A 71669-nucleotide genomic window follows, 5' to 3' on the forward strand; every position below is an offset into this window, starting at 1 on the left:
ACGCTGTGTGGAACAGCGTGGACTGAAATGGGAGCCAAATGCTGTTTCCGGCAGCCGCTGCCGTCCAAGGGCATTTCCAGGCAAAGGCAGGAGGGCGGGCAGCTCCCAGCAGAGGCTCAGGGCTGTACCTTGGCTCACTAGGCACTCTGTGCTTCTGTATGATTTACATTTTAAACTAACTACACACATGTTAGCTGCTAACCTGAATTTTTGTAAAGTGAAGAAAGAAAATAAAAATGAATACTGAAACATAACATGGCAAGTTCCCTCTTTCAGCAGAAAAGTATGGAATCAGAATCTCTAAGAAAGAAATCAGCTGATTATAGAAAACCCATTAAGCAATCACTCCAACCTAAAAATACCGTTGTTTAATCAGATACTGTGGTGGGGGAGGGGTGGGGGCTAGTAATTGCCCTTCTCTGTGTTGATAAAAAATGGTGAATACAGAATATTCAGGATCTAGGGAGCCTAAGAGCATTACTGAGTGGCCAGCTAACCAGGAGAGGGGCCTCAGGTTGATTTTGCTAAGGATTTTCATCAAAAGTTAAGGACACCAAACAAAAGATAAAGACTCTGTTATGAAGCTGGTTTGCCCGTTTCTGAAATCTGACACCCTAACTTGGGTTTGTACGGCCCTCAAATTTACTGCAGAAAGCCACAGACATGGCTACCATTCATAAACTGTACCTGCCGCTACCGTCACTTCAATGTAACTCAACTCAGAGAAAATGTGTTTTTCTTCTTTCCTCTCTGGAATGATGTCTGCTCTTTGTCTGACCCAGAACACCTGTGTAAGTCTGGGGCTGCGACAACAGCTCATTCTGAGGTGTTCTCTTGCTTGTGGCTCTACCTTCTAGCCCTCACTTCCCATTCTCTTTCTGTAGAAGGTTAAAAGTGTCATAAGATACCATCCCAGCTTTCAGGGAACTTAAATGTAAATATTTAATAAGCACCATGCTCAAACACACAGTAGTGGTAGGAGGCAATATAGTATATGTAAGACAACACTCCACAGAAAGGAAGAGCATGCTGATACGGGTTTTATCACCGCTAACCATCTGATAAACTGAAGAGAAAGAAGCATGGTCTCCTATGCTTGGCTTTCTGTTACTCAGATGGGGCTTTCCTCTGGGCATTGCTATATGTTGCCTGGCACATTCTGGGGCTTCATGGATACGAGTGCAAACAATCCCCCTACAATCTCTGTGGACCTTGCACTGTGAAGATTAATAGATCCATGGTCAGAATGAGACCAAACACACCTAAGGACAGAAGCCATTTCCATTTTAATCCATAATTACTATTAGCCCTTTGGTATTTTGGTGATGCTAGTCTCAATTTAGAAGACAAAATTGCTCAGAGGAAAACTGAGAATTTCAAATGCAACCTAAAACTACTATGTATTCCGAGAGCTTCCACGTTCAAGAGTCTCTAGAAAAGGAAAGTGCCTTTTGTTTCTCAGTATGAGAAATTGTTAAAGCTCCTCCCTGTGGTCTCCCAACACTTCTCACCGAAAAACAAGAGGCTGAAAGGGTGACAACAATTACAAAATAATAAAAAAAGGAAATTTAAATAGTATGAAATTAGTTTTTATTTGACTTCAAAATAAACACTTAACATTTTTCCAAAACTAAAGATGAATACTTAGAAACAAGGGTAGAAGATTATTTTTTTCCTTCCCTGGGGAAACCAGTAAGGCAGACGTTCTAACGTGGCTTGCAAGGCTCTTTCATTGGACTAATCTAGACAGTTAAGACCCTCCCCAACTTTCCCTCTATTGTCAGTTGTACCTACCAGGGTTATGGCTGGCAGGAGAAATACCCCAAAACAACCCCCCGCCCGCTCCCCCTCCCAACACAATCAAGGGATTTGAAAAGCTGGGAAAATTGTTGAAACATGTGACCAAGTGTTCATATAAAATCCTTTCTAAGGAGACTGAGTGAAGCTACTATGCCTCAGCAACTCAGCTGAGGTTTCTGCCTGGTCAGTGCGAAGCACGTCAGTCAGTGGGCTGTACCCCTCACAGCTCACCACAGGGATGTCTTAAAGTTGAACTTCAGCTTCAGCAGGTACTTCAGATGGACCTGAGCAATGTCATAGACGATGTACCTGGAGGGGAAGTGTGTCAAGGTACAAACGCTTCCACAATGGAGGGCGTGCTTGCTGCCCATAAGCTGGCCTGCGGCCACACCCCACAAACCCTCCCAGGTCGGGGGCTGGGTCTCTCATCCTGACCAGGGAGACCGCTGAGCAGAACTATTCCCCGTGAGACCCACCACGGGACCGTCCTGAGCCAGCCCGCCCCCAGGTGAACGGGCTGCATTTAAGTGGCTCCACAGCCCCAGACCATTGCTCAAGGCGCACACAGCACACATGTAAAGGATACTCGTTATATAGCAGACAGGTGTCATTAACACCAGACGAAATCCCTGTCCCGAGAGGCACCTCCACACCATCCATGGTAATACTAGCCGACGGGTCAGGGGTAGTTTTGCCTAAACCTGCAGGACAGAAGGCAGATGGGATATGATTTGTGGAAACATGCCGAAAATGCTTCAGAGAGATGAGATCTGTGTATACATAGAAAAGACATACAAAACCCAATACTGTGTCCTCCTTCCAGACATAAAGCTCTAAGTATATACCAAATTCCAGTCTAACTGATTTTCATCAGCATAGTAGTGCCCCCACCCTGCTTTCTGTTAAGTAGAATCCCAAAGCCCTCGCTTCAACTAGGCAGAAGGAAGTCCTAAATCATTATGGGCTATGAGCTATAGCAATTCAAGAAGCTCCAGGTACCACTCTGCCACCAGAAGGCCCTCAAATACTGAAGCTTAAAAAAAAAAAAATACTGAAGCTAAGAGTCAGGTTAGAACCCAAAGCCAGTGCACCTGGTTATTAGGAATTGGAACCAGAACTCTTCTATGTGGCATTTGTAAAACCAGGGTCATACATTAAAAAAAAAAAAAAAGAACTTGTAACAGCTAGCCACAGAAACTATGATTTTGGGGGAAAGAAAGCCCCCTCTCCCTGTGCTGTCTGGGGTATCTGCAGCAGCAGCTTCCGAAACACATTACCTTTGACACTGTGCTTGCCCTTGGGTAACTTGCTGATATGCGAAGCATGTTTCAGTTCATACCTATAAGAGAAGGTAGTTTCAGAAGAGCCTCTAAGGTCACTGGGCTCTCAGACCAACAGTATGAACAGCAGAGCAAGGCCATGGAAGCTGCTGAGACCAATACTCAGAGAGCCCAGTCCACCTTCCCTGCTAGGAGCTCACCTCTGCTCTGGTTCTAGACATGGAAGGTGCAGCCCCCTTTGAACAGCTCGTGCCAATGATCACTGCCAGAAGGCCAATTCCAGGAAAGGGCCTGATTAGAGCTATGGTGTAGCTGCTATTCTGGAACTTTCTGTCCAGTCCATGACCCCGAGACCCCTCCTGGTCTATTACATAACCCTGCTCTCTTTGGGTTATGGTCAATAAGGCCAAGGTGGACAACCAATCCAAGCTGGGCCAATCAGTTTTCTCTGCAAGGAATCTGCAACTAGGATTAAGATTCCAATTCAACCTGAGTTGGTCTCAGACAGGAAATCTGAATATCAGTAGGGGGACAGGGGCTATGAAGTGACCACCCTCTGTGCTTCCCAATCCACAGGAAGAACACAACTGCCAGTTCCTGAGTTCTGGCTGTCTTCCTCTCTTGGTTTCGTGAGGCATTTCTGTGCCTCCCTCATTCACTTAACTTGCACTGGTGTCTGACACCCACTGCCGAACTGGTGGGTCCTCTTAACCGTGGTGGGGAATTTCCAGGATCACCCCTAGCCAGGGGAAGCTCCTTCCTGCAGCTCACTCCATCCACCCCCATCAAGTGCCACCAGCCCCAGAGGTGGGGTTACTCACATGTTTCCAAGGGCAACTTCTCCCAACAGGACCAAGCCTATTGGGTCTCCCTGGGATGTGTGGCAGTAGTTGGCACTCTTGGAGACCATGTCGGCGAAATAGATCCCCTTACCAAACATGTAGCCTGTCTGGAAGGATGGAAAAGGGACAGCTGAAAACCTTCTCATGGGTGCGCTGACTGCGAGCCAGGCGCCAAGAAAACAGCTGTGACAGGTTACTAGCGGCCCCCACAGCGCTCCCCACAGTGGGCAGAGCCCTGCGCTCTGGACCAGGTTGTTTGGATTCCAGCTCCAACTGCTGCCTAGGGGCTGTGAGAAGTCGCTGGATCTCTCTGGATCCCCCTTTCTTCGCTGAACTGGGGAAAAGAACCCTATGGGACTGCTGTGAAAATTAAATGAGCTACTAACGGCTTCTTAGACCAGGGTGTGGCACATGTGAACACCTGGTAAACACGGCTATACTTTTTATTCCTTTAAGGGAAAATGGGGTTAAGAGACGTGAGAGTGTTTGCCGCCACACAGCACAGCGGACTCTGCCACACTACCGAGTCTGGTCCTCAAGCTCCTCGCTTTCTGCAGCTACAGAACAAGGGGCCTGGCAGACCCTTAAGTTCCTGCCTGGTGGGTGACGTCTATAACTGAGCAGCTGACACAGTGGTCTGACTTGGGTCTGGGTCGGGCTCTACCGAGGCAGACTGGAGGTCCCCGGCTGGGAGGTGGGAGAGGCAGGTCGGGACTCAGCCTGGCCCGTGGCCAAAGTCTGTGCTCTCTGCCAGTCAACGCACCCAACTGTCATTCACAGCAGGGTCTGGAAAACACTTCACTTCCTCTGTTCCAGAAACTGTGTGCAGCCTGGTAGTCAGGCCAAGAGAGGGATGTGCAGCAACGCTCACCTTAACCATGATGGCTGCGCCTACGTCTTTAAACGAGGCCGCACGGTCACAGAGGCACACAGAGGCTTCCCACACAAGTACCCCCAGGGCTCAAGTGGAGATGGCTGCAGAGATGGGCAGAGCCCACCCCTCTCCTGCTGTGGCTCCCAGGCCAGGCACGTACCACAGGCGCTTCAGGTGGGGCTATCCGGAGACCCTGGGACAGGATGCCTGCGAAGTTGGTGGTCCTGGACCCGTGCCACAGGAGCCTCCGGTTATGCAGCTGCTTAAACGGCTTGTAACGCTGGCTCTCTCCTTCGCGTTCTATCTTGAAGATCTGGTCAGAGTATTAAAAGGAGAGAAGTGGAAGGAGTCACCAGTTACTGTGGGGAACTGGAAGATCCGACGAGACACACGGACAGAGCTGGGACACGTGAGGCCTTCTTCAGTATGTAAGGTGTTCCAATCAGGCTGGGATGTGGCAACAATCCCCAGTCAAGGTCTCGTCCGGCAGGGACCAGCAGCTAAAATTCATACTGCGTGCAGCAGAGGCACACCTGAGGCACTTTATTTTGAATCTCTCTTAATAGTTCTGATTCCAAAGCTAGGTTAGAACTAGGTTTTTGGAATGGTAGGGAGGAAATGTCCTTTAAAACAGAATAAAAAGCTAACCTCAAACCACAAGACTATGGACTTTTGTGTCCCACAAACAACTGTGTCATTTCTTCTGGTTATTTAAAGCAAAGCCAACCGCTCTTTTCTATCCAGGCCCAGGTCGGAGGACTGGGCCGGGAAGAGTTGGGAGAACACAAAGGGGGCAGGGGGAGGAGACAGCCTTACGTCGACGACTTCCAAGTCGTACGCGTTGTGTGTGGTCGCGTGAGTGTTCTTCACATACTTCCTAATGATCTCGGCTTCTTCAGAATCTTTGTCCACAACCTAGAAGTAAAGCGTCTTGGAATCAGAGCAAGGAGAGCCACACACAGGCAGGGAGAACAATGATAGGCTCAGCTGACGCACAAGTAATACATGGCTCACGTGGAGCCCAGGTGGGAGACAGTCAGCCTGTGTTCCAGGCCCCCCACCTCCTCGGGCATCAGCTTCTTCATCACCTGTTTGCATGATCCCAGCCTCCCTCCTACTTAGAACCCTATGCTTTGGGACATCACAAAAGCTAGGAACATGGGGCTCGCTGTCTGGGAGCGGGGAACCTCTACAATGAGGAGCTGGCTCTCAGGTAATAGTCTCCCTAACCATAACTTAAGCAGGAGATCCTGGGTTCAATCCTTGGATCGGGAAAATTCCCTGGAGAAGGGAATGACAATCCACTCCAGTATTCTTGCCTGGAGAATTCCATGGACAGAGGAGTCTGGCGGGCTACAGTTCATAGGGTCACAAAGAGTCAGAAACACAAGATTTTGCTTGTGTGTCCTGAACTGAATCATGACTTAAACCCCGGGGGGCCAGGAGACACCCTGCAGCCAAGACTTGCAACCAAAAGCAGCAAGGATATGACAGACTCTAGGGCTTTTGACGATGGTGATGGGTGCTCCACTTGAATCTTCTGGGACAGGCACATTGTGGCTCAGAGCAAATGTACACTAAATAACCATCAAATAATGCAATCTCTGCTGAAATCTGTGAGTGTGTGATGGGACTTATATTTTCACAGTCTAATCCAAAGTTCAGAGAATGCAGAAATTCTAGTTCTCCTCATTGCCTCTTAATTAAATGGCCTCACAATCATTAATGGAGACATTAACAACCCCCTTCATGAAGAACCAGGCTGTTTGGTATCCCACCCTGCATACACCCACACACCACATAAAACCTATACTTTGTCCTAAGCACGGAGCAAAGGCTCTTTTTAGTGATGTAAACACAGGACACCAGGCTGAACAGATCCCAGTGTACTTGAACCTCCTCACACTGCAGGGCAGGACATGGGCTGTGAAATGAGGCACACGCGAGGTGTGAGACCAGGCTCAAAGCCAGGGCAAGCTCACAGCTAAGGCAAAAATTTCTCTGGGTGGCCAAGGCAGGGTGATTTCTGCCCAAGCCTCCCACAGACCCAAGTTCAAGAACTGTGTGCATCAACACAGCCACTCTGACTCCAGAGAACATGAACCTAGGCACTGCAGCTTTATTACGGCTGCCATCAGGTGCCTGCCTTGACTTGGAAGCCTGCCTCGCAAACGAGGTGCTTCTTTACAGATGAAGGCTCTGAGGTTCTCAGAGGACCACAAGCAGAAATACCTGGGAACCTCATCAGGCTGGTCAATCCTTGGACCCCGGCAATCTGTTTTAACAAGCTCTCTAGGAGATCCTGATGCATGCTTAAGTTTGGGGACCACTGTTCTTGAGACAGAGGGTCTGATGCTTCAGAAAGGGCGGGCCCTGTTACCTTAATGTCAGTTTTGAGCTTCTCATAGTTGACATCAATGGGGTCCTTGCTGCTATCATCAGAACCACCCCTGAGTAGACTGTAGGCCACCTCAATGTCCAGCAGGTTGTCCAGCATTTCCACCTTGGCCTGGAGGAAAGGAAAACCTTGAACTAAGTACAAGGTGAGAGAGAAAGACCCCAGAACCCAGACAACGTCCAACACAGACAGTGACGAGGTCCCTCCCAGGTGTCCAGGGACAGCCCGTTCTCTCTTCACAGGGAACATGCCTAAAGATTCTGGAATGCTAAGGAGGCTTGCTCCCTAGGGCAGAAAAGGCAGAAACCACATGGCCGTATGTGTGGGGTTTTCTCTACTACGCACTGGTGACAGGTGGAGACCTCTCACTGGCTCCCTAATGAAGGAGAGGGAAAGCAGGGACAAAGATGCTCCCCCCTCTCCTATGGTTCCTTTTCCCCAGACTGATGTGGTTCAGCAAGGGCAGGAAAACCCAACTCTCCTACCCATGGTCAGGCTCCCAACATAGGGAGAAACCCTACTTCAAAATGAGAGCCCAGCGGTGGGCCTCCGGCCCTGGCCACTGCCCTCGGGGATCACAACACAGAGGGGCAGTGATGAGGGAGTGACGCCCAACCCTGCACAGCCCAGACCCGTGGCCACCCCTGGACCGTGGCGCTACCTGCACGCTGTCTGCATTGCTCAGGAGCGGGGGCTTCTTCATCCCGAAGTCATGGGGGATCAGGGTGTAGAAGCGGTTGGAGAGATCCAGGATGTGAGAGTCACTGCTGCCCTGGGACAGTGCCTTTGTGGGGAGGAAACAGAGGGAACAGCCTGAGGCACTGCTGAGCTCCCCAGCACCTGGCCGGGCTTTCTCCTCTGGAAGCTGGATGCTGCTGCCAAGCCTGTGTGGCCAGGCCAGGAAACCACCTTCCTGCAGTGTCTGTCACTCAGCCAGGCAGCGGCAGGATCCCATCCTCAAACTGGGTGGCTCAGGACACATGGGCTTCCTGTACACGATTTCACTTGTAGAGATACTTGTGCATTTATACACCCATAAACCCTGCACCACTATGCAAAACGTTCACTGGGGCATCTTGGTGGTGGGCACGTTGGCTGTTGCTGCAGAAGTCTTTCAACTTTCTGCATGTTTGAAAAGAGTTAACAACAAACTGTTGGGGACTTCCGTGGTGGCCCAGTGGTTAGGAATCTGCTTTCTAATGCAGGGAATGTGGGTTTGTTCCCCGTTTGGGGAACTAAGATCCCACATGCCGTGGGGCAACTAAGCCCAAGCATCACCAACTACAGAGAAGCCTGTGCACTGCCACAAAGAACCTGTATGTCACAACTAAGACCTGGCACAGTCAGAAAAAAAGTTGAGGGGGAGGAAAAAGCCCCTTGCTATAAAATCCAATCAGGCCCCCTTGGCCATTGACCTTCATCTTTAAGGGGGGTGGGGGGGGGGTGGGGAGGAATTTGTCTTGAGCGCCACCTAGAGGGCCAGGGTCAGGCATACGAAGGCGAGCCCCTCCCCACGCCGCACTCCTAGTTACTGCTCCATGCAGAAGGTGCTCAGTAAATGCAGAGACGAGGAGCTGGACCACTGGTCAGGGCATGCTTGGCCGACACTCTCAGTGCCGACAGGAGGGTGAAGGGGCAACGAGTCAGCACCTGAGGCCCTAGGTGGGCTTCTCACAGTGACACAGGCTTGTCCTCATTGTAAACCTCTGCCTGTGCTACAGGCTGCTCTGCGCAACAGGCAAAGGACACCACCCTAGCCCCTCCGCCTGGACATTCTGGAAAGCAAAGCGCTCGGGCTGAGGAAAGCCTTTCAGGTCTCCGGCAGCGGGTAACAAGGAAAGAGGTCAACTGCTCAGGACTGGCTGTAACCGGATTTAACCGCTACGTTTCAGGGCCTCCTCTCCAGTACCAGCCAGAGTCCACTGCCCTGGCCCGACTTCAGTGTCCTGTGTGGTTTTCTTCTTTCATGTGCCACTCCCAAACACACGTGGAACCCTCCAGCCCCATCCAGGGAAGAGGATGGAAGGCACTGGGGACTGGGGGACCTTGGGAGATGCTCAGCAAGTTGACATGGAATGAACATGAACAAGAGTAATGCGATATTTAACTTGCTACTTGATGATTTCCTAGTAACTGCAAAATAAGCTCAGCCTCTCTTAAGGACACACAAAATAAAATCAGAATATTTTTATGAGGCAGGAGAATGAAATTCCTCACCAGGCATATAGTGTTTACTTCATATCTGACAATCTGAAAACACTGCCAATTCATTAGAATTGTGTCCATCTTACTTTCTCTTACCATACCTGGTGAATTGAAAACCATCTAAATCAGTGGAAACAGTACGTTTATTTCCTTAACCTTGAGTAAATGTACTGCTGCATTGCCCACCCAAGGATGAGAGGCAGCCCAGGAGACACCCCTGCCCCCCATATTGGGCAGCTGGAGGAGAGGTTGATGTCTTACCTGCTGGACCTCGCTGAGGATGGAGTACGCAGCCTGAATCTGCCTTTTGCTCAGCTTCCCCAAGGGCATCTTCTGAAGGTCAATCTGAGGAGACAGGGGGATTTTTTTCCCTTTGAAAGTTGGGCACTGTCCGGCGTGATGACGGGAGAGCTAGGCTGAACATCACCCCAGGCCTCCTGGGCTCCCAAAGCAGTAGCCACAGTCTGGTCCTCGAGGGTGACCTGGTGACCCAACTCCACAGGCTCTGCAGCCCCGCCCCCAGTGCAGTGAACGGGAGTCTGTGAGAGAAGATTCTTGTTCATTTCATTTATGGCAGAGACTAAGCCAAGCCCCCACCCCTGGACTGGGTTTGAAACAGTCCCACACTTCTGGAAGACACAGCAGGACTCTCATCTAATTCCCAAGTGAGACCCTCCCTGCGGTCTCAGAGCCAAGGCCATCCCCAGCCAGAAAATAACCATAAAGTGGTGAAAGTTATTTTGAAAAGGACACGCTCCTGTACATACATACTGACATCAATATAACAATGTACCCCTCAAATCAGTCACCCCAAAGGTTAAACATCTGTCCCTACAACAGTGCTGCTCACAACACCCTGGCAACCAGCAGGAAGGCAGGGAGCTGGCTGCAGTGGGAGAAGCATGAACTCTGTGGCCAGGGGTCTGGTTACCAGCTAGCGAGCGAGGCACCCACTCCCTATGGGAGCGACCTGCCTGAATGCTGGCTAGGCCCCCTCCTCTATAAGCCTCCCACGGAGCCCCCTGCTCTGAATCCTGAGCCGCTGTCTCTAGGGTTGTTCCCAGCAGACCCCCTGAGCTCCTGGCCCCGGGACTGCACTTAGCCCATCTTTGCGTCTCTAGCACCTGCAGGGCCTGGAACAAAGATGGAGCTGGACAAGCCCTCAACAAGTGGAACTGCTATCTGATTAGATGAAATATTAAGAGGATGTGAATGTGCTCACAGCCCAACAGGCACCAATGGTGACAGCGTCTGCAGCCTCAGTACCGTCCATCCATCCCCAGGGAGAGCTGGTTTCTGGGAAGAGTTAAACAGTTGGAGTGCAGTCCAGACAAGAGGGTGGATAATGTATTCTGAGCCAAGGACACAGTACAGTAAAAGAGCAGAGTGACCCAAGCATGGACTGTGAGTTGGCTCTAATGCAATTCTAGAGAGGGAACTCCAGAAGATGCTCCAAGAGCAGAGTGACCAGAGTGAGAGCAGAGACTCTGAGGGAAGCGTCTCCCGGAGCTGGGTAATTCTGGTGCTGGTTTTAAGAAGACCTGGTCTCTCTAACCTACACCCTTACTGCACAGACACAGCCCACAAGAACAAGAGAAGGGCTCAACCAGACCAAGCCACCCCCACTCCTGACTGTGGGCTGCAGGGGGTAAGGAGGCTGCAAAGCTGGAGCGCGGGCTCTGGACTCAGCGCACACCCTCCCCGCCCCGGCTGGGACTCTGCTCTGGGCTCAGGGCTCACCTGCCTCACGGGGAGCACACAGTGCCCCTGGTTACTATGTTTCCTTATCTACCTGGCCACCCCACCCCACGTGGAGTCCATTGGGCTGGGAGTGGGTGCCCCACTCTCCACATGCTCAACCCACTTAGTTCCCTGGCTCTAGGTTGTTTTAGAGTGTGTGTGTGCGCTTGGCTGCTCAGTTGTGTCTGACCCTTTGCAACCCCATGGACGACAGCCCGCCAGGCTCCACTGTGCATGGGGGTTCTCCAAGGCAAGAATACTAGAGTGGGGTTGCTATGCCTTCCTCCAGGGCATCTTCCCAACCCAGGGATTGAACCCAGGTTTCAGGCACTGCAGGCGGATTCTTTATTGTCTGAATCACCAGGGAAAGCCCATTTTAGAGCATAAGACAATCTTAAAAAAAAAAAGTCATTTCACAGAAAGAGACTGGGTCTGATGACAGCTGAGAAATTCTATGAATCACAGAGAAGTTAGAAAGGATATGTGCAACCTTTCTTTTAAAAGATTCATGAAATGAAGATGCCCTTGCCCACCCCAGCACACTTCTCTAGGCATTCTTGCTGAGCCTGCCCATAAGCTGTTCAAACTTGTCAGACCTCCCAGCCAGAAGCTTGGTTGTATATCTACTTGAACAAGATATCTGCACAAGCCTTAGCTATCATCACATCTGTTAGGGGTTGTCTAAGACATGACCCAACAGTGTAACAACAGCAGAGCCCGAGCAGTCCTGCCAGGCTGGGCTCAAGACAGGGAGATGCAGGGCTGAGGAAGAGAAGCTGCTAGTGGTCTCTACAACCCAGATTTGTCTTGTCTTCTCCAAGGCTGGCTGGCAGCCTCTAGGAAGGCCCTGGGAAGAAGCAGAGAGGAAGCAAGCTGGTGAAGGGGCGGAATGGTCAAGGCTAATAATCTGCAACTCTTGCACTCAGCTGGTCCCTGCTTCTTTTTCAAAGCAGCCCAAAGGTTAGAGGCAGCAAGAACAAGGAGCCCTTCTACATCCATCTCCCAGGGGAACAGAGAATACCTGGCCCTGGCTGGTGGTCCCCACCACTCTTCCTTAGACAGAAACATGACGGATCCACTCATCACTTCCCACTCCCCTCCACCCCTATAATTGGCTGTTATGAATTTTATCTGATGAAGCAAGTGTCAGAAGCTCTCTGCTGATCACAGCAGCTCTTTCACTGTAAATGGGCTCCATCTTGGACTTCCCATGACAACTCTGAGTGGCCTATTTGGTTGAGCCACAAAAGAACCATGCCCCACACTCCATTATGGCAACTTCAAGGGAAAAAGTGCAATGGGGACAACATACCATCTATTTCACAACAGGCCAATGATTCTCTGTGAAAGTGTAGGTACCTGAGGCCTCAGCGCTCCTGTGTGTCTCAGGCTGAACACCAGCCACTGAACTTGTTGCCAACTCAGCACTCCAATCATCCACCCCAGCAAATGTTCACAAATATAACAAAAGTGCAATAACCTCATACTCCACCATGGCTTTCTTCATACTTTCCACATCAAAGATCATTTTAATGAGGTTCTGCACTGGCTTGGGGAGCTTGGACTTGGTGCCAGGGTTTACTGTCAACTTCTTCACCGCCTCTTCATCCTGTAGGGAAAATCAGGAAGAGACCCAATTAAACCACCCAAGTAAAGTTGCGGCAGTGTCACCTGGCAGAGAAAGGATATAGGATGGAGTGCCACCAGCAAAAAAAGAACTAAAAAAGAAAAGGTTGTGTGTTCATCAAAGTTTTAGCGTTAGTTGCCAGGAGGAACATGTAGAGTATGGACAGGATGAGACTGCCTGTGCACCCCAGGTCCTCGTGGCTGCTCCCAATTCTTATTCCAGACACCGCCGAAGCAGACAGTTCTGTATAGGCAGACCTGCAGGCACCCACACTCTCTTCATGCCCGCACTGCCTCCCACACTGGGGTCGCTGGTGCCCTGTGCCTGGGAACCTGCCCAGAGCCCATTCATGCCCAAGGTGGAAGTGCTGGCAGCTACAAGGGCAAACCGTGGACCCAAGGGACACTGGACTGATGGACAAATTCTGCCTCCTTTCTTCTTACACTGCCTCACCCAAGACTGAATTCACACAGCCTTCTCTATAGTGCCGAAGGATCAAGCAACCAGTCCCACTTCCTGCCAGGCAGCTTGAGAATGTTAAACACATACAAGCGTCATCCCTACCCCTCACCCCTGCTCCCTGGGATTGCTCTTTCTAATATACTAATAACATAGGACTTTAACTCCTGCCAGCTGGGGATCCCAGGCTGAGCCAAGACCCTGCTTGAATGAAGGTGACAGGCGCTGGGCCTTGCTCCCGGAATTTGCCTGGCTTAACGAAGCTGCAGAGAAGAACCCGTGTGCTAGTGTTCAGGGCTCACAGTGGATCTGCTCTCAATGCTGAGACACTAGTCTTTATTTTTTTTTTTTTACTGAGACAAAGAAGTAGGCAGGTTTTATTCTTGAAAACCCCTCAACAGGAGAAAGGCAGTCAGACGGCCTGGTCACCAACCTGTTCAGCATTAAGAGCTGAGTCTTAGATTGTGTGTGTTGTAATATTAGGCTGGGGTGGGGGTGGGGGGCAGTCTTATCTGGATTTAATGATATCTCTACCACATGAACCTCCTAAACTGTTCATGTAAAATTTTAAAGAACTGTTCACTTAGTCTTGGGGCTGGATAAGAGGGAAAGAATATGGAGATAGATAAGAAGAAATTAAATATACCATGAATGCTTAACCAAAGCATAGAATGAAAAGGATTTTAGTACCAGTAGAAAAAAAGCCAGACATCTTGGACTCAGAGATGATGAAAAATCTTAAAAGAACTTTGTTAATGACAAGTGATTGAGACACTAGTCTTTACATGCTTTCTCATCTCCTAGCTATAACTTTACTTGAAGGCAAACTATTAATACGTTAGAAAGCCTTATTTATATGCATATACTGTAACCAGTAACTCTCAGGATAGTAAGCAGAAAGGCATACAGATGTGTACATCAGCATCATTATAGCGAACATCTAGAAATAATCTAAATATCTAACTGCAGGATGGGAGTGTTGTTGGGTAAATTACAAACTATATCCACCCATGAGACCTGGGTTTTGATCCCTGTGTTGGGAAAATCCCCTGGAGGAGGGCATGGCAACCCACTCCAGTATTCTTGCTTGGAGCATCCCATGGACAGAGGAGCCTGGTGGGATGAAGTCCATGGGGTCGCAAAGAGTTGGACATGACTGAGCGACTAACACTATTACTACTACCAGAGGATGGAATTCTATACAGACTTAAGAAATGATGCTCTAGTTCAGTACCATTTAACAGAGCAGCCCCTGGTTCTGACATGTGGTCCTTCTGAATTGAGATATGTTTTAAGAGCTAGAAATACATCAGCTATCAAAGACTGAGTTAAAAAAAAGGAAAGATATTTCGATATCAACATACAAAATGATAATATTTTGGACATTCTGGGTTAAATAACTAGTATTAATTTTACTGTTCTTACTTCTTAAAATGTAGCCACTAGAATATTTAAAATCGCGGAAGTGGCTGCATCTCTCTGTTGGACAGCACTGCTCTTGAGGACATGGGGAAATACTCTTAGAACATTAAGGCAAAAGGTGGGTGGTGGCGACATAGTGCATAAGGAAAGACTCTAGGGCTACGATGCCTGAAAGTTCCTGTGAACTGAAAAGAAGAATATAAAGACACATATCCTGAGCTTAATTTTTTTTGTACCTTTGTACAACTCAGGTGCTAGCTACCCTTCCTTGCAGTTGAAAATGTGCATATAATTTACATGGTTTCTCTCTATCCTCAGCACATCTGTGAGTTCAACCAACCATGGATCGTATGGAAATGTAGTATGTACAATGAAAAAATTCCACATGTAAGTGGACCCATGTAATTCAAACTTGTTCAACTGTACATCTTTTTGATATGCAAAAAATAAACTCAGTGGGGGGAGCACTGCTGTGTTAGACCAAGTATGTCCAACACTCAAGTCCAAATTCTCTACCCCAACATTAAACAAGAGTTACTTTCTGTTTTTAATGGTAAAGTTCATGACACTCTATAAACTAGAGAACTTACAGTTTATAAATTCTTCAAATCCCCCTTTGAGACATGTTAGACCTCAAAGATTTGGATTAAAACCTGTACCACTACAATAAACCTCTTTCCCTCTGCATAATAAATGTGCACCACCCCTCATTATAGAAGCAACAGGTTTTCATACAGAAACAATGTAAGAATTTTGTCAAAACAAATGGCCTCAACAGTATCAGTCAAGAGACACTGGAAGGTTGCCTGGTAATATACAGGGACGTCTCCTGTACAAATCAAGCTACCAATAAAAATAATGGGAAGTTATCAGGAAATAATTTAGGACTAAAAACTGTGACCCAGTGGATCATGTAGCCACTATAATTCTATCTTGATGATAAAGCAAGTCATGTGACCTTCAGATAAGAAACCTCACTATGAATCTATGAATTCCTCCTTTGTGTTTAAGGAGCAACTTCAAAGACTGCTTCTTTGTGACAGTCTTAAAAATGCTCACACTGTTCTTACAAGCTTCACTTCACACTTCATAGAACAGATTTTATTCATGAAAGGGCATGGTAAATGCTTTTCCCATGTTCATTAGGATGACCGTGTAGCTTCTATCCTTTATTCTACTCATGTTATATTACACTGATTTGATTTTTGCATGTTGAACCAACCTTGCATTCCTGGGATAAACCCTACTCAATCATCGTGTCTAAATCCTCGTGTGCTGCTAGATTCAGTTTGTTAGTATTGCGTGGAAGGTTCTGCATTTATATTCGTAACTATATTGGTCTGTGGTTTTCCTGTGATGTCTTTATCCATCTTTGGTTATCAGGATACTGGCCTTGTATAATGAGTTGAAAAGTGTTCCTTCCTCATCTGTTTTTTGGAAGAGTTTACGAAGGACCAGTATTAACTGTTTAAATATTTGGTGGAATTCATCAATGATGTCATCTGATTCATGGCAGGTTTTTAAAAGAGAACCTTTTACTAGCACGAGCAAGTGCCGGATCATGATTACCTGGCCATAGTCAATCTCCAGAGGGTAGAACTTTTTGGGATGCTTCGTAAAGGTTTTGGAGTGCCAGGCATTTCCGGTTTTCTCTTCATATAATTTCATAAAATGCTCAATGGCATCCTCCTTGGATGGCATCTGCTCCAGTTTGTTACTACCAATCACCGTGCCCACACGGCCCCAGGACCTGAATATCCAGTACCTGTGGGAAGAGAAGAGTAGCATCAGATACAATTTCGCGGGTCGGCCAGTCATATTTCAGGATGAGCTTCCTCTCCCTGCCATTTCCCTTGAGGGAGAAAAGGGTTGCAAACACTCCAAAATGACGGTGACTGACAAACAGGGACAAAAGGAATCAGTATTAAACCTTTATTTTAATTTCTATTAAACTGAGAGTTGTTAAGTTTAAAGTAATTTAAAAATGCCCTTCCATATCATACTGGCAAGTGAGCTATTAAAAGTACCAAAGAACAGTTTAACCCTGGATCTGGCAGCTGAACTTGAGGAGTAAATCCTGAGGCCTTTACGTGGTGGTGGTGTAGTCACTAAGTCATGTCCGACTCTTGCAACTCCATGGACTGTAGCTAGCCAGGCTCCTCCACCCATGGCATTCTCCAGGTAAGAATGCTGGAGTGGGTTGCCATTTCCTTCTCCAGAGGCCTTTACATAAAAACATCCAATTCCTTTTCCCAAATAAACACAGCAAGTATTGCCTGGAAGTCATGCATTCATTAACGACAGGTACTAAAAAGAATAAAGAACCTTTGGCTCAGATCAGAGGCTGAGATACCATGAAATGGGAAGGGGCAGGAGAGTGGTCCACAAGGTCAGCCACCTACAGACCTAGGCTAACATCCTCAGTTTCCATCTCAAGCTAGAGCTAAGTCCCAGGTACTCTAGGGGCAGGGCTGCCTAGCTTTGGGGGAGTCCATTTTCCTTAGTGAAAATCAGGCAGAAGTTAAATCTCACACCACACCAAGTACAGATACAGCAGTAAAATCAGAGATTTCAAAGAAAAGCTCGTGCTTCCTGCTGGTTTGCTGGGCTACTGCCCAGAGGCATAAGTTCATTCTCTGTTGGTTTTTTTCCTCTCTGGAAATGTTTGGAAGATACCATATGGACCTAGCTTGAAAAAAAATCTTCTAACAGCCCATAATGTCCTTTCCCTATAAAAACCAATAAATCGAGGCCAGCAGGATAAGCCACCCATTTAAAATCACTAGTATAACTTCCTGTGTGATGGTAGTAGACAGTTCTGTTCTCACTGCCTGTGGTCAACGAACTACAGCACTCAGTGTGTTTTTACAAAAACCCCACTCCTCCTCCTGCACTAATACACAGCTAGCTTTCGGAAAGTTATGTTAACAAGCAAGAAACCCTATCTTCAAATCTCCAACAAGAGTCGCCAGTAAACTAATGATGTAGGATTTTATTTCTTTACAAACTTTAAATAGCCACATTGATGCTATGTGCCCTTGTAAGGTCACTTTTGAGGTTCACGTTTTAAAACCTTGTTTTATTCAAACGGATAGTCTTTTGCCTTTTGGTTGTGTTATGTGCCACGTGGGATCTTAGTTCCTTGATCGGGGATGGACCCTACACCCCTTGCATTGGAAGCATGGAGTTTCAATGACTGGACCACCAGGGAAGTCCCTGAGGTTCACGTTTTAAAGGACAGGTTTAAAAAAAAAAAAAAAAAAAATAAAGGACAGGTTTGTGAGAAGCTGAAGAAACGGGAAGAGCCTGAGCCTGCCAGTGCCCACAACTTGCAGCTGCCGAGATTTGCCAGGTGCTGACGCCTCTCCCTGGGGCTGCCACTCTCTCAGGGGTCTGCCTTTCAATGAGTAAAGCTCTTTGAATCTCTTGGACTTCAACGGGTAAACTGTTTCCATTTGCTAAGAAGAAAAGGTCAAGTTCAAAATACAAAGTGCTTTTCTGCCACCATTAGGGTAAGCATTCCTTTCACACACCTCTCCTGCTTACACGTACCTCCCATTCCACAGCGGCTGTAACAAAGGCCCGTCCACTCAGCGGAGGACCACTCCGACTAGCTAAGTACGGGCAGTCAAGCCAGCCCAGTCTCTCAGCACCCCAGGACTGGCTCTTACCTGGCTCCATGACGCTGAAAATAAAAAATTAACAAAGAAGCAAACCCAAACGCCTTTGGTAACCAGGGAGCCTGAGGTGACACAGATGACCGAGGACAGCAAGGCTGTCCAGGGGCCACGGCCTCTTCCCTCCTTCACTGAAGACCTCACTGCACACCTATGATTGAGCGGCGGCTGGTCCCCAGGTGCGCGGACAGCCCAGCTCCGAGGGGCCTTGCTCTCAGGAGCTCGCTCCTCTGGACACCTCCCCGCCCCCAGGCGCACCTGCTCTCTTTGTCATCCTCCAGGAGTTGCAGCTTGTAGTACGAGTTGGTCCCTTTGACGATGTCCACAAGCCCGAGGGTGGCGCTGAAGACCTTCCCGCCTTTCTCAAGGACGTGTGCGTTGTGTTCCAGACCTGTCAGGACAGAGCTCCTGGGAGTCCACCCCCACGGTGGGGGAGGGAGGGGACCCTGCTGGTTCCCTAGGACCAGGGAGCCCTGCAGCCCACTCTGTTCACTCCCATTTCCTCACCTGAATCAGGGTCGACGGCTGCGCCTCCTTTAAGAGTTAATTTCATCCTCTTTTCAGATTTGTTGGTACCTTGGAAGGAAACAGAGAAATGCAAACATTAAAAATAAACCAGAAAGGGGAAGGTGGCAGGCAGGGCAAATAAATCATCTTTGCCTGTATCAGAGTCAACAGGGGATGTGTGCATTTCCTCCCACCACCCGAAGTTGCTGCCATTCTGGGTCAAGGGAAAACGAACTGAGGAGGCCGGTGTGGGCAGCACTCATCAGACCACAGCACTCATCAGACCATAGCACTCATCAGACCGTCGGCGCACAGAGGGAGAGGCTCTGCACCGGTGGACCTGATGGGGCCACAGGAGGGTGGGGCTGTCCAGGGCCTCACCTTCCTCCTTGATGGGGCCCTTGCTCTTCTTGGAGGGTGCGGACCCTGACTTTCCTCTCGGGGCCACTGCTTCAACAGGCTCCACCTTCACCTCAGCCCCCCAGGGGGACAAGAGGTGGGTGGAGAGCAACTCCTGAAGGCTTTTGGTGGAGGCGGAGATGTCCTGGAGGAAGTCCTCAGACACGACGCGGATGTTGGCTTCTTTTACTTCCTCCATCTTTTTATTCATCTTGTCCACCTCCTCTGTTCAAATTGGAAGGAACAAAACGCGAAATCTCAAATTATTCCAGGGTCGTTACTTACTCAGTACTTTCCTCACCACTCAGTTTTCTTTTCCTTCAAAATCTAGCGCTCAGGAACTTTGCTCACTTTGCCACTGGCAACAACTCTCTTTATCTGAGGTGTGATGAATGAGAGCTGCTTTCTCCAAACCCTTCTACAGAACAAGATGTCAACAAGGATTTCACAGAGAAGGCGAGTCAGGTTTGTATGGGAAAAGTGGTGTGGTGCTTTCCACTCTTGGAGACTTAAGATGGTCATCGGTGTAATAAGCCTGCAAGAAATCTGTGGACCTTGAACTCTGCATTTCAAGCCTGCTTAAGCTGTGAACTTTTGTTCTGGTGGAAAATCTACCAACATCTTGTGAACAGTGCTAAGCGACAAGAAGAGTGGGCTGGTCTTCAGACACGTGAGCACAGACCAAAACAGGGAGCAAGGCCAAGTTATGAGAGCCCATGCCCCTTCACAGAGAACCTGAACCATGCCCGCAAAAAGAGACACACTTCTAGGGTCCCCCTGTGTGTCGGACACTGGGCTCAACACAATCACGAGAGACAGACAGGGTCCCCCTGGTTCTCAGGCCAGTGAGACTTACTTTTGGTGCTGATACACAGGGAGGCCTTGTTGGCCGTCCCTGTCAATTTCCCCCCGAGTTTTTCGATCGTGGCCTTCACTTCATCCTTGTTCTGGGAGAGTTTCCCAAGAGTCAGGATCTTCATGTTGGATAACGGCTTGTCTGGAATGGAAAACAGGATCATGAGACAGGGCTGCTGCCTGTGGTGGGGGAGAGTAGAAAACTAGGCAGCAGCTCCCAGGGAAAAGTCAAACAGGCTGCAAGGCCCCTGAATGGCCTCAGCACCTTCTCTGATCAGGGAGAAATGGGTCTCCTCAGGGAAAAGGCCACGTAAACAGCAAAGAGCAACAGGAAAGCAGAGGACAGGACAGCAAACCGCACCAGTCCTCAGCACAGAAAGGGCCAGCTGGGGATGAGCCATGCCCTGACACCGTTCTACAATTAGGCCATGAGCAGGGATGTCTGGGGGTGTCTGGGTCTGCACCACAGACAAGGAAGGACCAGGGGTCTGGGCAGTGGTGGGCAGCCAGAGTCATCATATTAACTCACAATTCCTTCTGTTATTTCCCCCCACATTCTACAACTAAAAACAAACTACAATCCTCACAGGATACTTATTAATCAACCCCATTAAAAAAAAAATCAGTCTCGTCCATGACAACCACTGGAAACTCTGGTCAGCAGGACCACACTGAGTTGAGATGGATTCAGGCACCAAGAACCCTGGCATCTCAGGGGTTCAGCACTAACCCCAGGCCAGGAAGACCTGGATCAGGAGTGTGCCTTCTACTTGTTGCAAATGGAGACATACAGAGCTGGTGACACATTTCCACACGTGATGCTGTGGAATCCTTTAAGCCACCCCTGTGAGAGTCCCTTGGATCACACAGAGATCAAGCGAGTCAATCCTAAAGGAAATCAGTCCTGAATATTCATTGGAAGGACTGATGCTGAAGGTGAAGCTCTAATACTCTGGCCATTTGATGTGAAGAACTGACTCACTGGAAAATACCCTGATGCTGGGAAAGACTGAAGGCAGGAAGAGAAGGGGACAACAGAATGAGATGGTTGGATGGCATCACTGACTCAATGCACATGAGTTTGAGCAAGCTCTGGCACTTGTCGAAGGACAGGAAAGCCTGGCGTGCTGCAGTCCGTGGGGTCGCAAAGAGTCGGACACAACTGAGCGACTCAACCGAACTGTGAGGGGGGAACAACCAGAGACACCCACAGGGTTTAACTGAAAGCTGGCCGAGGTTGCCACAGGGAACAGAACCACTGAGCTGTGAACTGCGAGTGAGGGGGAAGCGGAGGGGACGCTCAGCGCAGGACCCGGATGCCGACCCCGTCCAGCCCACAGCATATGCTCCTGAACCCAGCTGCAAACGTCAGGGTGACTTGGGATGACCACACGACCTCTCCCCAGGGGACAGAGGGAGGGCACTGCTGGGCTCACATTCACAGATGAATCCTCACCCTCCACCTGCCACATGGTGGTCACAACTATGCCACGTGTCTCTGAGTAAACAAAGACAGCGGCCCCTTTCTGCCAGGAACACACAGACCGATCTCACTGTCTTTGTTGGTGTGAAATACCTCTCATGTCGATCACAGTGTGTACAGCAGGTCTCTGAGGGGACAGAGCCCCAGTGTCACATTAGGCTTGGGATGAATGGTGGGGGTGGAGGTGGGGGGCTGCTCGGAGGCGGAAAGGTGAGACCTGGACTGACTCTGCCTAGCAGTGCAGACTCAGGCAGGCAGGACAATGTCCCCACCGGTAACCGTCTCCCTGATCCTACTCAGAAGCCCCTCCCCAGCCTTTCTCCTCCTGCTGGGGGTGGGGTGGGGAGAACAAGGGCAGAGTTTGCCCATGGGATCGGCCAACAGGAGAACCCAGCCGGATCCCCTCTCCGCTAAGCTCAGGGCCCCCAGCCCTCCCCACCCAGGCTGGGCCAGGAGCTGTACCTGGGGGGCCGGAGGGCACAGCGGCAGGCGCTGAAGCTGCGGAGGGCGGGGGTGCCGCCCCCACCGGGGCGCTGCTCTCTGGGGGGAATATGCGGTCCTGCTTTTTGATCTTCAGTTTCTTGAAGTAAGAGATTTCTCGGAATTCCTAAAAAACGTAAGTTGTAGTTAAGAAACCAGTTCTCTCTTGAAATAACCAACTGACAGAGCAAAGAATTTGAGAATCTTTTTCTTCTCACAATAAAGAATAACAAAATAGGAAAACTAGAGGCCTTTAGTATGAAATACAGTTGATATAGTATTTCAACAACAACAGTTGGAATACTGTTGATATAGTACTTATTACCAGCACTTCTATATTTATAATAGAACTGGTACTATGATGCTTTAAGAGGAAAAATATTTTTCTTAAAAAACAAAACACAAAACAAAAAACCCTGCTGATTATCTGGTCAGGGGACCCCTGCTGGAACCTGATTACAACCCTCGGGCCTCACTCTTGAGTTACAATCCTAAGGGTCAAGAGGCATCTTCCTAGGGTCATATGTCCTTTCCATGACCAAAAGCCCCCCAGACTCTCCATACCCTGGGAGAGAGGTTATTACCTGGAAGGAAATCAAGGCAATTCTCTCTCCTTCCTAGAAGTGACCATGGATGTAGGCGGCCTGACAATGGTCAGCGTGCAGCAAAGTCCCCCTGCACCCCAGGTGACCCCTGTGGGCTCTGCTCTAAGTAGTCACGCGATAAACATCACATGCATGCGGCTCAGGGGTACCGGGTCCCTACTCTCCTAAGTCTCCATCCCATCAACAAACAGTCATTCCTCACTGTATCGCACACGGACCTCTGCTCAATGTTATGCGGCAGCCTGGATGGGAGGGGAGTTTGGGGTAGAATGGATACGTACATATGTATGGTTGAGTCCCTTCACTGTTTATAACACTGTTAACCGGCTATACTCCAATACAAAATAAAAAGTTAAAAAAAAGAGAAACAGTCCTTCCCTGCTAGATCCATGGTCAATGACCATCCAGTGGATAAAACATATGCTGGGCATCTAACATGTACCACACGTCACAGTGGGTTTAAAAGAGTTTTGGCCTTTGAGAAACAAACTCAGCCTTGACTGAGAGTCAGATATGAGAAGGTAACTTCCATATAGGAGCTGGCTTCTAAACCAGAGGCGTGCTAAAGTGATGCAACGCTGGGAACGTTGGGAGGGCTCCTCAGAGGCAGTGACCTGCTCAGCTGGCTGGAAGCGGACAAGTAGGCAGTTAAGTAAATGCATCGGACGGGTATTGTGATGTACTGGGAACACACAACTGTAGTTGGTTCCCCACTGCTGAGTGTGTAATGAAAGAGATACAGATGAGGATGGACTGGGGAAGGGGTAAGACGGTGACAGAGAACGTGTATGTCAAGTGGTGAGAGTAATATGTGAAGAGGAATAAAAGAGCCAAAAGAGGGGCTGCAGAAGGCAGCTGGAGTCAGATCATGGAGGGCTTTGGAAAAGAGGGTTCAAGTTAAGGAGATGCCCTTGATTCTGTGATCCAAGCCCCTGGTGGCAGCACAGTCCCTACACAGGGCCTGTAAGTCCATGAGTTCGCCTGGGCAGCAAGCACTGCTGACCTGACAAAATGTCTTTGCACACCCAGGTATCCTTTTATAACAACCTTTAAAAAACTACACATAGATGCAGTGCAACCCACATATCAAGAACAAAACAGTTCATGCAACAATCTTATCCCCAACCTAAGATACTGAAAGGGATACAAATACCACAAATGGGCTCGTAACATTGACATTCTCAGAAGAACTGGGAAAATATTTCTAGAAGAAATGGGGAATCACTGTGAGGTTTTAAGGGTGGGGCAGCGACAAAGTCAGATTTGTTTCAGAGCAGCTGCACAAGAGGTATTCAGTAATTACGGTAGGAGACAGAGAAAGCAGGAAAAGAATGTGTGCAAAAGGGGAAATGTGGGAAAGTGGCGATCAGCCCCGATGCAGGTGACAGTTACACACGCTGCTGGTCCAAACGCTCCACCCCAGGGAGAAGACACAGGCAGTGAGGGAACTTGACAGACACCGACCCCAAAGCCCAGTGAGTGGCAGGGCCACGACCGACCCAGGGGGTGCTGGGTCCTTCCAGCAGCCAGCCCCGACATTGCTGGTTCCCCAGCAGCACGGCTCCTGACAAGGTGCCCCAACTGAGGCTTTTTGCATTCTGAGAACTCAGCAGAGAGAAGGTGACAGGGGACACGTGAACCCTGGGTCCTACTCCTCCTCCAGCACCTAGGCAAGGAAATGTCTTTGAGAAGCACCCTCCTGTCATAAAGGCAGGAATTGCCACTGGTTCACCACTGTGTCCCGTGTGCCTAGAACAGCGCCTGGCAGAGGGTAGGCACTTGAGAAACAGAAATTAAAAATGACTCACAGTCGGTAGGCACTTGAGAAACAGAAATTAAAAATGACTCACAGTCTTCACATTTCACACCAGCTAGACAAACCTGTGCTCCAGCTGGAACTGCGCTGGTTCTCCATCTGTGTAGTTTGCAAATGTACAGAACCAGTGACATAATTTTATATTCCGATTATGAGGAAGGCCCCAATGTAAAGAGGTCTGAGACACTCTACTCTGCAGTTGTGGTGGCCTCAAGTGTGGACAAGCACGCAAGGAGGGACCAGGTTTTTCTGTAAAAATATCCCAGGATTGCTCCTACCTCCCACCTCACTTACCTTTGGGGTCACCCACTCCTTCCGGTTGGGTGTCTGTGTCTTGACCATACACTTGGTCCAGGCAGTCACGTCCCCGGTACAGTAATAGGCGTCGCCCTTGAAGACCAGCTGGCCTGAGCATTCCTCACATGGAAGCAGGGCGCCAAACACCAAACCGTCGGCCACTCGGTCCAAGATCTGAAGCCAGTGAAGAAACACGTCAGGGAGGAAAGGAGGGGGGCCGTGAGAGGACATTTGCCAATGTGGGATGAAGAGTTTGCACAGACTTCACTTGCTAAAAAAGGGAGTGCCCTGAGGCTCCCTAACATTCCCCAGGGGAGGCGGTTCATGGTTGGAGCTTGGATCTTAAGTCCACGCACAAAGTGTTCCTGCAGGTACCCCTTCCCTCCGTGACTTAGAAATAGAGGGAGGGCCCAGAGCACCCACTATTTCTGAGTGCACTGGAGTGACGGCAGGGCCTGCTGGGGAAACAGCCCCCGTGGCCCCTGGGGAGTCCGGGAGGAAGGCAGCAGAGAGCTCCTCAGGCCCCAGTGTGCGGCATGAACACATGAGGCAGACGTGCGGCCCACCTCAGTGCTTCAGCGCCTGCCCCTTCCTGCCCCCACAAATGGCGACCTCGATGGCGATGACCATGCAACACGACTGTGGAATGTCGCTCCCAATTAATACCGGCAGGTGTTCAACCGGAGGGCCTCCCACACTCCACCAGGACAGTCACCGCACACGGCCTGGCCGCCTGGCTCGCGGCTCCCGAAACACAAGGGCAGCTCACCGCCGACTCCCCGGAGGGCACTTGCTGCTTGTTGAAGATGAGCAGCTCTTTCAGGTCGTTTGTCGAGCACGCTTTCTTTAGCTCGTCCTTGACGTTCCAGATCAGGTCGTTCTGGGCCTGCGAGCGACAGTCAGCAGCTGAGAGATAGGCTCTTCTCAGAGAAAGAAGCCCAACCTGAGGAAGGGTCCACCCTGGCCCTGATTCACAGCCCTGCACTGAGCAGAGCTGCCCTATCCCAGGACTCTGCTCCCTGGGGTGTGGGCACTCGGGCACCAGAGTCCCTGGAACCAGCCCCTCAGAGACAAATCCCAGGACATGCACGCAGGAAGGTTTATCTGTCCAGCACCGAAGGGAGGAGGGACGGCTCCCCAACTACCTGCGAGCAAGTGGGGGCAAGCCCCAAACACCCCAACCTCCTCAATAGTGAGTTATACTTGCTCACTATCGTGAACAGACTTCAGCTCTTCTGAAAACAGAACTGTAAATCTCTGTGGTAATATTTATGCAGTGCTTACTCTTCGTGGGCACTTTTCCCGTCACTATTTATTCTCACATCTGCTTTGCTTAGGAAGGCAGTGGCCTCCCCACAGCAGGGGAGCACTTCCTCCCGCTTTAGGGGACCGGGTGAGTCATGCCCGGTTAGGCCTGAGACCCCACCTCTGCAAGACAGATGGAAATGCCAGCCCTCTCAGCACCGGGTGAGGAGGACTTTAACGTGACAAAGCTGCATAGCACACACAGGTGGGGCTAGTTCCCCTGCCCCACCTCCGTAAGGGCCTATCAGTAATACTGACCCCGGGGACTTCCCTGGTGGTACAGTGGCTAAGAATCCGTGCCTCCACTGCAAGGGGCACGGGTTCGATGCCTGGTTGGGGAGTTAGGATCTCACATGCTGTGCGGTGTGGTCCAAAAAAAAAGTAAAAATAAATATAAATATGCATCATTTTTAAAAATAAAATATACAACTAAAAATATCCACCCCTGCAGGACCACGTGGTGAGCCTGGGACGAGAGAGCATAAGGAACGAGGGAGGACGAGGAAGAAGTCTAAGGGCGCACGGTGAGAAGGAAGCAGCAGAAGGATGTCACCTACGTGACCAAGGATGGGAAACCAGCACAAACGGATGTGCCGGGTTGGGGAGCGTGTGGAGCACGGAAGGAAGAACACCAAACCCATCGCAGGGGCCCTGCAGCCAGGGATGGCACAGAACAGACACGTTTTAAACTGAAGGACAACTCACACCGAATCTGTGATTCATATTAAGCATGGAAATCACATCCCCAAGAAGAGACTGACTGCGCCCTCCTAGTTTCCCAAACACTCGCCATTTCCTGGTTGATAATTCTCACTTTGCTTTGATACACGTTTACCAACACGGTGATAAATATCTCTGGTCAATGACCACTGATCTAATGGGCAGTTTTCTCCTTTTACTATATGCCTTCTATTTTTTTCCCCCAAGAAGAGATTTTCAATTAAAAAAAAAAAAAACAACGAATTTTATTTCTTTCAGCCATTCTCTGTGCCAAGAACCTTGAGTATCCTTGAACTCAATACCCAGTTTCCAACGTGCTCTAGGTCTGGGATGCAGTGATGCACTGTGTGGCTGAGGCATGACACGCCTATCCCAGCAAGAGGCCGAGTGGGAAGCGACAGCTTGGCTCCCACCAGCCTGGCCAGTGGTCTGACGCTGAGAGCCCACTGTGGATGCTTTCACGTTGCTTTGGGAAGAGGGAAGAATGTCTCAGGGGAAAGCCAGGCTATTGAACAACAGCTATCGATTTGGGAGTTTTAAAAGCTCTTACAAAGCAGGACACCCGCACCTCCTTGAACTTTCTCCCGAGCATGAGGAAGAGAATTAGACTCAACGGCGAGAGGAGACATGCAGCTTGGGACTCACCTTGAGGGCCTTTTCAAGCTTAATCTCCTTGTCTTTTTCTTTTTTAGATTTCTTCTTGGCCACTTCATCTATTCCATCCACCTCATCACCTTTTCTCTTTCTGAAAGAGACAAAGGATGTGAGAGAAAGAACCAGAACCACTGAAACCCTGAAAGCCAATGCCTCGGTGACGCAGCATCCCCTAACACCATCTTCAAGCCACTCTAACGCGGCTCGGCCAGGCGCTGCCCACTCAGGAGCTCGCCATCTGCTCAGGCCTGCAGCTGCCACTTCACGACATACTCCGCTGCAAGGACGGGCCAGCAGTCGCTCCAGAGCCTTGGAACAATCCGGTGCAGCACCCAGGGCTTAGGCCCCATCAGACATCAAAATGCTACCCATCTCCGGGCATAGACACGATGGCCTGGAAGGTCTGGCAGGGACCATGCTAGAGGTTAAGGCCACCGCTGAGGGCAGCGACCGCAGAAGACAAAGGACCAGGGTCAGGCACTGAGTCTTCAAGCTAAGACACGGGGCTGCTCCTGAGGCCAAGAGGCTATTCTCAGATGCAGGAGGCTGTGCTATCATTTAAAGCCCAACAAGAAGCAGTAGTCTAGGTGCTGCCAGCTGGCCTGCCCCAGCCAGGTCAGCAAACGCTGCTGACCATGTCCAAGAGCATCACCCCTGACTTGACAGAGGGCCTCGAGGGTCATCAGTAGCCCCCAGAAACAGGGCAGGTCAGCCACGGTGGTTAATGCTTTCAGCTCTCACAATGGCCTGAGATGGAACGCCTGCATTTCCCCTCATTCATTAAAGTGGGGAAAAGTATACCCTCTACTTTGTAGGATCGTGGTGATGGTTAAATGAATTATCCTGCAAGAGGCTTAGCACAGTGCCCAGCACAGCAGAAGTGCTCAACCAATTCTGGTGGTTACGGCATAAATGGAAACTTATACATTCTTCTTACACCTGTACTGAGTGTCAAAGCGCTCTGAGGACTCTAAAATCCATGCCTCTGACTTTCTAGTTTTCTTTAACATTCCAGAGCCACATGTGCTGTACAAAAAACTTGTGCACTTATTTCATTTTTAAAATTTACTATTTGCTTATGGCTGCTCAGGGTCTTTGTTGCTGCATGCAGGCTTTCTCTAGTTGTGGTGCGAGGACTTCTTTATTGTGGTGGATTCTCTTGTGGCAGAGAATGGGCTCCAGGGCACATGGGCTGCAGTAGTTGTGGCACACAGGCTTAGCTGCCCTGCGGCACGTCGAATCTTCCCAGACCAGGGACTGAACCCGTGTCCCCAGCATTGCAAGGCAGACTCTTGACCACTGGACCACCAGGAAGTCCTAAACGCGCGCATTTAGAACTGAGATAGTGCTTGAAGGCTGCGTCTACACTTGAGGATGCCACAGGGACGTGAGAGTGGGTCATGGAGTGGTGAGAGGAAAGGTGGTGGTGGACTCCAGTTAGGGTAATGCTCAGACGGGACAGTCAGGAGGGTGCAGCGGTCTGATACAGACTCTGGGCCTGTGTGAAGCTCTCCCCTGAAGCCCCATGGACACCCCCCAGCCCTCTACCCACCTTTCACCCTTGATTTCCGGGAGCTGCTTCTTGAGGGCTTCTTGGTCCTCTGCAGTGAGGCAGCTGAAGCCCATGAGCTGGCTTGCGCTGAACTCAGGACGGAAGCCCAGCTCCTCCCGTTTCTGAACAAAACACTTTGGGTGGTACCAGCAGTCAACCATGCCCAGCTGGGGCTTATCGGGGTACACCACCTTCTTGGACAGGCGCACCTGGCCCTGTAGGAGAATCCACACGTGTTACCAGAGAGAGACAAAGAAGGGTGGTCAAACATCGGGGCAGCCCAGGGGCGACCAGGTTCACACTGAAGGTGATGGGAGGGCTGCTGGAAGGTTTTGGCTGTTTTATGCCATTAAGGATTGTGTTACCCTAAAGTCTCTGCTCCCCATTTTTAAATAAAGTTAAGTCCAACTAGCTACCTACCCACCCAGCTGCCTGGGCAAGTGATAAAGTGGTAAAATCACCCTGAGGATGCTCTGCAGACCCCGGTGCAGAGGTAAGCACAATGCCTGGGACGCTATACTGCAGGCTCGAGGGAGCCAGAAGTGCAAGTGTTAGTCGCTCAGTCATGTCTGATTCTGCAATCCCACTGACTGTAGCCCGCTAGGCTCCTCTGTTCAAGGAATTCTCCAGGCAAGAATACTGGAGCGGGTTGCCATTTCCTCCTCCAGGGGATCTTCCCGACCCAGGGATCGAACCTGGGTCTCCTGTATTGCAGGCAGATTCCTTATCATCTGAGCCACCAGGGAAGCCCCCTGAGGGATGCAGAGCAGGCCCCAATCCTAGCAGGGATCTTCTGCAACCTCCTCCCCAGTCTCCTCAGTCTTTTTATGCAGATGAAGGCTCCCTAGCAAACCCGTAAGCCAGCATCCAGTCCTGCCATCCTGCCCAGGTCTGACATCCCCACTGAGTTTCAGGCCCGTGGGCCCCAGATGGGGAGGCTTGGACCAAGTGGCACTGATACAACGCCACCTCAGGCCTGGCCACGCTCCGTGACAGACAGCCTTGGGCGCCCTGTGACACTTTTAACTTCTGCCTCAAATTTTTGTGGGAGAAGGCAGCTGGAGAAGATCCAGCAATTTCATGTTTTTCCTTTCTGAACACTCTCTGACTTGCCTTAATTTCCTGTACAATACTGAGGAGGCAGAAACTTTCTCATCAGTGCCTTGAATTAATCAACCGGCATGTTTGCCCAAGATGAGAGGATCTCGGATAACAAGGCTAAAGGGCACAGGCCGACCCCTCGACCTGTGTCTGAGCTACTCAAGACAGCCGTCACTCCACCCGACTAGCTGTCATCCTACAGGGGTGAGAGCTGGAAAGGAAGGAGGGTGGACGAAGTGCCCGACTAAGTGGAAGAAAGCCTGGACGCTGACGCTAGGGAACAAACGCACTCCTTAAACTGAGTCTACCATAAAACACAACCAACAGCTTCCTGCAGCCCTGTGGGGGTCCAGAAGAGACCCATTGTGTACATGTTTTCCAAACTCTCCCAGGTTTCCTAAGAGCAAGTTCAGAGACACACACAAAGATGGCACTGTGAATGATCAGGGCTAGATCTGCCCACGGGAAAAGTCATTGTTATCTCCTGTCTCTACTAAGATGATTCACTTTATTTTTACCCAACACCTAAAGCCCTATTTTCTTTTTTTGAGATATCCAGTGACATCCTATGCAAGAAATCCTGAAAGTCAGACAGACCAAGCCCCAAGCTCTCACCTTTTCTATCTTCTCCATGCAGCTCTTGCACGTGCTTCTGTTGGATTTGGCGTACCCTGCCCCAAAGTCAATCAGCGTCTTCTCTGTCTTGCTGCCAACTCCATCTTGGCCTTTGCCTGAAACATCTAACAGAGCCACGCTCATTTCAACAGCCTCAGTGTAGTTCCAGAGAGCCCTGTCCTCCTCCTCTACCTCTTGGGATTTCTCTACCAGGACACCTTGTGTTTTGGGCAACCACAGTTGGTCCATCTCATCTACGTTTGCTTCTAACTACTGTGGTTGGTTAACAGTTTCTTCTCTGGCAATAAAATTAAAAATTTTCTCAGGCTCCTAGAAACAGCACAATGTTAGCTGGTGCTGGTCTTACCACCCCCACCCCCGGCTCCTCCTCTGCAGCCCCCTTCCTCACTTTGGAAAGAACTTAGTAAGTGCTTACTATGACGTATGATAGTAGATCAACAGGAGATTGAATGAACAAACTGAGACACTCTTCAGTAATTAAAAAAAAGAATTGATGACACATAAGACAACCTGGATGAGTCTCACAGACATGCTGAACAAAAGCAGCTTTCAAGAGAATAAGATACTGTTCTTTTTTCTCTGAAATGTTAAATCACACAAAATTAATTCAAAGGGACAGAAATCAGAACAGTGGTTACCTTGATGAGAGAAAGGATAACTCGGAAAGGGCATAAGCGACCTTTCTGGGGGCTACTTATTGACGGGTAAATGTTAGATGTGTGCATGCATTTGTAAAAATTCACTGAATTGTACATGTAAAGTCTGTGCATATAACTGTGTATTATTTTAAAAATTCTGGATGAAAAATTTCAAAATACCAAAAACAGGTACTGTGAGAAAACAGATATTATCACAAGAACACTGATGAATGAACAGATAAATGAAATGAGGAATAGCTATATCACAGAATTTTTATCCAGCCTTTAAAAGGAAGGAAATACTGACAGATACCACATGAATGAACCCTGAAGACATGATGCAGAGTAAAATAAGTCATACACAGGTGGACAAATACAGTATAGGCCAAACACAAAAGGATAAATACTGTGTGATTCCACTGTATGGGGTACTTAGAAGTAATCAAACTCACAGAGACAGAAATAGTGGTTGTCAGAGGGTAGGGGGAGGAGAAAAGAGGAGTTAATGTTTAATGGGTATGAAGTAATAGTTTAGGGAGATGAAAAAGTTTTGAAGAAGGATGATGGTGATCGCTGCATAGCAGTGTGAATTGCACTTAACACCACTGAAATGTACACTTAAAGTGGTAAGCACTGTGTTACGTTTATTTTATCACAAAGAAAAGGTGATAGAACATTAAAGAAGTTAGTATTAAATTTAAGGTAGAATCCTTTTTCTGCAGGAGTAAAAACACATCAACACACAAGCATCAATATCTCAATAGAAAACATTTTCTAATAAGACACCCTGCAATATTAATGATAGTTCTTTCCGAATTACAGGATCTGGGACAATTTGAAACTTCTTGTTCTCAACAACAGCCTGGAGTCACAATCATAAGTTAAACTGGGCCAGTTCACAGGAAGGCAGAGAAATGAGAATACAGTCTCAGGAGATCACCTTCAAAGGATGATTTAAAAAAAAAAAAAAAGAATCAACCATTTAAAATTTAAAGGCATCTTTACGGAGAGGCAGGAGACCCAGAATAGCCAACACAATATTGAAGAAGAACAAAGTCAGGGAACTGACACTGCGTAACAAGACTCATTATAAAGCTATATAATCAAGCCAGTGTGATACTGGTGAAATACACAAATCGATAAATATGCCAGAACACAGTCCAGAAGTCACACAGATACAGTCACTTGATGTTTGGTAAAGGAGCAAATTAACACAGCGGAGGACAGCTTTTTCAACAAGTGGTGCTGGGATAATAGGACATATATGTGCAAAAAAATTTAATCTAGACAGATTACACCTGTCGCAAACATTAACTCAAAATGGATCACAGACTTAAATGTATTGATTAAACATAAAACTATAAAACTTCTAGAAAATAACATGGGAGAAAATCTAGATGACCTCGGGTGTGGTGCTAAGCTGCTTCAGTCATGGCTGACTCTCTGTGACCTTATGTCCAGGAGCCCGCCAGGGCTCCTCTGTCCGTGGGATTCGCCAGGCAAGAATACTGGAGTGGGTTGCCATTTCCTCCTCCAGGGTATCTTCCCAACCCAGAGATTGAACCTGTGTTTCTTAAGTCTTCCCACACTGGAGTCTCAACCACTGTACTGTCAGGGAAGCCCCTGGTGATAACTTTTTAGGCAGTACCAGACCCAGTACATAAAAGAAATCTTTGATAAGCTAGACTTTATTAAAAACAAAAATGTGTACTCTGTGAAAGATAGCACCAAGAGAATAAAAAATATAAGCCACCGACTGAGAGGAAATACTTGCAAAAGACATATCTGATAAAGGACTGCTGTCCAAACTATACGATAAACTCAATAAAACGAAGTGAAAAGATGCTCAAAATCACATGGTACTTCTTGTTATTCAATTGCCAAGTTGTTTCTGATTCTCTGTGACCCCATGGGCTGCAGCATGCCAGGCCTGTCTCTCACCATTTCCTGGAGTTTTCCCAAGTTCATGTCCATTGAATCGGTGATGCCATCCAACCATCTTATCCACTGTTGCCCTCTTCTCCGGCTGCCTTCAATTTTTCCCAGCATCAGGGATTTTTCCAATGAGTCGGCTCTTTCCATCAGGTAGCCAAAGTACTGGAGCTTCAGCATCAGTCCTTCCAATGAGTACTCAGGGTTGATTTCCTTTAGGATTGAATGGTTTGATCTTCCTGTTGTCCAAGGGACTCTCAAGAGTATTCTCCAGCACCAACTTTGAAAGCATCAATTCTTCGGCACTCTGCTTTCTTTATGGTCCAACTCTCACATCCATACATGGCTACTAAAAAAGACTACAGCCTTGACTATACAAACTTTTGTTGGCAAAGTGATGTCTTTGCTTTTTAATATACTGTCTAGGTTTGTTGTAACTTTTCTGTCTTCAAGAAGCAACTGTTTTCTAATTTCATGGCTGCAGTCACCGTCCACAGTGATTTTGGAGCCCAAGAAGAGGAAATCTGTCACTGTTTCCACCTTGTCCCCTTCTATTTGCCATGAAGTCGTGGGACTGGATGTCATGATCTTTGTTTCCGAATGCTGAGTTTTAAGCCAGCCTTTTCACTCTCTTCTTTCCCCCTCAAAAGGGTGAGTTTCTTTTCACTTTCTGTCATTAAAGTGGTATCATTTACATATCTGAGGTTGTTGATATTTCTCCCGGCAATCTTGATTCCAGCTTATAACTCATCCACTCTGGCATTTTGCATGCTGTGCTCTGGATATAAGTTAAACAAACAGGGAGATAATAACCAGCCTTATCATACTGCTTTCTCAATTTTGAACCAGTCAGTTGTTCCATATAAGGTTCTAACTGTTGCTTCTTGACCGGCATAGAGGTTTCTCAGGAGACAGGTAAGATGGTCTGGTATTCCCACCTCTTTAAGAGTTTTCCACAGTTATGAACCACAAAGTCAATGGCTTTAGCATAGCCAGTGAAACAGAGTTAGATTTTTTTTTTGGAATTCCCTCGCTTTCTCTATGATCCATGAGTGCTGGCATTTTAACCTCTGGTTCCTCTGCCTTTTCTAAACCCAACTTGAACATCTGGAAGTTCTCGGTTCACATAATGTGGAAGGTTGAAGGATTTTGAGCATAACCTTACTAGCATGGGAGATGTGTGCAACTGTCCAGTAGTTGCAACATTCTTTAGTACTGTCCTTCTTGGGAATTGGGTCAGTCCTGCGGTCACTGTTGGGTTTTCCAAATTTGCTGACATGTTGGGTGCAGCACTGTAACAGCATCATCTTTTAGGATTTTAAACAGCTCTGCTGGAATTCTATCACCTCCACTAGCTTTACTGGCAGCAGCGCTTCCTAACGCCCACTTGACTGTACACTCCAGAATGTCTGGCTCTGGTGAGTGACCACACCATTGCGGTTATCCAGGTCATTAAGATCTTTTTTGTCCAGTTCTTCTGTGTATCCTTGCCATCTCTTCTTGATCTCTTATGCTTCTATTAGGTCTTTATGTTTCTGTCCATTATTGTGCCCATCTTTGGAGGAAATGTTCCATTGCTATTTCCAGTTTTCTTGAGGGGCACTCTAGTCTTTTCTCTTCTGTTGTTTTCTTCTATTTCTTTGCACTGTTCACTGAAGAAGGCCTTCAGATCTCTCCCTGCTATTCTCTTGAACTCTACACTCAGTTGGGTATACCGTTCCCCTTCTCCCTTGCTTTTCGCTTCTCTTCTTTCCTCAGCTATCTGTAAAGCCTTCTCAGACAACCACTGTGCCGTCTTGCATTTCTTTTTCTTTGGGATGGTTTAGTTCACTGCCTCCTGTACAATATTATGAACCTCTGTCCACAGTTCTTCAGGCACTGTTTACTAGATCTAATCCCTCGAATCTATTCATCACCTCCACTATATAATCATAGGGGATTTGATTTAGATTGTATTGGCCTAGTGGTTTTTCTCACTTTCTTTAATTTAAGCCTGAATTTTGCTGTAAGGAGCTGATGATCTGAGACACAGTCAGCTCCAGGTCTCGTTTTTGCTGACATATACAGCTTCTCCATCTTTGGCCACAAAGAATGTAACCAATCTGATTTTGGTTTTGACCATTTGGTGTTACCCATGTGTAAAGTGTCTCTTATGTTGTTGAAAAAGTGTCTGCTATGACCAGTGCATTCTCTTAGCAGAACTGTGTTAGCTTTGCCCATATGGTACTAGGGAATTGCAAATTAAAACAAGATACCGCTACAAACCTATTAGCTTGCCAAAATCCAAAACACTGGTAACAAACGTTGGCAAGGACATGGAGTAACAGGAACTCTCATTCATTACTGGTAGGAATGTAATGGTCTGGCCACTTTGGAAGAAGCCTGCTGTCTAAAGATACTCTTAACCATACAATCCAGCAACTGTGTGCCTTGATATTTAGTATTTATCCAAACAATTAAAAAACTTATGTCCACACAAAACCTTGCATGGGGACATTTATAGTAGTTTGATTCATAATTGCCAGAACTGGAAGCACCTGAGGTATCCTTCAGTAGGTGAAGGGATAAACTGTGGTACTTCCAGACAGTAGAATATTTAGTGCCCCTAAGAAATGTTATCAACCTGTGACAAGATATGCAGGAACCTTAAATGTATACTACTGAGTGAGATAAGCTAATTTGAAAAGGTTACATACTATGTGATTCTAACGACACAATATTCTAGAAAAGATTCTATGGAGATAGGAAAAACATCAGTCGTTGCCAGGGGTTGGGAGATGGAGGGATGAACAGGTAGAATGCAGAAGAATTTTACAGAGGGATGGAAATACTCTGAATGACATTATAATGACGGATATATGTCATTATACATTTGCCCAAACCCTTACAGGAAAGATGTACACCACCACGACTGATGGCTAATATAAACTCTGGACTCTGGATGAACTGATGTGTCCACGTAGCTTCAGCTGCTGGTGGCAGAGGTCATGCCTCTGTGGAAACTCTCCACGTTCCATACTTTTTGCTTAATTGTGCTGTGAACCTGAAACTACGCTAAAAGAGGGGCTAGTAAATAACAACCACAGCAAATTTAAAGGCGACATGTCAAGCACCTGGAAGTAACATATCCTGCACCCAGCAGGACAACTCTGGGTCACCGAGACGCTGCTGGAGTAACGGGAGAGTGAGCCGAAGGACCAACTCTTTGCTCTCACAGAACGGGCCCCTAGCTCCAGGGCTGGGGCGACCCCCACGCCTCCCCGCTGTGCACACACCTGTCGCTCCTCCAGTCTCGGCCATCTTCTTGATCTTCTGCTGGTCATCCCAGCGGAGCTCGGAGAACCCATCCACCTCGACATCAGGGTGCCAGATGGAGTGGCCGACCTTCCAGAAGCAGGAGAGGTGGTGCCAGTGTGGGATTTTCCCATCGAACATGGGCGACTAGAAGGGCGCAATCAGAGGCGGAAAAAGAGCTGTGAGCCTCAGGCGTGGCCCCCAGCACCAGACATCCCAAACCGCCCTGCTTATCTGTAAGCAGAGGACGCCACCCACCCCTCAAGTGAGGAAGCTGCCTTGCCCGCCCTGGGGACGGGCACCAGGACATCCCGGGGCTGGGGGGGGGCCTGATCGGCACTTCAGCTTTTAGCTCAGCCCTGAGCGTGGTCACCAAACTTGCCACTGCATTTCATTCGCAGACTCAGCTCAGAGCTGGTGAGGGCACAGGAGATGCCAGTCCTGCTTCCCGTGGCCCTCCCAAGCGGAAGAGACCCCACCACTGCCAGGACCCGCGTGGCCCCCAGGGCTATGTGCACTTAGGACAATGGGGAATGAGTCCCGGATAAGCGCCGGGCTGAGCAGATGTCTCAGAGAAGTGTCATGCTGGCAGCAGCCAACGCAGATGTGCACGGAATGAAGGACTTCGATGAGGGAGACTGCAAGGGACAGGCAGGGGGGCGCCCCACCCCCAGGAGCTAGAGGGACCCTGCTGCCCACCAGCCACCATGGGACTTCCCGCAGCTGTCTCTGAGAAGCCAGCACCCCCATTTCGCGGTCTCATGGGGGTGGGGTCAGACAGGTGACTCAGCCCCAGGTCTTTCCACTACACTGCTCTACGTCGCTCGGCAGGAACAGGTACTTAAAAATACACAATGGTTCTGACTGAAGGCCCCAAACATCTGCTTTGATAGGACATAAATCTAAATGTCAAGCAGATGGCATGAAACAGCGTTAAAAATAAACACCAAACAGAACGTTGAGGATGGAGTCATGCGGACTCAGAAAGTGCTCAGGAAAAGCAGGGACAAGCTCTCCCAGCCGGCCTCTCCTACTAGGTGAGCAGCCTCTCTCTGGGTTCTATCGACAGCACTGAATAAAACACAGGGTTAACGGCTGGGGCACAGAAGCAATGGCTGTCCCCTGGGATCCCCAGCTCTAACCAGAGCCAACAGCACTTCCTCAGGTCCCATGACACACGCCCCTTCCCATAGCTCCCCAGAGTTAAGAAGATCCATTTGGGTTATTATTTGATCAAGATCTGTGTCCTGCATCGGGTCAGGAGCTGCCAGAGAGGCGCCAAGCGATGCCTGTCTTGCCAGCAGTCATGGCAGGCACTCAGAGCATTTGTGGGGTGCCCCAGGTCTGGAGGGAAGAGGAAGAAAGGAAGGATGGAGGGACTCCTGCTGTGGGAAAGATGCTCCCTCCAAGACAGCCCTCCCCACCCACAACCAGACAACAAATGGCATTCGAGAACAGACTTGTGTCCTGGCTTTCAAATGTTCACCAAGGCAGCCAATATATCCTTAAGCACCTGGACGTCTTGTGACAGCATCTGCAGTGGCCTTGACCTGGCTCTGCCTGCCCTGGAACCCCTCTCTAAGCCTCCTCTAGGTGCAGAGAGGGGGCCCCTGGCTCATGGCTCTACCCCCACCCCCACCGGAACCTACGGTCACAATTTCTTCTGGCTCTCTGAGGCCCCCACACTTGCTCCTTTTAACTTTGGCCTGAGTGCTGTGTCTCCAACCACCGGCACAGTGCCAAACATGCAAAGCCTCCACCAGAGTATACTCAGCACAAACTCCGGGACTGTCGAGGCCGCTGGTCTCCCTCCAGAGGAAAGAACCCTTGATCAACTCAAAGCCTTATACTTAAGAACTCAGGACTGAGGATGAGATGGCAGGAAAGTAACCAGACCAAGGTCACAAGACTACTGCCTCACCAGGCAGCCGCCCAGCTCCAGTAAGGAGTAAAATCCTTGGCTGGAGACTCAGCAAACCTGAGTGCCCACCATGCACCAGGGTCCTTACCCAGCCACTCTCAGGCTGCTTCCTGAGAAATGGGCCATAAAAAGAGGCCACACCAGGGCCAGCCTAGCCCAGAGAGTGCAAAACAACTGTTACCATGAGGAAAGTCACCAAGCTGTTTCCTGCAGGCCCTCCCAAGAACACCAAGGTTCGGTTCATTTCCCTCCAGGCTGTCCCAGGGCCTGCCAGCTAAAGTATCAGGTATTTGATACTCTGAGAACAATCCTCCCACACAAATGTAAAAGAAGGTATTTAAATCCAAAGTGGGTGGGGGAAGAACCAGCTCAGCCTACAGGACCTACAAAACATTTGTGTTAAAACTCCACCCTCAATTACCATTAGAGAAAAATCACACTTAATTTTAATAACAAAAATTTCCTTCACTACCAAGTAAGCAGGAGAGCCCAGAATGTTAGACTTTGTTTAGTTTAGGAAGTGATTACTCAGTGCAACTGCCTGGACTAGAGCCAACCAGCCTCTTCACTGCTCAACCGCGTCCCAGGAGAACAGGGTCTCTGTTCTCTGACTGTCCAGTGAAGCCTATGGATGACGTCCCTTTCTCAGAGTAACATTTTAAAATGCACAATAAAATACGTACGTTCACAAAGGAAATCAATGGTATTGAAATAATTATGAAAACATTAAAAAAGTTTGCTGGGATACAGTAATCTACAAATCGCTCAGTCTGACTCTTCGCAACCCCACGGACTGCAGCACGCCAGGCTTCCCTGTCCTTCACCCCAAACTTTAAAGCATTAAATAACAAGATACAGTACCCACTTCAATAACTACTATAATCTTATTGCTAACAACTACTGTAATCTTTCTGGAGAAGGAAATGGCAACCCACTCCAGTACTCTTGCCTAGAAAATTCCATGGATGGAGGAGCCTGGTGGGCTATAGTCCACGGGGTCGCAAAGAGTCGGACACGACTCTTTCACTTTAATCTTGTTGCCACGTCATGCCATGCTTAGTTGTTCAGTCATGCCCGATCCTTTGTGACCCGACAGGCTGTAGGCTGCCAGGCTCCTCTGTCCATGAGGATTCTCCAGGCAGGAATACTGGAATGGGTTGCCATGCCCTCCTCCAGGGGATCTTCCCGACCAACGGATTGAACCCAGGTCTCCCACACTGAAGGTGGATTCTTTGCCATCTGAGCTACCAGGGAAGCCCACAATCTTGTTGAGATGAGTATAAATGGTTATTTAAAAAATCCCCTGGAGAAGAAAATGGCAACCCACTCCAGTATTCTTGCCTGGAAAATCCCATGGATGGAGGAGCCTGGTAGGGTACAGTCCATGGGGTCGCAAAGAGTTGGACACGACTGAGCAACTTCATTTTGTGTTTTTGATGATACAAAGGAATTGTGGTGTGTGATAAAATGTTTTTGCTAGGTTAAAAAAAAAAAAAAAATCCCCAACAACTATAAATGATATGAAAATAACTACTACTGATGACAAAAACTGCAGTTACTGTTAATGTGCCTTTGCTTTGTGGCTTACATTCATTACTGTAGGAAGTAATGAATTGTAACCGAAGTCCAGGGAAGACAGGAATCTTTTCTCATTGAAACTCATGGATCTCTCGAGTTCTATATGCCATCCCACAGACTCCAGGTTAAGAGCCCCTGCACTAATGGGGACTTCACGAGATCAGCCGGCCACCCAAACGTTAGGATGAAATGAAAAGATGCTCTGGGGGAGATAAGGCTCCTCAAATAGTAGGCCTCGTCTACTCCTCCATCCTTAACTTTCTGCCACTTCTGTGGTGAGCTCCAATTTGGCACCCACCATGCCAAGGGCACAGCTCCATCAGGTAGCACCCACCCCAGCAGAGCAATGTTTACCAGTCATCACCCCTTTAACCAAATTGGGAGCTCCCAGAAATGGAGTCTGTCCTTGCACCCCTGGTACCAAACACCATGCCTAGAACCTAACTGGTGTTCAGTGAGTGTTTACTAAGTGAGAAGTGTTGGGTAGTGAGCTAGGTGGCCCTGAGAATGATACTAAGATGACAATGCCAATCCCTGTCATATTGTTGGAGCCCGCCAGGCTCCTCTGTCCACGTAATTTCCCAGGCAAAAACACTGGAGTGTGTTGCCATTTCCTTCTCCAGGGGATCTTCCCAACCCAGGGATCAAACCTGCATCTCTCAGGTCTCCTGCATTGGCAGACAGGTTCTTTACCACTAGTGCCACCTAAGAAGTGACATACTGTTGCTAATTCTAACTCCCAGATGGATCAGGATCTGTTTATTGGACTTTAACCTTTGTTTTTCATTGCTCTTGTTATTGTAACCATATATAATAACCTGCCTCAGGGCACCCTACCCCTCTGCCTAAAGAGATTAACACACATATCCCCTCTCTAAGGGCTTCCCTGGTGGCTCAGATGGTAAAGAATCTGCCTGCAGTGCGGGGGACCTGGTTTCGATCCCTGGGTTGGGAAGATCCCCTGGAGAAGAAAATGGCAACCCACTCCAGTATTCTTGCCTGGAAAATCCCACGGACGGAGGAGCCTGGCAGGTTACAGTACATGGGGTTTCAGAATTTGACACGACTAAGCAACTTCAGTTTCTTTCTTTCCCCTCCCTAAGGTTGGCCATTTTGGGAGAGATTTGCAAGAAAATGATCTTTACTTTCTCAACTCCTTCCCGTCTGTGTCCTATAAAAGAAGTGGGCATCCAGATCCCAAGACAGCTGATTTTAAGACAACAGTCTGCCATTTTCTCGGTCAGTTGGCTTTCCAAATAATAAAGTTAGTATTCCTCGCTTCAATTAGCCTGTCGGGCAGTAAGCAGATTGGGCTGAGACTCGGTAACAATATTATGAAATGAGATAGCCTAAGTACACACTAGTACCCATTCCCCTCCACCACCTAATTACCGCCAAATGCAGCAATACCATCTAGTCATTCCTAAAATACCTTACCGCTTCACCCGTGGAGGGAAAATTAAGCCATCTTGACCACGAGCACTAAGCTTGGACAAAAGCTTTACCTTGGTTGGGGTGGGGAGGACAGGGCAGGTGGGAACTAGAATTACACAGACAGACGGGAGCTTTCGGAAGCTGAAAGAGGCAGGAATCTCTCTGCCCTGGGAGGGTTCTCCAGACACACCACCTCACTCCAACACCCCTCTGGCCTGCTCGGAAGCCTCCGGGACCACCGGAGAGAATCTTGACTCTATTAAGAAGCCCAGATGAGAATCCCCAGGAACCACTCTTACTCAAACCAGATAGCTAAAAGACAACGTTCTGTGAACTTGGAAAGTTTGGGGGAAAATGTTAAACCATAGCGTAAGCCAAAAGTGAACGCACTGTACTGAAATGACATCGACTTGCATAGTTTTGCATAATTTAAGAAAATGAGCGGTTGTTGAAATGATAGCCAAAAATAGACTAAAAAAAAAAAAAAATCCAAATCATCACTTGCCAGTGGCCACCGTCAATGTAGGACAAATATCTTCCAAAACAAGGTAGGTCAAAACCAGACTAGCTTCAAAAAACCACGAGTCAGTTTCCTTCCCGAAGCGAACGGCAATAAAATAAACCCAGAAAAGGATAGAAGTTCGACTCATTTTCACAAAGTAAAAGGCCCCACCGGCTGCAGACCGTATTTCCCGGGCTTTTCCTGCAAGATCAGCAAAACCTGACGGAAGAAGGGTCCTCCCGGCGGGCTCGTCCCGCGATAGCAGCTGTGCCCGCAGGCCCCGCGCTGGCTGGGAGCGGTCGGCCAGGCCCACGGCTCCGGGCCGGCCCTCCCCCCACCCTCCTCGGACGCGCGAAGGCCCGGCTGCGCACAAAGCGCCCCTTCCGCCCGCACCTGCACCATGAAGGCCATCCGGATCGAGTCCTTGGGGATGCTCTCTTTGCATTTCTTGCAAGACGCGCGCCCGCTCTTGGCGTACTCGACCCGGTAGACCTTGTCTGAAGACTCCGCCATCCTTTTCCTGCCGCTTACTGCTCCGGGAGCCCGACGCCGCGACCTGGAGACCCGCTTCTGCTACTGCCGCCTCACCCACCGATCCGCTAGCCACAGGCTGCTAAGCGCCTAGAACCGTCGCCGCCGCCGCCTCCGAACACGCCGCGCAGGCCACCCGCCGCTCCCGATAGATTGCTGATGCCTGGCGGCGGGCACGCCCCGGCGCCCGTGCGCACGGGGCGGGGCCGCCGGCGCGCGCGCGCCCCCTGCCGGCCGGGGGCGGGGCGGTAGCTCCCCGACGCCTGCGGCTGCGCGACCTCCCTCCGGGATGCTGAGGGCAGAGGTCAGGCTCACCCCTTGCCTGCAGCTCTGGGAAGGGCGGGGTTTCACCATTTGTCCCCTTTAACTGTTTGTCCCCAGGAAGGCTTAAGTGTTCTCACAACTGATTCCACCCTTGTCGCTTTTTAATGCATGTGTTCCCTCTCCATTGAGGGCTTCCAGATCTGGAAGGGACTGGACTGGCTGGGGAAAGGCCTTTGGCAGCCAAAGGACCTGGGCAGGCTCTCGGCCCAGGTTTGACTGCAGTCCGCGGACCATTGGAACCGAATACTAACTGAAATCTAGCATCGCCTTCATATGAATTTTAATGCATGGATACAAACTTTGGGAGTCTCAGCAATAGTTATCACAGCACTTTAATATCACTTTACAGTTGTTTGGGATGTAAATTACAAATTGGCACTTACCAAGAGCATTGCCAGTGACAACAACAAAGGCATTTGCCATCTACCTCTACAGAGATTGAACCCCATGCTGCTAAACCTGTTGACCTTCAACAGCCCTGAGGGAGGGAGTTCAGGGTGGAGTGAGAGGCACTCTGTGCTTCAGGGAATCTGATGGGACAAGTCTTTAGATAGTTGGATGTGTTTAGGAACAGATTTTATGATCTCAATTCTTACATCTCATATCTAGAGACGCACTAAATCCCTTCATGGTGACATCAGATCCTCATGACTAACAAAAACCTTTTGTAAGTTGAGTGTTTCATGGCAGTGAACTCCTCCTTCACCAAAACCTTATATATTGACTTTCCCCCACTGCTGCTTTGGAGCAGTCGCTCAAACCTAGCTGAGATGCTGCCTCCCAGGCTGCAGTCCTCATTTTGCCCCAAATAAAACATAAATCAAAACTCTTAAGTTGTACATCTTTTTTTAGTCAACAGGAAGAACTCAGTATTAAGCTCATCACTACTTAAATTTGGGTCATTGAAAGACCTGCCGCCCTGGGTCTTGTTATTTAATGTGGAACTGTATATACTTGGTTTCTTTTAAAATTCTATGCATTTTATTTTATTCATCTAAAACATGATTATAATGGAATATGCTCTATTTGAGAATATTCCTTTTTATTGAGGAAAAGAAAAATAAACAGGATGAATGAAACAAAACTTGTTAAACATAGAGAAGGAAAAAGCTAGAAGTTTTTGAGATGCAGATGTTGAGTAGGCTAGTAGGTTGAGACAGACCTAGGCAAGAAGCTTAAGTAGTGACCTGTTTGATATGTTGCATGTGAATAGAGTAAGTGGAATATACGATGCAACAAATAGAATTTTACTTGGAGGGTAACCAACTCAACAGGCATCATCATCTGACCTCTGGGTTGACAACTGTGTCATCCCTAATAGCCACTCACTGGTGATAATGTTGTGATCCCATTCTGGCTTCCATGCGCTCTGCTCAAGAACTGCAGATAAAATCTGTTCAGCAGATTATTGGCGAGCTACATCTGTGCCCAGGTGTGCTTGCCCCTGTGTTTTTCTGATAGGTGACTATGAGTTGGCTCCAGGTACTTACTCTCTGTTGAGTAACTTTGAGCATCCTCAGTTCCAGTCTTCATAACCCCACTGTCAGTCTCAGAGAGAGACAGAACAAATAAACATTGCAGGACCCCAGGTTTAGATGGTGTGCCCCACGTCTCCTCCAGCCTGTCCTGGGTGTGTTATCCACCCCATGTTGTTCTCCTTGCTGCAGGAGATGCCAATCAGGTGTTTCAAATTGATTTAATAAGCCCTGCAATTCAAGCATCTTAGTCTGTGGAGCTTTCTGTTTTGTGACTTCTCAGATAACTTGCCTGATAGTGTATCTGGAAGCTACCATTGCATTAGAGGCTCATAGACTTCACTGGATTGACAAATGGGCCCTGGGTGCACACACAAAGATTAAGAATCCCTGCCCTACATATATCTGAATGAAACTATAATTTGAAAAGATACACGCACTCCGATATTCATAGCAGAACTGTATACGATAGTCAAGACGTCGAAACAACCCAAATGTCCATTGACAGATGAATGGAATGGAGTATAAGCCATAAAAAAGGATGAAATAATGCCATTTACAGCTACATGAATGGGCCTAGAGATTATTATACTAAGTGAAGTGAGAGACAAATACCATATGATATCACTTACATGTGGAATCTTAACATATGACGCAAATGAACTTATCTATGGAACAGACTCACAGACATAGAGAAGGGATTATGCTTGCCAAGTGGGAGGTTGAATTGGAAGTTGGAAATGCAAACTGTTATATATAGATTGAATAAATAGCAAGATTTTATTGGATAGCTCAGGGAACAATATTCAATATCCTGTAATAAACCCTAATGGAAAAGAATATGAAAAAAATTTGTATAACTGAATCACTTTGCTATACAGCGGAAATGAGCACAACCTTGTAAATCAACTATAGTTCAATTAAAAAAAAGGTGGGGGTAATTCCTGCCCCAGAACACCAATGAAAGCCAGGTATAGTCTACCCCTCTACTCGATATTTCTGTTTGGATATCTTACACGGACATCCAGTAATGTCCAAAACCTCTCCCAGTGCTTTCTACCTCAGCAAATGGTCCATGGTTCTCTGCATTGCTTAGGCTAAATGCTTTGTAGTCAGACTTGACTTTTTTTTCTATTCCAAATCCGATCCATCGCTGAATGCTGACCTCCTGACCTCCACGGTCTCTCAGTATCTTCCCATCAACATAGCACTGGTTTCGGGACCACCTGCATATTTGGCAGTTCCGGGAGTTGTCTCCTTCCCTGCTGGCCCTTTTACATTCTTTTCTCCCCACGAAAGCATGTGAGGTCATTTTAGATCTCAACCTATGTTACTTCCATGTCCAAAACCTAAAGGCTTTTCATCACACTTGGAATAAAATCCAGAGTTCTTCCTATGGCTGAATCTGAGCTCTGGCTGCTTCCCTGACTTTGTTGCCATCATCTCCTGAGGGCTCCCGCTGTCCCAGCCACATTGGCTTCCTGCATGTTCGTCAAGGCCACTCCCACCCTGGAGATTTGCATTTACAAGCCCCCCCCCCCCCAATAGTCTTTACCAGTGAGCACAAGCCTCACTCCCTCTCTTAATTCAGCCTCTGCTCACACGTCTCTGTGACCACCCCAGCTAAGATGCTTCATCTGTACGTCATCTTCATCTTCTTGCCCTGCTTATGTTCTTCTTTGCACTTACTATTTCTAAGCAGATTTCATATACATGTATATGTTTATTGTCTGTCTCCTTTACCAAAATGTAAGCTCCACTAGGGCAGCGGTTTTGCCTGTTGTTAATATCCTGAGTGCACAAGCACTCAAAATATTGGTTGAGTGAATGAATGAATCCGCATTTGGTACTTCCTCTGCACTGCCCACCTGTTTAATAATAATGTTCCTTTACACTTATACAGATTTTCATGTTTTACAAAGCATCTTCCCAAACAATTTTTTTTTGCTCCTCATTATAATGCCATATGAACTGTGAACTTTCAGATGTTCAAGCTGGTTTTAGAAAAGGCAGAGGAACCAGAGGTCAAATTGCCAAAATCCCCTGGATCATCGAAAAAGCAAGAGAGTTCCAGAAAAGCATCTATTTCTGCTTTATTGACTACGCCAAAGCCTTTGACTGTGTGGATCACAACAAACTGTGGAATACTCTTAAAGAGATAGGAATACCAGACCACCTCACCTGCCTCTTGAGAAATCTGTATGCTGGTCAGCAAACAACAGTTAGAACTGGACATGGAACAACAGACTGGTTCCAAATAGAGAAAGGAGTACATCAAGGCTGTATATTGTCACCCTGCTTATTTAACTTATATGCAGAGTACATCATGAGAAATGCTGAGTTGGATGAAGCACAAGCTGGAATGAAGATTGCTGGGAAAAATAGCAATAACCTCAGATATGCAGATGACACCACCCTCATGGCAAAAGGCGAAGAACTAAAGAGCCTCTTGATGAAAGTGAAAGAGGAGAATGAAAAAGTTGGCTTAAAACTCACCATTCAGAAAACTAAGATCATGGCATCTGGTCCCATCATTTCATGGCAAATAGACGGGGAAACAGTGGAAACAGTGGCAGACTTTATTTTTTTGGGCTCCAAAAATCACTGCAGATGGTGACTGCAGCCATAAAAGTAAAAGATGCTTACTCTTAGCTAGAAAAGCTATGACTAACCTAGACAGCATATTAAAAAGCAGAGACATTGCTTTGTCAACAAAGGTCCATCTCGTCAAGGCTATGGTTTTTCCAGTAATGATGTGTGGATGTGAGAGTTGGACCATACAGAAAGCTGAGCGCCGAAGAACTGATGCTTTTGAACTGTGGTGTTGGAGAAAATTCTTGAGAGTCCCTTAAACTGCAAGGAGATCCAACCAGTCCATCCTAACGGAAATCAGTCCTGAATATTTATAGGAAGGACTGATGCTGAAGCTGAAACTCCAATACTTTGGCCACCTGATTCGAAGAACGGAGTCATTGGAAAAGACCCTGATGCTGGGAAGGGTTGAAGGTAGGAGGAGAAGGGGGCGAGAGTATGAGATGGTTGGATGGCGTCACCAACATGAGTTTGAGTAAACTTCAGGAGTTGACGATGGACAGGGAGGCCTGGTGTGCTGCAGTTCATGGGGTCGCAAAGAGTTGGACACAACTGAGTGACTGAACTGAACTGATAATGCTTTAAAAGTTTTTTTTTAAACTAATACACTATTATATTTACTTAGAAGCATTTAGACTGTCATGAAACTGTTATAACTCCCCCTACCTCCAATTACAGGGGACAATTCAGTAACAGAACAATTATTTCCTATAAGCTTCATGAGACAACTGAGAAAATGACCATGCACCTATATTAATTTGTCCTGTGTGCCAACATGAAGCTGCTTTGAATTCCCATGCTGATTTACAACCAAAAACGATACCAGGTGAGGTTGGTGGCCATGAAAAATATCACCAGTACAGGGTTGTCTAAAAATTTATTTGGGAATTCTTGTTAACAATAATCCCCCACCCCCAAAAGGGGCAGTTTAAAAGAAAATCTTACACAGTTTTACATTTCAATTTTTTTTTTTAATTTAAAAGGAATGAATTGTGTCCAAGAGGTTAAATGTTTGACAGACAAGAAAGAAAGAAAGAAAAAATGCTGCCCTGGAACTACTTCATTCATCACTAACCATTATCTTCAACTTTGTTGTCTTTATCTTCTTCCTCTTCATTTATCTCTCCTTCTTTGTCTTTCTCCTCTTTTTTTTCCCCTCTTGTTTGGATCAGCCTTGACATCATTTTTTTTTTTTTTTTTTTGCCATATCAGCCTTCCTTTGGCTCAGGATGCAGCAAGATCCTTTTGGTACTTTTCCTTCCACAGTACAGTCTTCTTTTCAGGCTGCCTGCCATCTGCAGTGCTGTTACTCACATCTCTCCCAGTTTCTTTGCATCATTGCCAATAGACAGACCAGGATCTTCTTTGGTTTTGGGGTGGTACATCTAACACAAGAAACCGGCCAAAGGAGGCTTTTTGGGTGGTTGGAAACCCTGAACTTCTTTTTGTTTCTGTTTTGGGAGGAATAAAAGTTTTCATTTCTGTTTTATAAGGGGCCTTGTCCAGTCTTGACATTTTCCTTTCTCTTTGTTAGAGAAGGCTTTCCACCTTTCTGAGCATTTTATACGATTTTTTTTTCCCCTTGGTGTGGACCATTTTTAAAGTCTTTATTGAATTTGTTACAATATTGCTTCTGTTTTATGTTTTGGTTTCTTGGGCAATGAGTTGTGTGGGATCTTAGCTCCTCAACCAGGGATAGAACCTGTACCCCCTGCATTGGAAGGTGAAGTCTTAACCACGTGACTGCCAGGGACGTCCCCTTTCTGAGCATTTAAAGAATAACTTGAGAATGATTGAAGCATCTGGATGGATTTTCCTGGGCTCCTTCTGGCAAGTTTATGCAAACAGCCTATGACGACATTTGACCTCAGGCTTCTCAGGGCCGCCTCTGTCTTGCCGGTTTTTAGTTACTTTTCCTCAGAGAGGCACAGAGTTGCTCAGCACCCGTTGCTCTCACTTGCCTCAACAGTGTCTCCAGGGGTTTCTGAATCCCAGTTTTCACGTAAGAGGGTGAACCTGAAAGGCCTGAAGTGAAGTGAAGTTGCTCAGTCGTGTCCGACTCTTTGTGACCCCGTGGCCTGTAGCCCACCAGGCTCCTCCATCCATGGAATTTTCTAGGCAAGAGTACTGGAGTGGGTTGCCATTTCTCTGAAAGGCCTAGTGACAGCTCATTCCTTGATCCTTTAAGCCTTGCCTGCTGCCTCCCTGGCCCTTTCTCTCCCTCCCTCTGCCATCGTCTCCACCACCTCACCCCTCAGGTTATCCTTCCCACCCTCTTCCAATACATCCATTGCCAAAACTATCTTTTTTAATTTTTTAAAAATTGATTTATTTTTAATTGAAGGATAATGGCTTTACAGAATTGTGTTGGTTTCCACCAAACATCAACATGAATCAGCCATAGCTATACATATATCCCCTCCCTCTTTTTTTTGAATTGGCATTTTTTAAAAATTTATTTTTATTGAAGGATAATTGCTTTGCAGAATTTTGCTGTTTTCTGCCAAAGCTCCAAAGTTAACTTTTTTAAAAAATAAAGTTGATCATGAGGTCTACTGTGCTCAAAACCCTCTCTTGAATTTCTGTATCAAAACGTTGACAACCAACACAATATTGTAAAGCAATTATCTTCCAATTAAAAATACATTTTTAAAAAAAGGGAAAAAAATTATTTTTTCGACTCTAGGACTTCCATGGTGGTCCAGTGGTTAAGAATCTGCCTGCCCAAGAGGTGCACGTGGTTTCGATCCCTGGTCCTGGAAGATCCCACAGATCTCAGGGGAGATAAGCCCATGATCCACAACAAGAGAAGCGACTGCAATGAGAAGTTGGCACACTGCGACTAGAGAAAGCCTGCACACAGCAATGAAGACCCCGCATAGCCAAAAATAAATAGTGACATTAAAAAAAAAAATAGTTTTTTATTATACGTGACAGAAATCCGGCTAGAAAGAAGATGGATCAGAAAGGCAATTTAGGAAGAGAATACTGAAGTAGCTGTATAAGAGAAGGAAAGTCAAAGTTAGTTGCTCAGTCATGTCCGACTCTTGTGACCCCATGGACTGTAGCCTGCTAGGCTCCTCTGTCCATGGAATTCTCTAGGCAAGAATACTGGAATGGTTGTCATTTCCTCCTGCAGGGGATCTTCCTGACCCAGGGATTGAACCTGGGTCTCCTGCATTGCAGGCAGATTACCATCTGAGCCACCAGGGAAGCCCCAAGAAGAGAAGGAAGAATCAACCAAACCTGAGAAGGACTGAATGTGGATGGCAGTAGAGATGGTGGGATCCAGGGACTGAGATGCCTCTGGGTCTATCTCTGCTTCTTGTCTCCACTTCTCCAGAACAGTTTTCTCATAGAAGACTGGCTTCTGCTATGTACAGCAGAGATTAAGACCCCTAATGTCTCTTGACCTCTCGTTTTTTATGGCTTGTATCATTAGGGGGAGGGTCCTTTCCCCTCTGTTTTGCATAAGACATTTCAGGTGAGAATTCTGATGAAACCACTGTGGGTCAGATGCCTATCACTGAACCAACCAACAGGGACTCAGAGGTGTGGTCACATAAGAACATGGAGCTTCTTTATAGCAGCTACATAGATGGGGTGAGGGGTGGTCCCCAGAGAAAGAAGGGGCTAGGCAAACAATAGTTACTCCACTTTGCCCAACCAGACCCAGACAGCTGGTGGCCTGAAGGCCACATTTGGCCCACAGCATTGTCTTAAACAGGCTTAAGATGGTTTTGAACTGTTTGTTAACATTTCAAAACCTGAATGTTTCTTATAAAAGCCTGGATTTCTGTTTTAACTTGAAATGTGGGAACCCTGGACCTTGAAGTCTCATGTGGCAACAATTGGCTGGAGCTGAATGAGTGTTGCTCATTTAAAATGGGGTATTCAATTGTTGTTGTCCTCTCGCCTCTTGCTACTTCCCTGTTATCTATTGTTACATAATCGACCACTCAAAACTATGAGGTGAAAAACAATAAAGTCACTTATGGTCATTACTTGCCGTGTTTCTAGGGGTTTGCTGGTTTTAGCCAGATGTGTCTCACCCAGGGTCTCAGGTGGATGCAGTCAGGGGGGGATGAGGCTGAAGTCAACTTGAAGGCTTCCTTTTGGTGGCTGCAGCTGGCTCTTGGCTGGGCTGTAGGCTGAAGCATCTTCACACGGCCTCGCTGCGATTTGGGCTCCCTCACAGCATGGCAGCTGCCCTCTCTTCTCAGGGAAGACTCAGTCTCTATGCTCTGTGTTCACTTTTTAAGCTACATTCTCTCCAGGAGCTGTTTTCATTTCAGGTAAGAAAATGGAAATAAGCAGAGAAGAATGGACGGGCTCAAGGTCACCTGGTATTAAAGCCAGGATGAGAACTAAGACTCTGCCTTTCCCTCTCAGTTTACAGATTACGCCGCTGTCTCCTCCATCCTTTTCTCTCTGATGAAAGCTCCGGTGTCCTCTATCCCCTTCCTTATACTGCAGCTGGCTGTGACCAGACCTGGCCCCTCACTAGGTTTCAGCTCTTCTTTGGCAGAAACTCTTTTGCTCAACCTTTTTCCTGTATGACAGCTTGATGCCTGGCACTTAGTTGGCTCTCAGAAAGTGTTTATTTAATCAAATCCATAGTTTTCAAGTACCCTCAGTTTTCTAAATTGAATAGCTACCTCCAAAGGAGCCTCAATTCCTGGTGTATGTGGGGATGGGCAACCGAGCAGGAGCAAGTGTGTCCCCACCTGCTCACCGTCTCTCAGGACCTCCAGAGATGCCTGAGGAGCCCCAGAGTCCAGATATTATTATTTTGGGGAGAGATGTATGTGTGTGAGAGAGACTGAATTTAAGGGATGTATTGTGGTTTTTCTTTGATAAAACCAAAAGACAAAAACAAATAATAAGTTAAACATCACAGGTATAAATAGAATAAAGAATGAAATCCTTTCTACTCTCAGTCTCTCCCTATATCTATTCCCACAGCTCAGAGGTCATCACTCATCTTTGTTTATGGTTCAGCCTATAACCTGCAAGATTCTTTACAGACACAGTGTGAGTTGAATACATATTGTAACCTACATTTTTTAATATCCCAGAGATACCATTCCTTTCAACGGCTTGCAAGTTTATAAAATAGGTGAACCATACTTTTGTTGGTTTGTTTGGAGGGATGATAAGGTTATTTATGTTTATCTCTACTGAGTTTTCATATTTCACACATGACACACAAGCACATCTATTTTGTAAAATATTTAGGTTTAGTGGTTTAGTTGCTAAGTTGTATCTGGCCCTTGAGATATGGACTGTAGCCTGCCCGGCTCCTCTGTCCAGGAAATTCTTCAGGCAAGAATACTGGAGTGGGTTGCCATTTCCTTTTCCAGGGGATCTTCCCGACCCAGGGATCAAACCCAGGTCTCCTGCTCTGCAGGCAGATTCTTTACCAATGGAGCTACCAGGGCTGTGTTCAATACAGCAACCACTTGCCATGTGTGACTACAGAGCACCTGAAATGTGGTGAGTTTGAATTCAGACGTGCCATATGTGTAAATGCACAATGGATTTTGGAGACTTAGTATGAAAAAACTAAAGTAAAATATCTCACTGGTAATTTGTTTATATTGATTATATGTTGAAATGATAATGTTTTGGAATATTGGGTTAAATAAAATATATTGTTAAAATTAATTTTATGCTTCTTTTTTTTAAATGGCTAAAATTTGAAATTACATAAGCGTTTTGCATTATATTTCTTTGGGGCAGAGCTGATTTAGAGAAAATAAACATGTACAGAGCAAAAGATGAAAGTTCAATTTCATAATCTAACCTCTTGCCTCCCTAAGTTGTTACTGATTTTTATTGCTTTCCAATATGTATTTTAAGACTATGTACTTTATCCTGAATTATGTTTTTTCTATATTCTTCAGATTTTGTATGTATATCATGCTTTTGTTTATTTGTCTTTGAAAAGGTTTATCCTATTACTTTTCATAAATACTTTAATTGCAGAGACTTCCCCAGTGATCCAGTGCTTAAGATTCTGTGTCTCCAATGCAGGGGGCAGGGTTTTAATTCCTTAATGGGGAACTAAGATCCCACATGCCACACATGTGGCCAAGAAAATAAAATAGAATAAAATAAAATAAATACCTTAGGGAACTTCCCTGACTAACCAGTGGCGAAGACTCCATGCTCGCAGTGCAGGGGGCCCTGGTTCGATCCCTGGTCAGGGAACTAGATCCCACATGCCACAACTGAGAGTTCACATGTTGCAACTAAAGAGCCCAAGTGCTGCAACTAGGAGCCAATGCAGCCAAGTAAATATTTAAAATAAATACCTTAATTTCAAATAAAATAAAGACAGTAAACTCTTCTGGTTTCTACACAACCCTGATCCTTCTCCAAGATGCGTTGTTTTGAATACTGGCATTGCCACTTACCAAACTGAAGACAAGAAATAGAAATCCTAATATCTGAATAATAGAAATCCCTATTTTTCTCTATCCCAGAAAGAGAAGAATAGAAATGGAGAAGGAATTATTTCAAGAAATACTGATGGTATTTCCCCCAAATTAAAACAAACATGAAAAACCTTTCGTTGCAAGATCCATAGAATTTCAGATAGAAAAGGAACAACCCACCTAAAGGCTCATACAGAAGTGTAAGGATACCAAAAATAAGGAGAAAATGACAAAACCTGTATAAAGAAAGAGCAGAACACACAAAAGAACGAGAATCAATTTGCCACCAGATTTACCAACAGCAAAACCATGTAGTATTGATCAGAGAGACTTCAGAGGGAAATATATCTTTTATGGGAAAAGCTAAAGACATCAAGGTTAGCTAGCAAATTAACACTAAGAATACTGTAGTGGGTTGCTATTTCCTTCTCCAGGGGATCGTCCCAACCCAGGGATCTAACGGGGTTTCCTGCATTGCAGACAATGTCCTGCATTGCAGGCAGATTCTTTACCAACTGAGCTATCAGGAAGCCCGCTAGGTCTTAAGAGAGAAAGATACAAAATAAACAAAATAGAAAGACACAAAACAGGTAAGGTCTCAGAATGCCTTCCACCTTTTGATCACACACAATAAAGGAGGCAAGAACAGAGTGGGAGAAAGTTGAGGTATCAGTGCAAGTAAAAACTGCACATCTTGATGGGCCTGACAAAGGAACTCCTCTTGTGCTAATACTATTATAATTAAAAACCCCACATGCTAATAAAGCAAGCACCAATTTGAGGGAGTCACTCATAATCTAGAGTGCTTCAACTTGGAGAAACATCTGAAGTGGGGTTTGGGGAGGATCTGAACACAAAGATGTAAGCACGCAGAGAAAGAACGTGCATTATCTTTTAAAAAGCTGAGTATAAGTCTCTACAATAAAGAGAGCTTCTGTGAAAGAAAACAGTGATAAATTGTACTTCATCAAAATGAAAAACTTGAGCTTCTCAGGTGACACTATGAAGATGCTAAATAAGCAAGCTATAGAATTTGAGACTACGTTTGCACAGGTGTACCTGAAAAAGAATTTGAAATCAATATATGTTAATATTAAGCAAACAAGCAACCTAATAAAGACATGTAAAAGACTGGAATAGACATCGCAGGGAAGAAAACGTATGGATGGTTTATAAGCACATGTGAGGAACTCAAGAGCAAGTCAGCAGGATTACAGATTAAAACCATGAGATACTAGTTCATACCTAAGGGAACAGCTACAATTGAAAAGGCTGACAATTCCAAGTGTTGGTGAAAATATGGAGGAAGTGGAGTTCCTTCACATTGCTGGTGGGATTGTAAATGGAACAACTACTTTGGAGAATTCTTTGACAGTTTCTCATAAAATTATGTATACATCTATGCCATGATCCAAGAATTTCATTCCTAGATATTTAAGGATAATGAAAACATATTCTGTAAAAAGAAAAGAATCATAGCAACTTTATTTACATAGCCAAGCACTAGAAACAATCCAAATATCCATCAATAGGATAAGAGATAACCAATTATATTACATTCTTTCAAAGAACTATGCCTCAGCAATAAAAAGGAATAAACTACTGATAACAAAGATAAATATTAAAACATCACATTTAGCAAAAGAAGCCAACTACAGAATATTAATACTGTATGATTCTGGTGATAGAAACCAGGAGAGTAATTGCAGCAGGTGTGGGTGGGTGACTATGGACTGGAAGAGGCATGGGGTAACAGAAATGTTTTGTATGTTATTTTGAGTTTTAATAACTTAGGGGTTTACAATTGCTGAAACTCACCAAACTGAATACTTAAGATCTGTGTATTTTATTGTGTGTAAATTATACCTTGATTTTTAAAAAATGGTTATTCTTTTTTAAAAAGACAAAATAAAATAATTAAAATTCCCAGAACTGAGTGATAATGAAAACATTTTGCTTCACAGTTGTGGAATCCAGCAAGAGTGGCCCTCTAAGGGCAAATTGTAGTCTTAACTACCTATATTAAAAAAAGAAGAAAGCCCATTTTTCAAAATGAGTTAATGCCCATATTTAAGAAGTGATAATAAATGTTCAAATGAATGGATAAAGAAGATGTGGTATATATATACACAATGGAATATTACTTGACCATAAAAAATGAATGAAATAATGCCATTTGCAGCAATGTGTATGGACCTTGAGATTATCATACTAAGTGAAATGTCAGACAAAGACAAATATCATATGATATCACTAATATGTGAAAATTTAAAAAGATGCAAATGAACATATTTAAGAAACAAAAATAGAGTCACAGATGTGGAAAACAAACTTATGGTTACCAGTGGGGAAAGAGGGTGGTGGAGGGATAAATTGGGAGACTGGGATTGACATATGCACACTACTATATATAAAATAGATGACTAATAAGGACATATTGTATAGCACAGGGAACTCTACTCAACACTCTGTGATGACCCATATGAGAAAAGAATCTCAAAAGTGGGTATATCATTTTGTATATAATGATTCATATATACATGTAATATAACACATACATATAATTCATTTACTTGGCTGTACAGCAGAAGCTAACACAGCATTGTAAATCAAATATACTCCAATAAATTTTTTTTTAAAAAAAGAAGTGATAGGCATTTCGACTGTCTCCGGGGCTCGGAGCCACGCGGCGGTGCGTCTTGGCGGCGCCGCCCGGACCGAGGCCTGCCGCGCGGCGGCGAGTTCGCGCAGACCTGACCCCGAGTCTCCCCAGCCCCGTTGAGGCCGCCGCCTCGGGATGCCCTGGCTGGGGTCCGCGCCGCGCTGGGCGGCCGCCGCGGGCCGTTGGGGCTGCAGGCTGCTCGTGCGTGCTGCTGTTTCTGGTGCCGGCGCCGGCGGCGCCTCCGAGATCACCTTGGAGCTGCCGGACAATGCCAAGCAGTGTTTCTACGAGGACATCACGCAGGGCGCCAAGTGCACTCTCGAGTTCCAGGTTATTACTGGTGGTCACTACGATGTAGACTGTCGACTAGAAGATCCTGACGGTAACGTGTTGTACAAGGAGATGAAGAAGCAGTATGACAGTTACACCTTCACAGCCTCCCAAAATGGGACATACACATTTTGCTTTAGCAATGAATCTTCTACTTTCACACATAAAACTGTATATTTTGATTTCCAAGTTGGAGAAGACCCACCTTTGTTTCCTAGTGAGAACCGAGTCAGTGCTCTTACCCAGATGGAATCTGCCTGTGTTTCAATCCATGAAGCTCTGAAATCTGTCATTGACCATCAGACTCACTTCCGCTTGAGAGAAGCTCAAGGCCGAAGCAGAGCCGAGGATCTAAACACGAGAGTGGCCTACTGGTCAGTAGGAGAAGCCCTCATTCTCCTCGTGGTTAGCATAGGGCAGGTGTTCCTTCTGAAAAGCTTTTTCTCCGATAAAAGAACCACAACTCGTGTTGGATCGTAATTTGAGAATTGATGCACCATTGCCGCTGTAATATTGCTGTCCTCTAATTAATTTTAGGTACCGAAGAACTTAATATGGCAACATTTTTAGAACCTTACTCATACACTTGTTGTGGGGGGGGATGTACAATGCATATCCCCAAGCTGTGGAAAGGACACCTTTTTTTATTTGTAAAGGTAGAAAAACTTTGGGACTTATTTTGGGCTATTCATAAATATTCAGCACAATGATCTATACTTTTCTGGGTTGTTTCTATCTACTCTTGGCACACTAAACTTTGGTAATTTTGATTCCTCTTATCCTTTTAAAAGTACTTTTCTTGTAAGCAGTGGATATTTTAAACAAAGCCTTCAATTTAATGCCGACGTGTTGTGGAGGAAGAAAATTACCTTTTAGTTGTTTATAGTAAATAAAGTTTTGTTTTTAAGAAAACCATATGTGATTAACTGTAGCCCAAACCCTATTCTGCATTGTTTAATTTTATGAGGAAAAAAATCTACCATAGAAATGTTAGTTAATGTTGATATAATTTTAAATTGACACATCATGGTTTAATTTATTTCTCAGTAGCTTGGAAAATGTCATTTTGTTGTTTGGGTTTATTCTATGATCTATGACCAGATATGTTATTTTTTTTTTCATAAAGACATTTTTACCACACAGGAACTAGTATGTTTCAGTAACAGAGTTTACAGAGACCTTAAAAATCAGACTGTTGTTAACAGGTAGAATAATTACAGAATAATTTAAGACACTACAATGGGGAGCAAATGACATGAGAAAACTTTTAGTGAGTTATCAGCACACATTACATTTTCAGTGCTTTTACAAAGAAAAAAGGTGATCTGTTTCATTAAACATTGAATTGGCTAATTCTTGCTCTAACGTGGCTTTAATGTCGGGAGTCACTCCTAGCTTTAATTGACAGTTGTTAATATAAAAGTAAAAGTGTAAAAGTGCCATACATTTTATTCTAGTGGGTGTGATGCATTGAGAAGTTAGGTTCTTTGGTTTTTTTCTTTTTCTTCTTTGTTTTTTTGGGTATTTTTGTTTGTTTGTTTTTTGTCTTGCACATGTAATTTGTACAATCTCTGATTTAGCAGCCCTAAGATGATTTAAACATTTAGAATGCTGTGTGTGTGTTTCTTGTTTGATAATCTTCATTGATTGTACTGCATTTAATGAGTATTAAATAGTGCATTTTCTGTACACTATAGGATTTAGTCTGTGTTTGTATTTTATAACTTGCATAGATTGAGCTGACTGAAATAAGATTTTGTTCCAGGTATTCTAGGATAGAATACAAGATGATGCAAAACTGTGTTTAAAGCTCATGCTGTTTAAAAAAAAAAAAATTACGACTGCTTTTTGCCATGTTTCCCCCCCCACCTGAAAGGGATGAGCGCTGAACATGACTGGCATATTTTTAGGACTTTGGTATGTGGTACTACAGAATACAGGTTGGACAGCAATTTAAATCACTTAACTGCCACCAACTAAAAGTTAGCTCTTAATTCTAAGTCGTCTAAAATGCACATACACTTCTGCATGTAAGAGCAAGATGAATTCAGGTTGTCCTGCTTGCTAATTTAAAGTGCGACAGTGTAGCAAAGGATGAACATACTTTCAACCCTTTAATTCTAAAATGTTTGAAGACCAAATAGCTACTCCTTCAACAATATTTATCAATGGATTAAGAACTGAAGTTTAAGATTTTACAGACTGTTGGGGTTCTTGTCCTGCAGCTTTTTAAGTGTCTCTCTGTGTTTAGATTTGCAGATTTTAAACAGCACTGTTAAAGTGATAAACCTGAGAGTATGTTGAATGTCCTTTTCTGGTTGCCTGCCTGCTCTGCTGTGTTCCGATAGTTAACACCATAATTAAGCAGAGTTGGGTATCATCAGAGTGCCAAGTTTGGCATAGATAATAGTTATTTAATCTGTACCTATCTAAACTTCATGATATTTAAAGACTATTATCACAAATAACTTGTGATAAAACTATTGAAGTATGTTAAAAAGTTTTAAATCACCACTGTTACCTGTTCTAGAAAATAGTACTGACTTAGTCTAGTCTGTAACTGGTTAAAGTTTGATGGCTTGTCTATATTCAATTAGGTATGTATATAAAAATTAGAAAATACATATCTACCTGCATATGAATATTAAGTAGAACTTTTCCTTCTCCTATATAATTTGTAGCTCATCTTTTTTCTTTAATCCTTTCATAACTTGTTGCTGCAGTTTGAATTTCTCAAATGTTTATATTTGGACACGTGGCTCAGAATACTTATTTAAACATCATTAGCTGTATATATTTTTAAAGTAGAATAAATAATGGAAAGGGACATGATATGCAAGTTTATACTAAAATTCCAACTGTGTGATGATAACATTTAAAGATATTACTTTGTTAATAATCTAAACATTCTTTTTATTAAAGAAGCAGATGGTCTGGGGTTCACAGCTTTCATCCTGGCTTGATGATAATCAACTTTGAAAACACAGTGGACTGAAAAGCAATTAAAATTGCTTTAAATTCTTTTAAAGATTTTCTTTAAATCTCTACTATCCAGTTTTGCTTCAGTTTGTAAATGTATAACATTTATGGTTAAATAGGACAAAGCAGACCCTATTGACTTTTGTTTTCAAAAATTAAACAAATTGATAAAAAAAAAAAAAAAGAAGTGATAATAAGCAACAAGGGTTTACTGTATAGCACAGGATACTAGGTTCAATATCTCTTAATAACCTGCAATGGAAATTAATTGAAAAAAGAATATATATATGAATCACTTTGCCATATACCTAAAACTAACACAATATTATAAATCAGTTATACTCCAACTTAAAAAAATAGGTAAAAAGGGGGAAGTGACAAAAACAATAAACTCTAAGTATAAAGACAGAATAAAATAAATAAGAGCAGAAATCAGTGATCAGTGAAATAAGAATGAAGGTAAAATAGAAAATGTCAACTAATTGAAAGTTTTTAAAATTTTATTTTAATTATGATAAAATACACATAATATTTATAATCTTAACCGTTTTTAAGTGTGTGAACCATTTCTAAGAGAATGTATTCAACAGAAGTGTTAAATACATTCATGTTATTGTGCAACTGCTTTCCAGAACTCTTTTCAGTAAAACTCAAAGTGTATACTTATGAAACAACTACCCATTTCTTCCATCCTCTAACTCCTGGCAACTACCCTGCTACTTTCTGTCTCTATGAATTAGAGGTTTGTTCTGGGTGTTCATGTAAGTGTGGAATCATATAGTACTTGTCCTTTTGCGTCTGGCTTATTTCACTCAGCATAATGTCAAGTTTCAACCATGTTATAATGTAGTATGTATCAGAATTTCCTTTGTTTTTAATACTGAATAATATTCCATTGTATGTGTATACCACATTTTATCCACTCACCTGTCCATGAACCCTTGGGTTGCTTCCTCCTTTTGGCTATTGTGAACAATGCAGCTCTACTTGAGGTCCTATGTTCAATTATGTTGAATATATACCCAGAAATGGAATTGGATTATATGGTAATTCTATTTGAAAATTTTTGAGAAACCACCACCATTTTGAAACACCACTGTTTTTCATAGCAGCTGTACTATTTTACATGCTCATCTACACTGCTTAAGGATTTCAATTTTTCCACATCCTCCCCAATATTTGTAATTTTCTGTGGTCTTCTTTTCTTTTTATAGTAGCCATTCTAATGGGCGTGAGAAGGTGTCTCAACATGGTTTAGATTTGCATTTCTCTAAATGATTAGTAAGGTTGAGCATCTTTTAACATGCTTGTCCGTGTTTGTGCCTCTGGAGAAATGTCTATTCAGGTCGTTTGCCCATTTTGTAATAGCACTGTATGTTTTTTACTCTTGAGTTGTAGAACTTCTATATATATTTTAACATTATCCCCCTTATCAAATATATGATTTGCAAATATTTTCTCCCATTCTATAGATTTCTCACTCTGTTGTATATATCTTCTAATCCACAGAAGTTTTTAATTTTGATTAACACTTAATTAATTTTGTAGTCTAACTTATCCGTTTTTACTTTTGTTGCTCGTGCTTTTGGTCAAATCAAAAAAAAAAAAAAAATCACTGTTAAGATCCATCATCATGAAGCTTTTCCCCTATGGTTTCTCCAAAGAGTTTTATATATGCCCTGCCTCCTCCAAAGATAAAATTTATCTTTCCCCTGCTCAAGAACCAAGCATGGGTCGGAAGCACGCTGTAACCAGTCACCTGAACTCTGAACCAGAGCTGTCTCTGGGTTTTACTGCGTGTGACTTTTGCAGTGTTGGCAGTCAAACCTTTAGTGGTTCTTGGTCATCTGCTGATGTGTGTATTAGAGATTTTATAAATATGTTCATCTCTGATTTTGTTTGTCATGGCCCATGACTGGTGATTTAGTCTGTGGGGGGCAGGGTAGGGAGGTGAGAGTGGGTGCATGCTCCTGCAATGGGGGTGCTGGTAGGTTATTCTGCCTGCAGGAGTTCCCATCCCTCTTGGAGAGAGCAGAAGCATGGAGCCATGAGAAGCTCTCCAGTTCCCACACCTAACCTGGATGCGACCTCATAGCAATGACTAATGCTCCCAAATTCTTCCTCCCCCTCTTAGCTGTTGTCTGGGTGTGCAGCTTTCCTTACCCACTGTATAGCTATTAGCATAACTGACTCCATCTTGGGCACTTACAGTTTCTCCTATCCTTCTGTTGACCCTACCCAGGACTGTAGTGTGCAGCAGATCATTTCTCTGTTGTCAAGGGCATTGTAATTAGTAGATACTGTTTAATAATTATTAGGACCATGTAGCCTCTATGCTCTGTTATTCCCCAGATAGTGATGGAAACCTTCACTGATATATTCCTGGTGCCCATGAGACTAGTTAGTCATTTGTAAGTCTTGACTTAGGAATGCATGTGCTGTTTCCAAGCCCCTGCCCTCATTTCCTAGATTAACTATAAAATTGTCCCAGATATGGAGAGCAGCTGCAGATGCTTCCAGATCAACCTGATTATGCTCCCACTATGTGAGTAAGTGACTGTATAATAAACCAATCCATTGATTGTAAGGAGTGGCCTGCCTCATTTTTTTAGTCTCAAGATGCCTTCTCAGTTCAGTGGGCAAATTTCATTCCCTCCATCCTCCAACACCAAGCCTTGCTCCTGCGGCACCTTCTGCTGTGGTGTCATCTGGGAGTTTCCCCACACATCCCACCCTGTCTACTCTCTGTTGTTTGGGGCTTTCTGAGGTCTGGGTCCACCATGTGTTGTAAGACCTGGGATGCCATGTCCTGCCTTGCCATCTTTGGGACCCAACCCTGTGTTCCTGGCTCTCACCAGCGTGCCCCTCTTCTATCAGGAAAGGCTCCTCACTGGTTAGTTCCTCTATCAACTGGGCTACAGCACCCTACCCAACTGAATCTCATTGATTGGAAAAAATACACTATCGAAAAGTTGAGAATTATGTTTTATTCTCTGCATTACTGAGAACTTAAGCCCAGGAGGCAGCCTCTTGTATAACTCTGAGGGCCTGTTTGAAAGAGACAAGGAAGGAGCCAGGAGTTTTTTTGGGAAAAAAAAAAATCAACCAAACAAAAAGCAAACAAAAAACAGATAATTAAACATCAAAAGATTACTGGTAATAAGAAAAAAATAGAAATATCAAATTAGTGAATGCAGTGCTTTTCTATGTGTGGGAAGATGCAAAAGGCTGGGCTTGATGAAATTAGGCTTTGACATGTGCGTTAATTATCTAGAGCCAGTATCCTGTTTTTCTCCACTCCGAATTCCCTCAGGACACACCATCAGCAGTAACTGCAGTGGCTGAGGACTTGAAAGCCACAGCATCCTTGTTCACTGAAACGGCAGGTGACATTCTTGGCCCACAGCCTCAACCAAAGGGGTTTTACCTTCCTGCCAGCCTGAAAATTTGCTCAAATAAGTCAATGACATCCCCCCACCATGGAAACCCAGGGTCACCCCACCTCCTTGTCACTACAAAACCTGCCTCCAATAGTCACCGCTTTTTCACTCTGCTCCCAAGCGCAGCCCTAGTGTGGCCCTTCCTGGCGTGTGTGCCCTCCACCCGACACTGTGATACAGGTGACTAATAAGCCGCCATCGCTCTCATCTGCTCAGTGTCAGCTGTCATGTGTTCAATCATCTCCTACTATTTAGGGCAGGGATCACTCCTTCACTAACAGGGTGATGAGGAGGTGATCAGAACACAACGATGGCATGCTTTCTTGTCTTCCTGTGCTGTTATGGGCTTATTGATTACTTTAACATATTTCTTCCCTGAAGACTTCCCTGGTGGTCCAGTAGCTTAGACTCTGCACTCCTAGTGCAGGGAGCCCAGGTTTGATCCCTGGTCAGGGAATTAGATCCCACATGCCGCAACTAGAAAGACCCCACTTGCTGCAATGAAGATGGAAGATTCTGAGTGCTGCAACTAAGACCCAGCATGGCCAAATAAATAACTACACAAATTTTAAAATATTTTTTATTCTTTGGCTTCACGGGATTTGGGGTGGATTGGATATTACGACATCCACTCAATCTCTCTCCCCTTAATTTACTTGGCTTTTATAAAAATCTAGATTGTTACTTATTTTTTTGTTGTTGTTCTTAAAAAAAAAATGCTGCCATTTTCACCCTTACACATTTATCTTTGTACACCTCTGCTATGATTTCTGAGACAGAGTCGTGGAGGTGGGATAATGAATTTAAAACTTTTAGAGAATCTGGCAAATTGCTCCTTGAGGAGGATATACTGATTTATACTCCCTCCAGCAGTGTTTGAGACTAACAACATCTCGTGGAAGTTGTGAATGTGTGGGGAAATGCACAGTCCCTTGAATTTTGAGACTCTAAGATTTTCTGATTTTATTTGTAATGATATTGTTGAAGAATAACACACATACAGTAAAGTGCACATGTCTTGAGCAAACAACTTGATGGATTTTTACTGAGGGAATTCCTCTGCATGACCACCGCCCAGTTCAGGATACAGAACATCCCCAGCTCCTCAAAAGCAGCCCCCATGTGCACTCCCTATTATTACCTCCCACCAACCACTGCTTGGCTTCTGTCTCTATAGTTTTGTTTGCTTTTGAGCTTCATGCAAATGGATTCCTATTCTCTGTGCTTTTTAATGCTTAACTTTTGCTCACCATTGTGTCTGTGAGAGTCACCCCATGGTTGCGTGTGTTTGCACTTTGTTCACTGATTGCTGCATGTTATTCCACCAGGTGACCACACTTCAGTGTACTTCTGTTGATGGATATTTAGGCTATTATTGTGTTTTTGGTTGGTCCAGGTCTCATTACTATCCACTAGAATGTATTGGGTTGGCCAAAAAATTTGCCTGGGTTTTCTGTCACGTTTGCAGAAAAATCCAAACAAACTTTTTGGTCAACACAATACATAACTTTTGGAGCTCCTTTCCAATTTAGGTTAATTTTACCTAGGAGTGGGATTGTAAATCATAGGGTCTGCATACATTTGATTAGATTCTGCCAGTTTTCCAAAATGTTCCTTCCAATTTACACCCCTGAGAGCACTGTCTCAGAGTTCCATTAGTTCCACATCTTTACCAACACTTAGTATTGTCGGGTTTTAATATTTTTTATTTAAATAGTTTTTACTGTCAACAAAATTGAATATCTTTTTATATATTTATTGGCTATTTCAATTTCTTCTTGAATTTCTTGTTCTGGGACTTCCCTGGTGGTCCAGTGGTTAAGACTGTGTGCTTCCACTGCAGGGGGTAGGTTTGATCCCTGGTTGGGGAGCTAAAATCCCACGTGCCGAGAGATGTGGCCAAAAGAATAAAAAATAAAAGAGAGAGAGAGAAATGTCTTGTTCTACCTTTTGCCCATTAAAAAAATATTTCCCACATTGTTTACTCTAAGAGTCATAGTTCTTTTTAAATGACATAAACATGCCTTACTTTATTTCCCTTCCAAATGCTCTCTACCCTACATATGTTGCCTGGTTTATTAACAGAGTGAGACGAGAGGAACAAATGCTATTGCATGATGAGGGAAGACAGAAATGATGCTGGGAGACTGTGGTGGGCGGTTGGAGCCAGGGGTCTGTGCAGAGTGAGAGGCGGAGAAGGACTGTTTCCATGGCCACCTCTACCACGCATGGCCTCACCCTCCTTTGCTTGTCTTCCTTTTTAAAAAGTCACAATATTACAGCCTTGTTGCTTCCCTGATTTTATAAGTGAAACTTGCAGCCTTAGAAACAAAGCAAAACCATGTTACTTTCAGGTGAGGACGGTGGTAAGACTCGGCCCTGTTCACAGTTTGGTGGCTGCCCCAGAAGGTGGTGTCCACACGCAGGCTCTCTGTGCATCCGGCTCTTGTTCTCTGCTGGGTCCCTGGGGCCTGGAGCAGTGCCTGGCATAAATATGGTGGCATGGGTGACTTCAGGGCTCCCCCTCATTTTGATGACTGCCTCCTGAGCCTCGTGCATGAGAAAGATGTGTCATTTGAGCTGAAGGAGCACCTTGGGTCTGGAGCCCTCATGAAGCCCTTTGGTGGGGGAAGAGAAATGTCCATGACAGTCAACTGTTTAGTTCCAAACACAGGCTACAGTTGTGCTATAACCAGTACCCCTTCCCCATCAGTCTGAGCCCTGGTATCTTTGGAGCCGTCGTGGTCACTGTTGCTGCAGACCTCAGATGGAAACATTTCAATAAGACAGAGGAGTTTTGGTGAGAGATGGAGAGGTAGGGGTCTGCCATTCCTCTCAAGAATTTTCCTGGGCCTCTTAAGTTTTATTCTCTTCTGATCCCTAGTACTGATCTACATGCCAAGGAGTCCTGAGCAGGGCACACTTGGAGGCCGCATCTCAAAAAGGGGTAAAGGAAGGGCTCTGGAATTTTCAAGTGATTGGCAACACTTAACATAGATTATTCCAAAGGGACACCTGGGTCAGGCAATTTAGAAAAAACAGCTTCCGTAGAAATGAATCAATGAATGAATGAGTGGACGGCAGCCCCTACAATGACCTTCGTCATGCCAATTGCACTCCTCAGTTCTGTTCAGTTCAGTCGCTCAGTTGTGTCCACCTATTTTCGACCCCATGAATCGCAGCATGCCAGGCCTCCCTGTCCATCACCAACTCTTGGAGTCTACCCAAACCCATGTCCATTGAGTCGGTGATGCCATCCAGCCATCTCATCCTCTGTCATCCCCTTCTCCTCCTGCCCCCAATCCTTCCCAGCATCAGGGACTTTTACAATGAGTCAACTCTTTGCATGAGGTGGCCAAAGTATTGGAGTTTCAGCTTCAACATCAGCCCTTCCAATGAACACCCAGGACTGATCTCCTTTAGGATGGACTGGTTGGATCTTCTTGCAGTTCAACGGACTCTCAAGAGTCTTCTCCAATACCACAATTCAAAAGCATCAATTCTTTGGTGTTCAGCTTTCTTTATGGTCCAACTCTCATATCTATACATGACTACTGGAAAAACCATAGTTTTGACTAGACGGACCTTTGTTGGCATTTATAAATACTTAAAAATTTTTTCCTTGACTTGCCTTGAAAGAAGTGGGTGTATGGATTTCACTGGTGATCCAGTGATTAAAAATCTGCCTTATAATGCAAGGGACACAGGTTCAATCCCAGGAAGACTCCACGTGCAACTAAGCCCTCCAGCCACAATGACTGTAGCCCTCTCACCTAGAGCCTATACTCCACAACAAGAGAGTAGCCCCTGCTCATCAAAACTAGAGAAAGCCCATGTGCAGCAACAAAGACCCACCATAGCCAACAAATAAAATAAATCTTAAAAAAAAAAAAAGGCGGGAGCAAACCCAACAGGGCCTGGTGAAGATGTAGGGCCCCTCAGTGGTGGGCTCAGTTCAGTAGGCAGGTTGAACCTGGCCTGAGCCCAGCTGCGCTGCCCCACCTCTTTGCGCATGGAGGCCAGTTTTCTGCTGAGCACCTTTTTCACACAGCAAATAAGCCTAGTTTTTTTTGAAACATGAGACTGACATAAAGAAACTCACAATTGCCTCAGAAAATTATGTTCCCTGCTAAGCCCACGCAATTGTCCTGGATGTTGATTTTCTGTCACGAATTGGGGCTTTGTTGTGACGGACTGAAGTGTTCTAGAAAGAACTGCCGAGAGATCAAAGCCTCATCTGCAGGTCTGAGGCTGATGCAGGAACTTAAATGCTGGCAGCAAGCTCATTTCTCGAGCAAGAGCAAAGCCACGAACAGTATACATTTTCATTCCCACATTTCTAGTTTGAAGATCTCTGTCCCTGTTCTCTTAGTGATTGAGACAATCTTATTTTATTTCTTTGTTCTTTAAAAAAATATATAAAGGAGAAAAGAGAAGAAAATAAAGCTACAGGTAGCTCACCAATTCAAGTGGATAATAGTTTCCTCACGCCACAGTTACGTTACCATACAGTTGGGAAACTTTGTATTTATGAAACAGAATTGCCTTGGAAATCATTACATAATTCTAATCAGAATGCAGACTTCCTAACTGCATTTACACAGAGGCATTTTTTCAACTGTTATGATTTATTGTTCAATAACTATTCCTTTTTAAAAAAAAATAGCATCAAAATCAGTGATTCTTCTTTCTGTACAATTTCCGAGGGCAGAAAATTTAGTTAGAGCTAAATACACACATAATTTAATGTTTTAAGGTTTGATTGTTTGAATGACAGTAGAACCCTATTGTAGTGTGATTTGTGATTTGACTTATTGAGAAATAACTTGAGTTGAATTTAATTCCCTGGAATACAATAATAGCAACCCTCTACCCCCGCTCTCCACCCCCAGACTTTAAAAAAATTTTTTTTTTGCTGTGCTGCAGGATCTTACCTCCTCCACCAGGGATTTCAACTCATACCCATGCCCCTTGCAGTGAAAGCATGGAGTCTTTTTTTTTTTTTTTTAAGTTTTTAAAATTTAAATTTAGTTATTTTTAATTGGAGGATAATTACTTTACAACACTGTGTTGGTTTCTGCCATATATCAACATGAATCAGCCATAGGTATATGTATGTCCCCTCCCTCTTGAACCTCCCACCTCCCACCGGAAGCATGGAGTCTTAACCGCTGGGCCACTAGGGAAGTTCCCATCCCCAGACTTTTACAGCAGGGAGGGATCTTGGAGCTGCGTCTGGTCTCCTTGATTTATAGCTCAAACTGAAACGGAGCAGTACCCTATGGTCCTTGCCTGCCTTTTGTCTGTGGAAAACATTAATCAAAGAATAAGTTTAATCAGAGAAGTGAGAAATGCTGAAAAAAGGAAAACAGTCAAAGGAGACTAAGCAATAATAATGTAGTTATTAAGCATAGTCAAGGATCTTTAGTTCCCTCTCAGGGGCTTCCCTGGTAGCTCAGACAGTAAAGAATCTGTCTGCAATGCAGGAGACCCAAGTTCCATCCCTGGGTTGGGAAGATCCCCTGGAGAAGGGAATGGCAACCCACTCCAGTTATTCTTGCCTGGAGAATTCCACGGACAGAGGAGCCTGGTGGGTTACAGCCCGTGGGGTTGCAAAAAGTTGGATGTGATTGAGGGACTAACACACACACAAGGGCTGTAGATAATATTCTGAGGCATATCCCATGAGCTGTCTTGTATATACTAAAACACCAGGTGGAAAAGTTAACTACATGATGACCAGACAGTGCCCAGGACAAGAGCTGCCACAATTCTGAGAATTAGCCACAAAGAAATGGGAACAAATGGACCCTGAAACTGAGGATTAACTGTACCTAAAACAACCAAGATTATGCTGGTCAGACCACTGATGACCAATTTGAAGATGACTGTTAGAAATGTACTGTGTTGTTTCTGCATGTAGCCCCCCAAACCCCAGTTGCTGGCATCCAAAATAAAGCAAACTTTCCTTTCCATCAATTTGGCTTGTTTATTGGCTTTTGAGCGGTGAGCAGCCGGATCCCATACACTCTTGGTAACAAGACTAGAGGTACTGTGATTTCCCAAAGGTCACCCAGCTAGTGAGGGCAGAGGGGGAGAGAACATAGCCATTCCAGCCCAGGCTTTCTCCACTCTGTCCAACAGGAATATGATCAATCTATACGACGGAGGATGAGATGGCTGGATGGCATCACTGACTCGATGGGCATGAGTTTGAGTAAACTCCGGGAGTTTGTGATGGACAGGGAGGCCTGGCCTGCTGCAATTCATGGGGTTGCAAAGAGTCAGACATGACTGAGCAACTGAACTGAACTGATACGGGTTGAGGGCTAGTGTTCTGGATAGATGCATTCTCTCATTGTGAGGTGGAAGTGTGGGCAGAGGTATAAAGAAGTGGCAGTGAGCAAACCAGCAATGATGCAGACTCAGGAGGCCGGGACAATCCAAGACAGGCTTGGTCACCTCGATTGTACCACAGGTAGGACATGGAGGGCAAGGACCCCTCTCCAGACCCAGCAACTATGCCCTGGAGACACAACCAAAGAGGCATTCTTTCAGAGCTTCCCAGAGCCTAGAGTAAACTCATGGACTCTCCTTAACCACAGGCTGAATCCTGTTTTAAAATAATCTGCTCACATAGCTGGTTTTCCCATCTAACTTGTGAGTCCTTCAGGACAAAGGCAGTATCTGGTTCATTTTTGAAATTCTACCGGTCACAGTAACTGGCACAAAAACAGTTCATCAAATGTTTGCAAAATAAATAAACAATGGCAACTTCCCCATTTAGAGCCAACCCCAGTGCAGAATAAAATCACAACCACCCATTGTCTAATAAAGTTGAACTTATTCATCCCTGTGACCCACAATGCTATTGCTAAAAAGATGCTTGCCCACGAGCATCAAGAATAGAGCACTGCAAAAATGTTGGTAGCAGGATTGTTCATAACAACTCTAAAAGGAAACAACCCACATTTCAATGGAATGCCTGTGTGAGTGCTAAGTTGCTGTAGTCGTGTCCCACTTTTTGCGACCTCATGGACTGTAGCCTGCCAGGCTCCTCTGTCCATGGGATTTCCCAGTCAAGAACACTGGAATGGGTTGCCATTTCCTACTCCAGGTGATCTTCCTGATCCAGGGACAAATTCAAGTCTCTTGTGTCTCCTGCATTGGCAGGCAGATTCTCTACTATTGCACAACCTGGGAAGTCCCACATAGTTCATAATAAAAAGTTTCAAACAATACACCACCAACAAACAAACCTCTATGGAAGCTCTCCGTAGTACTTTCATCTTTTCTGCCCACAGAGGTGGGAAGGAACCTGCTGCAGAGCCCAAGGCCCTCGAACAGTCTGGCTCTACATGTAATGGGTTTGAAACCCCATCCATTTCAGTGCCTATCTGCTAAGTGCTGTTCTTTTGATTGCAGGGGTCTGTCTGTAGGATAGACAAGGACAGGGAAGGGCAGCTGTCCTTGCCCCAGAGGGAACTGGGTGTCTCCCCAAAGGACCACTTCAAGCATCCTTGAGGGAGGAAGAATAAATCAACAGCCTCCCGCCACCCCATCACAGTTTACCAAGGGTCTGTGCCTAGCAGGTACCGAGTGTCCATTAGCAGACACCCTCTTTGGGGCTCAGCATTCATATATCCTTGTAAGAAGCAAGCTTTTTTCCTCTGGGAGATCATAAAACTGGCCCTTTGACAAGTATAGCATATAGTTTTCTCAAAAAGCAAGGGAGGAGGAGAGCTTTTGACAGAGTGCCTTGTTGGTTGTCTATGTCCTCTTCCCATTACATGGGGCACAGTAGTTTATAGCCCAGGTTTTCAAGTCTCAGGAGGACCTGGGTTTGAATCTTGGCCCTAGCTCTTGTCCTTGAACAAGGTCGCAACCTTTCTAATCTTCCATCCATTCATCTGTGAAAGGGACATAATACCAGTGGGACCTATGAGGCTGCTGTGAAGATTCAGGGAGCATGTGAAGCCCCTAGCCCGGCCCAGAGAAGGAGCTCAGTAAACATTTACTGAATGAATGGCCTCTGGCCAGCACTCACCAGCCTGCAAAGAGCCCCTGCTCTGATCCTCACATTCATGGATTGTGACCGAAGATGTGACAAGATGGTGGATCCAGAGAAAGGCCAGGTCGCTGGTACTTAGGATGGGCCCAGCTGGCCGAGTCTTGATGGGTTCACCAGATTCTAGTCTCTCATCCTCAGCTGTCTGAGTCTCATAACTCAATGTTACCCATACACCCAGAAGAAAGCAGCTGGAAACCAACTGAGAGAGTGATATCAAAGTCAGGGCCCATGTGTTAATTTACTACCAGAAACACCAGCACCCAGTGGAGACCTGAATTTGAAATGAACTGGTCAGAGTTATCGTCCTTTTAGGAAAGAGATTAGAACTATCCCTGTGCTCTGGACTGGATCCACAGAATGGACCAGCACCTGGGTCCCCTGGGCAGCATGCCTTCTCGTCTAAACAGTGCAGGAAGCACCAACCCACTCCCGCGCTGTGTTCAGGTCTCCACTCTGGGTCCCAGTGCCTCACCTGTGAAAGGAAGGCAGCAGCCAGTCACTTTCTCCGGACTCTCCTCAGACAGACGACCGCAGGCAGAGGGGAAGTGAGAGGGGCCTGGGAGGGACCGCACGCACAGCCTCGCTCCTAGAGCACCCCACCACCTGGCCCTGGCTGAGGCTGCGATTAGAGACTCGGGCCAGGCCAGGCCTTCGTGCAGCTCCCTGTGGCCAGGATGGTCCCAGACGCTGTCACCAAATCCTCTACTGTGCTCATCTCGCCTCTCCAAGTCCCAAGACAATTTTTTTTTTAATCCAGAGAAAGCGATCTCCAAACAGACCCTGAAGACAGTT

General features: G+C 45.9%; 2 protein-coding genes across 3 annotated transcripts; one reads left to right on the plus strand and one right to left on the minus strand.

Moving 5' to 3' along the window:
• Window positions 1-1567: 1567 nt before the first annotated feature.
• On the minus strand, window positions 1568-42738 carry PARP1 (poly(ADP-ribose) polymerase 1). Of its 2 annotated transcripts, none has more exons than XM_061160166.1 (23): window positions 42427-42738; window positions 36580-36745; window positions 30714-30838; window positions 28998-29212; window positions 27437-27536; window positions 25536-25652; window positions 24764-24940; window positions 22031-22175; window positions 20087-20227; window positions 19213-19455; window positions 18832-18900; window positions 18583-18715; window positions 16217-16412; window positions 12620-12748; window positions 9661-9744; window positions 7856-7978; window positions 7177-7305; window positions 5613-5711; window positions 4957-5109; window positions 3902-4029; window positions 3078-3139; window positions 2387-2501; window positions 1568-2109 (listed from the first exon to the last, which is right to left on the minus strand). In XM_061160166.1, the coding sequence occupies exons 1-23, from the start codon at window positions 42544-42546 to the stop codon at window positions 2028-2030; spliced, it is 3051 nt and encodes a 1016-aa protein (XP_061016149.1). In that variant the 5' UTR covers window positions 42547-42738; the 3' UTR covers window positions 1568-2027. The 2 variants fall into 2 exon arrangements, with proteins under 2 accessions (XP_061016149.1, XP_061016150.1); XM_061160167.1 differs by lacking the exon at window positions 42427-42738 and adding an exon at window positions 38701-38809.
• Window positions 42739-56192: 13454 nt separating this feature from the next.
• Window positions 56193-57740, plus strand: LOC133069595 (transmembrane emp24 domain-containing protein 7). The gene has a single exon (XM_061161207.1). The coding sequence runs from the start codon at window positions 56193-56195 to the stop codon at window positions 56865-56867; it is 675 nt and encodes a 224-aa protein (XP_061017190.1). The 3' UTR covers window positions 56868-57740.
• Window positions 57741-71669: the final 13929 nt, after the last annotated feature.

The sequence above is a fragment of the Dama dama genome, chromosome 14 (assembly GCF_033118175.1).
Source record: "Dama dama isolate Ldn47 chromosome 14, ASM3311817v1, whole genome shotgun sequence".
NCBI classification, from domain to species: Eukaryota; Metazoa; Chordata; class Mammalia; order Artiodactyla; family Cervidae; genus Dama; species Dama dama.

Bases quoted from the DNA above. Each gene is read 5' to 3' on its own strand.
- PARP1 (XM_061160166.1), bottom strand. From the start codon at position 42,546: ATGGCGGAGTCTTCAGACAAGGTCTACCGGGTCGAGTACGCCAAGAGC. The intron at 30,839-36,579 runs GTGTGTGCACAG...TGGCTCTGTTAG, and splicing joins CGAGACTGGAGGAGCGACAG to ATGTTTCAGGCAAAGGCCAA. The intron at 18,716-18,831 runs GTGAGGAAATGG...CTGTCCTGACAG, and splicing joins AGCCGTCGACCCTGATTCAG to GTCTGGAACACAACGCACAC.
- LOC133069595 (XM_061161207.1), top strand. From the start codon at position 56,193: ATGCCCTGGCTGGGGTCCGCGCCGCGCTGGGCGGCCGCCGCGGGCCGT.